Below are 71,789 nucleotides of genomic sequence, written 5' to 3' on the forward strand. Positions count from 1 at the left end.
CAATCAGAGAGCCTCATTTGTGATAGAACGCTTGTAGCTTTATACTAAAACCCGCTAAAAATACGGATTTTTTTCGATTTCTTAGAGGGTCATAATATTGCTCTACAGAGTTCGGATTTTGATTGGCTGCAAAGGACGATAATATTACTACTGTTGAAACTGGTTCTGAATTTCCTTCTGAAGTGACAGAAGTTTAAGTCTCCAGAGGATTAAGGATATAAAGCGAAGATTTCTAACCTTTTTTCCCGGTGATTGATAGTTATTTGACCCATACTTGAAAACTTAATTTCCGACGTTTGCCGTAAGTTCGCACTATTCCCTACAGAATTAAAAATCGGTCTCAAGCACTACCTTGAGTCAGTGCATTATAACATATACAAAACCCGATCTATGTAAAAATGGACAATGTGAGAATGTGAGAATGTGAGAATACTCCCCCGCCCCCCGGAAGCAGCACTTCGAAAAGTGAAGCTCTTAGAACAGTGGAAACCTAAAACAATCACCCTACTTTGGTTGAAGTTACTACACTAGTTCACAAGTCACGCCCACGCACGAGGTTTTAATCTCAGTTCAAAAATACGAGCAAATGTATTCAAGTTCTGCGCGCCCTTCTGTCATTCAAAAAGTCACCAGACACTAATCACGGTTTGATCCCCCTCCCCCACTCACAAATTTACTTCGTAATATTCTTTTGGTGTTCTAGGCGTACTTCGTGTATAACCGAACGTGTTAGTGTCTAGGTGATAATTTTGGCATCGGCTAGGCCGAAAATGCAGAACAATCTCTTACATAGTTCCTCTGAAGAGTATGCTAGAGGTTACCAAGCCAAAAAGCGTAACACTGTATTCAAACAAGCACTCGGTAAAACGGTACACTTTTACTCCCTTTTTAACAAAATTCAATCGAATTATTTCCTAGGTTCACTCGTCGCTATTTGACCACTTATTCTAATGTACCTTTTAATTTCGCGCAGCACTGAGAACTTCAAAAAAGAAAGATATATTATGGTAGAAAGTAAACGACATGTTGATACTAAAGGTGTTATAGTGACGGGGAGCTGCGAAACACTGTTTTGTGTTATAAATTTAGGGGTGACTTTTTCGGACGAGTGTAGAGTTTCGCAGAAAGCGTACACATGCGTCAGACAACAGGGCTTTTGTGGGGTACCTTCTCAGGAGGCGCCATCGATTGGGAACTGATGCTTATGTGAAAGAGAATACGTTTCAACGAAACTGAAAAGCAGATCACGAAAGATTAAAATGCAAAAAGAACAGAAACGTTTAGCTTTTCCTTCACACCGCTTTTATTCTACTTTCCAATCTATTACATTTTTATGGCTACATCATTGCAGCCCTGCCTTGATCTAGCTGCAATTGCAGTGTGACGAAGGACAATTTCCAGCAGCACAGTTGATTTGACACCATTCATTCATGCCCGATTGCTTGTCATAAGGTGGGAGTGCTACGCAACCATTGGTTGGTGGTTTAGGCCCTTGGGTTGGTGGCATGGTCGTAGCAGGTCCAGGTCCTTCGGTAGGCCCTTGAGTGGTAGGCGGTGGAGTTAGCTCAGTGGGGCGTGGCGGGGGTGTGTAGCCACCTAAATACTTCTTGACAGCGTTAATAAGAGGATATTTACCTTGGCCACATTGACTGCCACTAAAATCGTCCAAGTCGAGGGCCCAGAACATCGATCCCATGAGACCTTTTTTCATAATTACCTCTTTTACCTTGTAATGCAAACTGTGTTTATCATCGAAGCCAACCCAGATGGTACCCTTGTGGCCGTAAGGAGCCATCACGGCGTTATTCGAGACAATATTTAAGCCAAGTTTGCAGATCTCGTAGTAAGCCAAGAATCCAGCCTCTCTGGTATATTGACCTTTATGGGGTTTCTGCCAGTCATGTTTGGGAGCACCAAGGCCGCTGTTGCCAGGGTCTTTCAGGCTGAATGCTCGTCCATATGTAGCAAGACCCAAAGCGATCTTGTTGGCTGGAAATCCCTTGTCAATCCAGTATTGGACTGCGAATGGCACTGTCAGCTTGTCATCCCCTACCATGGCTGTGTGATGTCCCGTCACGTCGTCCCAGGTGCCGTGAAGGTCATAGGTCATCAGGTTGAGTATGTCCAGCAATGGACCAAGTTTGGCCACTTCATAGGCTTTATCGATAGTTTTATAGCCAGCTGCCACAGCAGCAGTCAGCAATAGGCGGGGCTTTCCAGTTTGGGCTGCTTCAGCCTTGAAGGCGTTCAACAGCTCTTGACAGAGAATGGTGAATTTCTGTTTATCTCCGGGTGGTGAGCCTCCACGAACTCCAGGATACTCCCAGTCCAAATCGAGACCGTCAAAGCCCCATGTTCGCAGCATCTCAATTGACGAGTCGATAAATACCTGGTATGGAAAGAGTGGAAATGACGATACTCCATTATAACTCAAGACATTATTGCTATTAGTTAAATGAAACCCGAAGTTGTCGAATACTTGTGAAAGGAGAGTCACGACTCTCGGTAGCCTTTAGCACCATGTTTCGGTCCAGTTAAATGATTTTACATACATGCAACATAGTTATCATATATATAAAAGATAACAAAAGTGATCAATACGAATGATAAAATATAATGTTTATTATACTTTGGCAAGGTGCTTGAAGTTCGGAACAGTATAGTAAAATATTTAAACACATTTAACACTAATCGTCAGGCTTAGATTAACAGGAGTTTCAATGCAAGAGGAAAAATCACTCAGAGAAGAAATAGAATATTTGCTCTACAAAGAACCCGTTAAGAACGACAGCACATATAAGGGACGAGAACACATCCTGTATAATCATGAGCACATGTCGCGAAGGCAAAAACACAAAGCAAAAAGGTAGAAAGGTAAAAAGTGATAAATTTAGAATGAACGTAACACTCCTTTATTTTTTTTAAAAAACGTATACTTGAACACGATGTTCGGGGAATTAGAGTTAAAGTATGAGGCATCAAGACAAGTTATTGATGATAGAAGCTGTGTAAGAAAAGGTGGAGGTGTAGCAATACCTTTCTAGAAGCCGCGGTTTTGACCATCTTGGAAAATGGGCTGTTGTGATTTTCGTGGTTCCATCCTCCTACAGCCAACAGTGTTTTGAGTTCACGGTTTTTCTGTTTTAAGGCGTTAAACCTTGGGTACAACTTGTCGTCATTCCACTCGTACATGGCCAGTTTGTTGCTCCTGTCGATCTTCGCAAATGAGTACATTAAATGGGTACATAGGTGAGGATCGATGTTTTCAGGAAAGAACTTGCCGGCACCCGGACGATATTGAGACCAGTTTGTGTGGTAACACACTCGTACATAGCCCTCGGCGTTGATGTAGGAGGCGAAAGCCACCAGCAGGAGAAGAACGTAAGCTCTCATGACTCTTTGAACAAATGCCGAAACAGTGTGGCTGAAGGCATTTCTACGGGACACTTTATAGGTATCTTCGCCCTGGGATTGAAGCCAGCTACACTAACGAAGATGTCCTGTTTTTGATGTTAAACCAATCGCAGGTTAGCACGATACATCGTTTGTTGAAACAAAAATCCCGAGTTTTAACAGCAGAGTAAATTCACGGGTGGGTTGTTTAGTGTGTCAGTTGTACAACGGACAGTAGTTTGACACTCTTGACAGCAATGTCTGAGTGTTTAGCCTGCTTTTTAAACATTGTACCTTTATTTGATCACCATTATGGCAGTTCTAAACTGTACTATCATAATATTGTAGAATTTTAGGTGCGAAGGTGAATGGTAGATAGCCTCTTTATATCTATCCAAACAGGGAAGATTGACAAAGTGAGTAACTCAATGCAAAGCATAGTTTCTGCATCATTTTTCTTTATAACATAAGACTGTCGGCGGTTACATTGACGCGATAGATATATCAATAAAGAAATAAACAAAAATCGTATCTAGAGATTTAAGAAATAACGTGCATTTTTCTTCTAACATCACACTGAAATACTGATAGGAAAAGAACACGTAAAATTTTAACAAGTACAGATTTCATTAGCCTAGTTTCCGTCTACGGTGTATATGCGGTTAATAATTATGCAGCCGACGGGAACTACGAGGTTCACTGCCTTTTTCCTTTAAAAAGTCGATACATTGAGTGGTGAAGAAATTAAAGAGGAGCGTCAAAGCGTAATGGGCATGTGTCAGTGTTTAAAAACTGCTACTGTATAGATTTTCTGCCTCTTCATTTTAGGACTTAGTTGTCAAATCTTAATCGCACCAGCAGTTTCTTGGTGTTGCCGATGGTGTGATCACCAAAAGACGTGATACTAAAGATCCAAAGATGACACACAATACCCACTCATCAGCACGGTAGCTTCCCAGTGATAGATTCCGCAAATTTCTGATACACCCAGCCTACCCCCGGAAAAAAGATAGAGTTGCAAGTTAAAATAACATAGGCATAAAGGTTCAGTACTGTTTTTAGTTTATCTTTTTGCCTTTGGACGTTTTGTGTTTTTTTTGTGTGTGTCTCATACACTGAGTAGTCAAACTCTGGTAACATGAAGAAGATTATATATACACTTCGCCGATAAAAGTAAAATATAAAACTTTAAGGTAAAAAGCTGTTAAAATTATGAGTCTGATGATGATCAACAGATCGAAAACGTTTAGACTTATAATTTTAACAGCTTTTTACCTTAAAGTTTTATATTTATGAAGAAGATTGATGAAAAGCTTTGGCTGGAAACTGTCCGAAATCAAATTAAGTATAAAAAAGGGAGAAAAACGTTCATGAATATTCAGTTACACAAATAGTGCAACTCAGTGAGAGCTTTCACACTATCGTACAAACTCTTGCAGTTGTCAGATTGATCTATGGCAACTATCATTGCATCGTGTCAGTTCAGTGTTACAGGTGTTGCAAACATCCATTTCACAGCTGTAAGGGTGCAAAAACAACTCCACATTTGTTGACCAAGCAAAACGACAGAACAGCACAGCTGTTTGGAGCGTCTGTCTTTGGTTTGTGTTGTGAATACGTGTCGATGTAGCTGGAGATCGGTGCCCAAAAAGACGGGGTAGGTGCATACATTTGACTATTCCCTGCCAGACCTGGGTTGGTCCGTCCAATCCCAAAAGCCTCAGTGAAGGTTCGACGGCATAACGTAGATGAACGTTAACACTTCCCCCTATTTCAAACCAAAGGAGCACAAGATACCACCCCTTTACGGCGGCACATGCCCATATAACTTACATAGGAGCACGATTCCAACCACTCCCCCAACCCTCCCCTCCAGCCCAGATAGATCGAAGGACATTGTCGAAGGACGTTTTGCCTTGCTTTATGTATAGTTAATCTCGAAGCCAAAACCTCTTTCTTCAAATGGAAATTCTTACATCATAATAATTGCTGTTCGAAAACGTAAATAAAAGAACTCGAAATCTGGAGTCCAACACTGGCTTTGTTCATCAAATAACCAGGTTAAACCGGATTACATCAGCCGATGGCCGGTTGCAACAAAACATATATTGATACTTTATTTTAGCTCCAAGAAATTCGAAATACGACGCCCACGATTATCGTAACGTATATTGTCGTCTCGTCAAGTCTTACGACGGTCGGAAACGTAATTAAAAACAATCCCCACCTTATAACATGCGTGTGCCCTTGTCGACCATTACATACACCCGATAGGGTTGATTGTAAATGTTCCTTTAGGAAAAAAACTTGTTTCGGAAGCAATCGTATTTTCTAAAATCCTCGTGGTATTTGAAACGCCGAAGGTATTATAATGGGTATGCAATCTTTACATTAAACACTTTTATGAATTTACCGGAGTGCCTTCAATCCCTTTAACCAGCAACAATCGCTGCCACTTAATAATTATTGCAACCACACACTCTCGAGCATAAGGGGCCACGACCATAGGTTCAAAAAGTCAAAATCCAAGACAAATTTTCACTGATAGAAACCCAGACATAATGGTCTAGTTTTGTTAAAAAATACACCCTCAAACTGAAGCTATACAAGGGATGTTACATTAATAGCTACGTATGCTAAAGGCGTCGAAGACAAATTGAACAAGTCTGAGAGACTTTTATGAAGTCTGTCGTCGTGTCTTGGAAAAACATCGCTAAAAACTAATTACAATTTGCTCTCCAGTCACTTAATTAATATTTTCATCTTGGTGATCTCGCAGCATTTGCAATATTTGTTTCTTTTAGCTTAAGTGGCATGCCTGTGAACTAGGTAGGTGTAGCTAAGCGTATTCACCACTGTAAACAAACATTTAACATTTTCTGTGGGAGCGACGGTACTTTCTGCTATGATCAAAAATGCAGCAAAATCGCCATGCTAGTATCTCTTTAACAACAACACAATGCCTTGGACCAACTCGCATGCAGAATTAGTAATAGTAAACATTTCTCTTTGTATTAAACTATTTTAGACAAGCTGGGAAACATCCACTTCAACTTATACACGTACATGTAAAAGGAACAAAAAATTAAGATTTCCATGCAAAATTTATTGCATTGTAAAATCAGTTACATATTAACAAAATAATTCAAATTAATTACAATAACTGTACATCAGGCTCTACAACCATATTGAAAGTGGTGATATCGATACGTATAAACGCAAAAACACGAAGCTCACGTGTTGAACCTACGCTCGGATACACAGTTTTTGCACGATCCATCTCAGCAGCGAACTCGTCTTTGACTTTACTTTGTGTTGATCGTAGTAGTTTCGTAAAAGGAACCCTTCCAACTAACCAGTCTGTGAGTCCGCAGTAGGCTTTTGTCCAAGAAATAAATACCACTAGGAATTTACTTCAATTTATGAAAGTGCTAGGTTTTTTGTGACATCATATCGACTCGCCTTTCAGTACAAATTATCAAAAGTCTTGTAACCCGGACATAGCCAATCACTGTAACTTGAACTGTGACTTAAACTCCAATCACAATTTGGCGTCTTCGACCCCAGATTTGTCATCATTTTCACCCTCGCATTGGTTATACTGCACTATGCCTTTTTGTATCATAACTTGAAACGCTGCAAATGGCGACTTTTGAATGAACAAGTCTGGCCGCCGGTGCTCCTGAAGTGATGGGTTGTTATGTAGAGTAAGAAGCAAGTGCCATCGATTACGCACTCGCCGGCAGCTATCCCTTCGTGAAGTGCTATCAAGCTCAATGCTAACTTGGTGATCTATGAAAACGAATGGGATTTTTATTAGAAATTAATTGAGTCCTGGAATCCATGGTCGCCGAATAGGGCATTTTGCTAAAAAACGAGGAAGCAGGAGAAACAGAGAAGGAATAGCAAGTGTACATGTTTGCAAAAACAAAAGAGTTCAGACCGTGATACAAATAAACAAGGACAGCGAGAGCTAGAATTAATTATAAAAAGCAATTCAAAAAACTTTGGGTCTACAGTTATGTTGGGTCTACGTCTACGTTTTACTGATTATAATGAATTTTGACCAGCAATGACAAAGGTTACAAAGTACTGAAGGAATAAAGTAGCAATGTCTTTCTTTACTCCACGACAATGATCATAGTACATTTACTTCGTTCCAGAGAAGGGGTTGAGAAACACCAGCCTCAAGAGAGTGTCCTTCCAGCAACATGGGTTTTGCCCTTCTCCACAGCCGAAGTAACAACAAACAGAAAGGATGCTGCGTCTGCTGGTGATGCTAGTGCGGGCTTGCTAGAGAATGATGACGATGATGAGCATTACATTTCAAACAGATATTTCAGATTACGGCGATTACATTTCACCCATTATAAAATCAGACTTTTTTTAGGCTGTCGTAATACCACTATGAATTATGATGAACACAACTACGATGACTATCAAAGAACCTATTAGTGAACATAAACTTACTTGAATACAGGTTACTCTGGACAAGATCCTTTGATGCTGCGACCTCAGAAGCTTGTCTGTCATTAATTGTCTTGATCAGTAACTGACAAAATGTTACCAGTACTGGATTGGCGTGAGTATGCTCCAAAAGCAGATATCCCACGTACGCGTTAAAACCTGACAAGAAATGCAAACCAGGACTGTGATACTTAAAGCGACCAAAGCGCAAAATATTCATGTATTCTCCCTTCTGCAAGCATCCATTGCTTTGAGTTTGGTTTTACATTAAGGCACATGTGTGTAGCTCCACTCAATTCAAAACAGTGTACAAGTTGTGTGAGGAACATACTTTAGAATTTGTTAAGGTTAAAATCACCAAATATTGAGTTTCAACATGTTGCACACTTACTCACCCTCGGTCTCAGTATGTAAGTTGATTTTGCCTATGATTTTGTCTGAACTTGGGTGTGTAGAATAGCCAGACACTCAAATTAATACACATTGTAAAAATACACTCGTTCAATTTGGAATAAGTACTTGTAAACTTTTCAAAGACTACAAACTGTTAGCCTTTGAAACCTTTGCTGGTGCTTATTTATTCCAAATTGTCTATAAGTATGAGAGGTGATTACTACTGAAGACTAGCATCAGTACAAAAATCAATAATCGATACTTATTTGAGACAATGAAAAAAGTATTTTACACAAACCTGGATCTTTTAGCTCGAAGTCACGTGATAAGACACTTTTCTGCGTCCGTCCAAGGAACATCACACCAAGAATGGCACCAATCAAAATACGTTTCAGGCAAGAAACTACACCAAGAAAAATGTTAAAGAAGAACAGGAAAAACGTACACACATGGAACAGACGCCTGAAAACAAATAAAACTGGATTGTTAAAAAAAACGGAGAAAAAAAAATAACAACAACCAAAACAAACGACCGAAAATCAAAGTACCAAATAACTTTTTAGGTGTTTTAGGGCCAGTTCACATGAAGGGGGTGGGGGAGATCCGAAAAGACGGATCTTCCTGGGGTGACAAGTTTCTCGAGCTTTGTTGTTCTAATTCCCCATTTTGCTTTCGTCTTTTGGTAGTCACTCCCACCGAACTCAAACCGTTAACACATTTCTGCATGCAAACTAAATGCTACATGAAAAACCGTTCCGCCTGCCCTTAAACAATGAAGGAAGGTTCAAGTGTGATGGTGCTACTGTCGACCCTTTGCTACCTTGTAAAGTACATGTACCTTATTTTATCTATAAAATTATTTATAAGTTCTACCTACACCAAAAGGAAACTAAACAGCACTTAAGGTGCTCCCGACATTTTGGCGTACCTGTTATCCAAGGCCAGTGTAGTATCCCTGTCAACTAAAAATACGTATTTTGCCAACGATAACTGGATCCAAAAGAACCCCAGGGAAATTGCAACAGCTGGCCTGAAATAAAAAAGTGATATCGAAGATAAAAACGCATCGAAAAACATCTGCACCCTTTTAAGGTGCAAATGCAGAACCGTCTAAAATACATTACGACAAGACCTGATTTCAATACTCTAATATTCCTTCCCCCACCCCCGATACAAAGATCTTCAATGTGGCGAGTATAAATAACTGAAAAAGAAACTCACAGAGCCGTTCCTCTTTTGTGTTACCATGTCAACTTGGACAAAATTAAGACAAATTTTGCAAAACTGAGTAAAGAAGATACGCCATGATATATTGAGACATTTTCTGCAAAGTACAGACCTATCTACCAATCCAAGGGAGAGTCTAGCTGACAGACTAATAGTCCTTCACGATCGTGAACAGTAGCACTTTCACAGTCTTACCAGAGATCTTTGAGCTTTGACCAAACAAAGGAATCAAAACCGCCGTCCACCATTGGCAAAATGATCTGGTGTCCAACCACAAAACTAACTCCAGTCAAAAACAAAAGGGTGATTGTCACACCTGAAAGAAAAGTGCAATGCAGTATACTTCAGTTACAAAGATAATAATCCAGTCGATAATGACAACAGAAGGTACGTTTAGAGTGATATCTTCTGAAATGATTTTCAGATACATATGCTAGTTAAGCAAGGCTTTCGAGCGGTATACAATAGAATATCTCAAGTCATAGAAAATACAGTGGCTAACACAATCATTGTGACATGTGCGCAGCACACGATGGGAAAGTTGGGTGTAATACCGTCACGTTTAAAACAGCTTTCCTGTACTTTGATTGGCTGTATTTTCTATCCGCATGGTGTAAATACTCATATTGCATATAAACTGCGAAAACTTACCCCAACAGAGATACGCGACCTGGAAACCTGAGTATTTGAGAGTTGCAGCCTAGAATTGAAACACCAACAAGGACAGGTTATTAGATAGGATAATATCAAATCACGAGCAGTGTTTTGCTAATAATAAATCTTGACAAAATGCAAGATTACATAGGTGGCTTACGAAAGGTTCAATATATAACTCTAATCACAGGGATTAAAGGTTAACTGTACTGTCTACAACATTTTACTACAGCTACGTACGTTAGAAATGTCCAAAATTAAGAGTGGTGTTGCTAAATGATGCAAATCACCTTTAATTTCTGATTGTAAAACTAGAATCGAAGTTGACGCTAGTCTTATCAGTTATGTTATCTTGAAATGTTATCTCTTCTTAAAGCGTTGTCCCTCGTCAATGTTTGTTTTAGTTTGTTGTGGTGGAAACCAACAATTGCATGTTTGATGCGCCTATGCTATCAATCCAAATGGAAAGGAGAAGGGACGTCATGTAATAGACAATAAACATTCAGCACGGGAGGTGCGGTGGGCTAATGTTTAGTTCGCTGGATTCCCAAGTCGAGCGGTCCTGCTTCAAGTCCTGGCCGGAGTAATTCAGTTGTGCTCTTGGGAAAGGCTCATCACACCTCTCTCCACCCGGGAGTATAACTGGGTAATGGGGAATTGTTGGAGCAGCCTGACAGAATGCTGGGGAGTCACCGGTGATGGACTACTCATACACCACTGGTAGCCACGCCAGGACAGCCACAACCTGACTTTTGTTGCAAATGCATGTGCATCACGCATGAGTAAGGGAAATTACACCATAGGCAAGGTTGGTGGATAAGACAAACAAATCACACAGTATCAACTAGAATTCTTTGGGTGTGCTGGTGGGAAAAGGTCAGTAATGGTGGACGCAACAAACTGCCCGCTAAATATCACATGAGCCATTCTCAGGCCCCAGCGGTGGGTTAGAAAAACATTTTCCACTTATTTTGTTATACTTTACTTAACTCTGCCATTAGAAAATAACACTTACGATCTTTTAAATATGTATGTACATTTAGATGTAACACACAGGCACTAAAGTTCTCACAAAAAATAATGCACCTTACCGTGATAGCAGAGGGTTTCTGGTTAAAAATCGCTGACGGTAAAAAATTCTTTTCACCGCGCTGAAGACGTAGCAAGTGTCCCCTGAAGAAAGTTGAAATATTCCATTAAAATAAACTAAGGTTTGTCACGTGCAGCCCTGACAAAAATTAACGGATACAATGATTTCACGTCATTTTCATCTATTCTTGCACCATGTTATTAAATACAGTCTACATGTACAGCAACATACAGTGTACTTTCTAATCGTTTACTACATCAATGTGATTATCTTATGATCAGTTCCAAAAAAAGTTCAGGCTTGAATGGGGGTCAAACCCATAACCTTGTTCTCATATCACTTTATTTCATAAAATCCTGTTAAGCTTCGTTCATAGCAAATGTTATTTGGTGGAAATGTCATTTTAATACGTTTCTTTGAAGTTAACTAGCTGCCATCGCAATTTAAAAAAAAAAATTCAATACCCTCGTTACTGATCGTAGTTCTATTTCCTAATATAAATATGCTCTACACGTACATGTATATCAAAATTAATAAAAACAGTTCTTTTACCTATACCAAGACAACATATTTGCCATCAAGACTACACTGTAAATTGCAGAGAGTGCGACAGCAACAAAGACCGACACTGCAGGCATTGAAAAATCAAGAGACTTGAATCAGTATCTACCGTGAAAATAAACGAAAATAGGTTCTTTCATGCCCGGTTATGAATTTATAACGGACAGAAAAAGAGATCGCGGTGACTTGAAAAGTGGCCCCAGCTAAATCACTATTAGTTGGATAGCATTGTTTATTTAGTCAACACTTATTCACTGAATAGCGATTTATCATGTGCTATCCACACTTTGAACAACTGACCAAGATTGCAAGTGAACCATTTTTGGCTTGGGTTGGAGGTATACAAATGGTGGAAAATGGCAGAAAAACTGTATAGTATAGGAACACAATGTTTCTACCTTAGGTAGGTACTATTTTCTTTGGAAGAAACATTTACGGGCTACCTTTTTTGTCCAAAACAGACATAAATGAATAGGGTTTAAAACTCGAGCCAGAGCTACATGTATTTTGTTTAATCCCCTCCAGGTGCTCGCTATCTTAGGGCTGCTAGAGTCTGTATCAACATTAAAGTCACTGTAGGGCTGTAATTCTATCTACAATGCTCACTACAGTGCCGACTAAATGACATGATAACAAGGTTGTACATACCTCCAATAATCATAAAGATTTCTCTCAGCTCACGCACGTCGACTAGAGAGTTCTCAACAAATTCTTCCCGTACCCTAAGAAGAAATACTCCCAAAGCGACAAATAGAATAAGAACCTGAAACAAAAGTAAACAGAAATGCACTGCTTTGGCATGCAATTCTACCAACATGTCCATGAGAAAATCAGGCAGAACAAGGTAGGAGGTGGTACAGCTCTAATAACCAATCTCAATTAAACTTGGCACAAGTGTTGGGTTTGGTGAGGACGAAATTATGGCATATAATATCTTCAAAGATGGCGGAATCTTGTGTCTGTTGTGTGTTTTGTGAGGAATCTGTTATATCAGCAGTAATAACTCTCGACGGATTTTGGACTGCCTTTTGAGTAGCTTTCTCCACAACCTGTTTATATGTTGTATGAGGAATGAAATATCGTCGATTTCGAATGCTAAATATTTAAAAATACGAAAAGTTTACACGTAAGATTAATAAAACTCACCCCCTGAGTGACCCTTGTGGTTTTTGGTGATCTCTACCGTTTGGAGCTTTTTTTGCTATCATATTTCGGAATATTTTTCCGAATATTTTGGAATTTGTTAACGTTCTAGGCGTCAAATGACCATTTTTGCAGGGGTTCCCCTAACTTAGGGGGAATAAAATATTTTGACCTACTCTTTTGCCATAATCATTTTCTTACCAAACCCAACATGTGTGCCAAGTTTGAGCAAAATCCTTGATTTCAGCTGTATCACCTCTTGCCTAGTTTTCCCACGAATAAGAAGTTGTGTTTGATGATTTTCGATCCCACGTACCTCGTATATTGCGATAGAGCTGATAAGGTAAGTGCAAACAACGCGAGTTGAATATTTGAATTCTGAGGGAAAAAAGGGAAGAACTGTTAAGAAAAAGTCAAGGTGACTCATCAAGGCATCTGACTGATTAAGATTTAATTTTAACGTTACTTCGTTAAGTGATCGAAAGTAAGCCGAATAAATGGCAATTGCGATGATGGAAAACCATTTCAATATGCAAAAAGAGACTGATCCATGATCCATACCTGGTTTCCACTTGTACAATTTGTCTTTCACCCTTCCTTTGAAAGTAGCACTGGCCATCTGGTTTCTGTGTCTGTCAGAACAATGACCGTTCAATACCTTACCTTTTCCTCTACACATGAATGTATATTTAACTAACTCCAGTTAATTGCCTGGCAAAACATAGCATAGTGAAGTGGCAGGGAAAATCGTTTGGGGAACTCCAAGACAGTGACCAAAAGAGGTAGATCACGAGAAAATTGATTCTTATTAGAAAGGAGCCTCAGAGAGAGGAGACTTTTCATTTGTTTCAGAGTGTGATCGTTTCGAGCCATATATGTCACAATCCATGAAGCCATTACGCACTCAAACGTCACGTGGACAGTTCCTAAAACATGCTACACTAGGCCTGAAGAAGGTCAACTAGTAAAACTGCTACCCACGAAAGCACCGTTCAATAAAATTCGATTGAAATTTCAATGTTAACGAATTTCTGGTGAACAGGCGTTTCCAAAAGATCAGGAAAAGTTTGTTTGCCAACACAAAAGTAAAACAGCCTACTCTTTTGGAATTGGTTCCAGAAGCTTAACGACGTATTTGTACTTATAAAAGGTCATCCACTCGTCCTCTTCATCCTAAAAATAAAAATAAACCAAATCAAGTCAAGCTCTCTTGGAAACGTTTTGACATACAGTTGTAACAAACAGTCAGATGTAAAGTACAAATTGTGTTCCTGTTGATTTCTAAAGACGTTTACCGGCCTTTTCAGTTTTAAGTAAATTAAAAAAGCTCACATATAACGAATAATTCTCACATGTAACAATCACATTTTACAGTCCCAGTGACAGTTGCATTTTTGAGATTATCCACGTGAGAAAAGGAAACATCCTGTTTATAGCGATTAAGTTACTGAGGAGGTTACGTGATTTGAATCAGCCACACACATCGCATCATCGGATCAGTAACGAACTTTTGATGAAATAACACGTGATTAGAATGGTTATTTACTAATTAATATTCTAGAGGAAGTGTCTCCAATTAGTTTCCAATGGAGCTAATTGGAGACACTTCCTCTAGAATTTTACTCTAAAATAACAAAAATAAAACTAATAATTTTCCACAACATAGTCTACGGTTGCCACGGTTTTCTTCTACAAAACTGAGAACGAAGCAACATGAATTAACCAACCTTCGGAGAAGCACTGGGACGACACCTCGTGTGTAATGCTTTAACCAACAACGCAAAGTACCTCACGCACAAGAAGACCAGGCAAATATACACGGGAAACTCGACTGCAAGACTGTCTCCAGGGAATATCTAGCATAATTTAATGACGTTAGAAATTCTCTAGAATACTGTTGCTATGGTAACCTATTGTGTAACGAAAATGATAACAACGTGTTCACCAATGATCGGGCTGTTCCTTGATACTGCATGATTGCAGCATCAACTGACAACATGACCCATCAAAATCTAAGTCTTGGAAAGTACTAGGAGATGGTTGAACATAAATCTAATAAGGTTCTAGACGACTATCGTATAAGCAAGAATAGCAACATCACTGTCTCAAAAATCAACGCGATGGCCCTAATTAAGTCGACTGATAAACGAACGAATCCTCGTAATCTTCTTACCGATGAGGTGTAGGATGGACACTGGATGTATTGAGCAGCTTCAAAGGAAATCCTGTAAAGGAAAACAGTACCAGCACGAGAGTTTAATCATCATGAAATAAAATTAACAACAACAAGAGGAACTTTATTTGTACTCACACTTAAAATGTAAGTATACAAAAATAAGTTTAAAATAAAATAACATAAACGGGCTAATAAGACTGGACAGCCATTCTTAGTGATTAAAGCAATTATTTATTTGGGTCACATTAGAAGAGAAAATGAGAAAAAGACACTTGCAACAGCACGTAAAGCACACACACACGCCAAAAAGACTACTTATACAAACAGAATTAATGAAAAATAGTTGGATAATACAGTGTATTGACAATGAACGCTGTCAGGGTTCGAAGGTTCAGAGTCCAGCACTTTAACGCTACTTAACCCGGTAGTTAAAACAAACACACATTAGGGCTTTCCAGGGATTTCAGGTTCCGAAATCTTACCCAATTATTGCTCAAAGTGCAACGACAAATCAAATCATACTAACCACATGAGAGAATAAAGGAAGCCAATAACAAGGCCAGTGATCTTGTAGTCAGTTGCCATGCAAGCAAACAGTGGATAATACCCGATTCCGATGACCACCATGGCCAAGATCTTCCAACAAACTACGGAAAAAGAAAAACACATCTACATCTTTCTGACAAAATCCAATTATCATTTAAAAACTGCATCAGTTTTTAAAGGTAAAAACGTCTTCATTTTTTCGCGTGCCGTGTTGATACTGAAAGCAGTTTTCCTTGGAATCTTCTTCTCAATTTAAGACTCTTTTAACGGCGGTTGTGAAAGAGTAATTAAGAGAAGTTAACGACAATTAGTTAAAGACGTTTACCACGGATATAATATTAGCTATAGCACTTTTCCTACGAGATGTGACTAGACATGTCCCGTGACAGAAGAGACTGGGAACCGTTTTTGAAGGATTATAATCCCAAATCCATGTAAATGACAACGATCCACAGTCGTACAATGTAAACAGTGAAAAGCCTAATACGCCAATGAGAACTAAAGGCGTGTACACGAAACCAGCCAGCCAAGAGCAGGAAAACACGTACAAACTTTGACAATAGACAGTTTTTTTGGATCGTACAACGTCCTCACAGTAGTCAGTTTTTTTCGTACCGTAAAGAATTCCTACAATAGTCAGTTTCTGCATAATATATTTCCTTACGTCACCTCCGAACCTATATCTGGAATTAATTGTCGCTATCTGCAAAATCTGCAACCTCAGTGTCAATATTCCAGCAGCACAGTTAGCTTTGATTGGATGTCAAAGCAACTGTGTGACAAAAACTTCTAATATCTTATTTAATTAATTTAATTAAATAGGCGCTCAGGAGATTGCTCAAGCACGTCCAGTGTTACTGACATTAAATATAAATTACTAACATGTGCCTGACCAAGTCGCGATTTGTTTTTCCATCTGATCAGTTAAACCGGTGGCTCGAGGAGATAATAGCCCATTTTCTCCATGAGACGGATCTGCAGGGAATCATGGCAGTTGTATGTATGTATGTAAAACAAATATCCAGGCTAAGATGATGAATGAAATAACCATGATTCCCTGCAGGCGCATCTTATAGAGGGAACTGGCCATTCCTCAGCTTTAATCCTCTCTGAAAACTTACTGGCAGTGTAGCTAGGAATTGCAGGATCTTTCAACCATTCGTTCATTTTTGGAGTGAAGATCGCGGAATAGTCACCCATAAGCAGGATAAACAAGCATCTCGTTGTTGTGGCACCAAACGCGCACGCAAAGGCAAACCTGTTTTCGTAACTGTCTACCAAGTTGACAGGGCTAAAAAAAAAGCTTACTTAGTTAATATTAAGTACATAAATTTCAGTCGGACCTCCCCCCTCCCCTCCCCTCTTTCTCTGTCGTTACAAAGTTGCTGTATATATCAGTGCTTGAGTGTAATAATGTTTACAGTGATCAATGCGTTAAGGTACACCTAGCTAGTTCACAAGCATGCCACAAACTGAAAGAAACAAAAATATGAACTAAACATAACACTGAAACAGGCTTAAAAATCCTAATTGGCGGGAGGCAGACCAACAGGCTATCTACGCGCATTACCGTGGAGTTGAACTTGGGTCTACCGAGAATCAACTCCAGCTTAGTGGTCAGAGTGGAACTGGAACCCGCGACCTCCGAATTTCAAGTCCGGTAGCAGTAATCATGACTTCAAGCAACATTGATAAGGGGAGGTATCATCAGGTTTCTGACTCTCAAATGACTATTTTAACAAAACTGAGTTCAGATGGTGCAGGGCTGGATGAGCAGCCAATAAAACGAAAGAAAGCGAAATGAATAATGCACTTACATACACAATCCCGGTCTTGTGATAGGTTTACCGCACAGCGTCGCGTTCCTCTTCCGTTGAGTTAAAAAAGAGAGAACCAAGATGATAATAAGCTAAAGAAGCAAAATATTGATTGTGAAAATCCAGCACGTGTCTGTCGCACTTAATTGTCAAACTAGGTCACGTGGTACCACCACGTACTCTCAATGGCAATTAAACGCCACTGTATCATGTGGAACTGTATTAACACACATACCGCGATGAATACCGAAGCAAACGTCAGAAAGCCAGCGTCGAGAGCGGGTTGGCAAATAAGGATTTCAGTGCTGAGGGAAAAAATCATTTAAATTGCCATTAGTTGAGCCAATACAGTAAGCTTGGCAACTTTCTATTCCTTTTTCTCCTTAATTTACATCAAACCGCTATAGGTGATTTTGATCACCTTGTCGACATTGCTAGATTACCTTTGGCGGAATCGACGGAAGGGTAGGGAGCCGGGGGGGGGGGGGATGGAAGACGATAGATAAAGGAGCATAAAAACCAGGAGCCCCTGTACAAACTTAGATTGAGGCCAATTGATAAGAATCATTACAAAAAACAATTTGACAGTTTCTTTTTTCTTCAGAGTGGGAATGAAATTATTGGTATTTTAAGCAAACTATATCATGAACTTCTAGTAATTCCTTCTTTTCGTGTTCTTATGTCCTCAATTTCGAGTCATAGGACGATTTAACGAGAAGTCACCCTGACTATATTATGCATACTATTTCTAAACAATTAAATCCAGACCTTTGGGAAATGAGTTCTTTTCTGGTACATAAATATGTCTGCCATGAACATTATACGTTTTTTTTACAACCAGCAAGTAAGGGGTGTCTGGAAAACCCGAATAGCGAATAGCGAATAGTCGCGAATAGCGAACAGCGAATAGTCCCGAATAGCGAATAGCGAATAGTACGCATAGTCTCGAATAGTGCGAATAGTGGCGCACAGTCTCGAATAGTGGCGAACAGTCGCAAATAGTGGCAAATTAGTGGCAAATCGTAGCAAATAGGGTACCCAATGTCTCGCAGTCAACCTCGCAGCAACGTAGGACGGGATTTTCCCGCTAAAAAGCACAGACGCTTATCAGGACAAAAGGTATTTCTAAACGTAATTTCTTCTGTTTTAACTGCTCCAAAAGTGTAAATACGTCTTTATTAGGTTATCCTTGTGTTTTCTGTTTTCTTAATGTCGGCGATGGACAGCCCGAGCCTGAGTCCGGAGAAGAAAAGGTAATAAATTCACTGAAATTCTGTTGCTTATTTGGATAATTAATTAACGCAGGATATTAGACCTAAAGCGGTGACTATTGACGACTATTCGTCACTATTCGCTACTTTTCGCGACTGTTCGCCACTATTCGCACTATTCGAGACTATTCGCACTATTCGCGACTATTCGCTATTAGCTATTCGGGTTTTCCAGACACCCGCAAGTAAGTTAAGGGCCGTCTAAAGCAAAGTAAGGTGCAAAGTACGTAAGAATCGTACGTATGGTACAAACACTATTGTACCAGGAAAACAGTGAGAGGGAACCTTTTAAGAAGGGATTGTAATCGAGGATAGAGCTACATTTTGCAAAGAGCAGGTAGCGCGAGAAACGGGAACAATTGCCTAGCATGAAATGAGAAACTACCGCTAGATTAAGGGGTGCGAAAAACTTCTTGCCCAGCCAAGCCCCCTGCGCCCACTATTAAAGCCATCCATGCGAAATATAATTGGGTGTCTTCGGAAAAACCCTTTACAGTTCTTTCCTACAATTGATATGAATGAAACCTTTGTAATTGCCGAATTATAAGTAGTTTGTTTAGAAGAGTCAAGCACTATATTAAGAAGCAATGCTAAAAGAGGCAGTCACAAGAAATGCAATTTAGCGCATTGAATAAATCAAAACAAACAAAATTGCCGTAAGACTATGGAAGCAGTACCAAACCCATCCTTTTTCATGCTACTTTTCCTAAATCTTGCCAAATTGCAGCTTCTACTTATGAAAATCAATTAAATAGCTGAACTAACACGTCTAGTTATTAGGGAAAAAAACACCTTCACCACGATAGGTATCACTGACTAGAAACCTTTGAACCTGCCGAGTTATAATTACTATTTGCTGAGAAGGGTCAACCATTTTTGCATTTTCAATTAAGTAGTCAATAAACAACATAATAAAACCAAATTAGCTTCATTCTGTTTATGCACTTTTGTTTACGTGTAAGGAGTTTAAAATACGAGCTCCGATAAATTAGACGGATTGAAGTTAATAAAAGCTATTGGAAATTGGGTAGTTTTATGATTACACTCAACTGTAGATAGCTTTTGAACAGGAAGCAAAATTCATATACTGTTGTTATGATACCGTAGACGTTTAATTAAAGAGAGACATCAAAAAGAGATTACCAAAAACTTAAAGGAGGAATAGGTGTCATGTTATTCAAATTAAAATGAGTCTTTTCTTCAATATTAACTTAGTCGCATTTTTGATATGCCGACCCGTATGACTAAAATACCCCAGGAACGGCAACGGGTTAATATAAGAATTTAAATTCATAATGGCCTGACTTTATCAGGGCTGAATTGTTTGTCAGTAGCTGGAGGCATCTGACATGCATTTTTAATGGTTATGAGAGAAAGTCGGCAGATTCTTAAACCGGCTCCGCTTAACTTTCATCGGACATTCAGATGTAATCTTTTTTTTCCCTCTGTAATGTCTAGAAAGTACAAGTGCACCAAAATTCCTCTTTGAATGTAGCCTTTAAAACAGCAAAAGGCAGTAAGAAAACTATAAAAGATCGACTGGAGTGCACCGATCTTCTGAGACATCGGCCATATTCCGCTATCATAACTTCTGCTCATATAAAGTATCATCCGGATCCGCATCACGACTAAACTAACCCGGCCCATGAATCCACTTTACACAAGGATTCATTGTTTCCTTTGATCTGAGGGATTTTGTATCCTAAATTCTGATCTGGGTCCACCCCGATGGAACCAGCCACCTTCAAATTTCCTTGCTAGTTTTTGCTACAAATGCCCCGCACTTAGTACAAATTTCGACTTACATTTCCTCAACCCCCTTCTCCAACTACCACCACCTGTCCCTAAAATAACCCTATGTAACCCTTTGGTGGAGATTAAGTGGTTAAGTTAAAAATATGTCAACAGCTAGCAAGCCAAAATACACCCATTCGGAGGTCAGTGAGGGTTGTGTTAAGCTACGGTATACTGCAATTCGACTGATCATCTGGGTTTGCATGCACATATTCGAGAATAAATTTAATTCGTCGCATCAACAAAGCGTGTAATAATTTTAAAGTACGTGTTAATTCGGAAAAGCAGCGTGTCGACGAGTGGTTCAATTTCGAAATGGAAACAAATTGTACTATAATTTCAATTCACGAGACATATTTCTTTACATATTTTTTGTGCAAAAAATAACTCGGAAAATTACGTCCTACGTGTACACGAACAATCTCTGTTCAGTTTTCTAAGAGAAAGATGCAATGTTCTGGAATAATTAGCTAATTACCATAAGAATATTCGTGTGACTCGTTTGGTTTTCAAAAACACACGAACACATGCATTATTCCTATGAAAACAACTTTAAAGTTCTTTAAATAGCTATTGGGGGCTAACTCGAAAACCTTTCGCTTCTTTTAGCCTCTAGGCTCTTTTTTATAATAATAACTTGCTTTCTCCTCTAATGTACCTAATATCTTCCATGTAAATTTTTGTTTTTTCTGAGCCAATAAAGATTATTGTTAACGTTACTAATGGACAGGAGAGATCTGAACAAGACACCTGCGAACAGCTGCAACAACCGTCAATACAACTGAACACAGCTGATTGGGTATTTACATTATATTTCAGTTTTCTTTGGACTGGTAAACTTGAGCAAGAAAGCTTTTTTTGTTACTTAAGCAGCAGCTTCTTTTAATGGAGCAAATAAAAACATTTTCATGATGATTTGCATTCTAAAAAATAATCTCACAAATGGTGGTCTTAACTGTATGCAAATTAAAGACATTTTCAAGGGTCTGTTTATTCCCAGACGCACATAACATAACTTGTGTAACAAATCGATTACAATACTGATCTTTCAGGCTCTTAGACTAAAACAACGAGCCATCATGGTTTCTGACAAAATAGCAACAAATAACTCACAAAATTCTCTTGAGCTCGTAGAAGCGTGACAGATACGCGTGCATGCGGGTTCTCAAATGTTCTCTTATGAAGAGCTTCTTAAAAATATTGCTCGAAGATACATGCATATAAATTTCACTAAAACGAAACGTCTTTCGATACGGGTTCACCAATTCCTTCCCTGTTTAGCAGAAAATTAACGGAAGGGAAGTTTTCAACACGATACAGCTGAAATAGCAACGAATTCCCCGTAGTATTTACTGGTCTCGGGATTCGTTCATTTCGCCTCTGGTTCGGTGTTTTACAGGCGTCCCTCCAAACTTGAGTTGAAACGTTATTCCTTCGTTTTTGTTTTTCACTCTAATATCAGTCAACTGACGGTCAAAATATCGTACAGCATACTCGAGCGATTGTCTTATTAATTTCAGCCTTACGCGGGCTAAATCGTACGCTCAGATCTAGCGAACAAGTTAGTTGGTTACTAGCGTGACACTTACTTGTTATTTGTGGAGTTACTCGTCGGCGCTGCTGTTGTTGGTTCCATATAGCTTGCTACTTCCAAATACAGGTCAATAGTTCCCTGTAGCACACTCTCATCGAGGCCAGTTGTGTTTGCAATGAAAGGCAACATAGTCCCATTGTGGCGGATTGTCGTAAGCATCTCGCTCAGAGTGTAGTTTCTGGAGAAAAATTGCGGATAGTGGAGATAAGCTTTGAGAAGGATTTGACCCAGGACATCAGCTGAAATACCAGACATTTTGAAGATGTGTTTTTTTACTGCAAGTTTCTCTGTCAAATGTACTTTCCGGCTCGTCGTTAATAAGCTTACTCAAGGGGCATGTTTACCAGAGCCCTCTATTTTGTGGCCAGCGTCAAGTATCCAGATGTCACGCAATTTATCATGTAACGCAGGATGTAACGAAACCGTCTAATCACTAATCGGGTCAAAATAAGACGTCGAGCTGATTTGTTCTTAATTAATTCAACTACAGTCATGCCAGAAGAAATCTTATCAGCCATTGAACGTTGTTGAAAAATCCATCCTTGAGTGGAGAAAAAGAACTGATTTGAAACGGGGTGAAATGGTCTATAAACGGGAAAATCATGTCTGTCTTTAATAGAAAGGCACTTGATGTCATTTTACTAACAAATGACATTACAAACTGATATAATTACTACTGGCACCAAAAGGAGAGAATATTATCTTAAACTCTCGTTGCTTAAAACGAGCAAGGACGCGAAACGAAGATAATGAAAACGTTCTGTCGCATTTTCAGTGGTCCCTGATTTTGTCCAAGTTTCGCGCACTTTGCCCCGATTAGCTGTTTACTGCCAGGAAAGATAAAAAGGCTTCGCCCGAAATCCTATTAAGAGGCCAAGAAAGTGAGCCGAAAAATCACGAGAAATGACTTTCCTCTGCTATTTTATTTCTTCCTTTTTTCCGGCATCCCGGTCACTTGGTTTCGTAACAATCTAACAGTCTACGGACGACTTTTGTGGAGCAAATAAATGCCACTACATGTAGGTATTTACTGTAATTTATGAAATAGACTCGAGTGCTAGCTTCTTTTTAACATATCGAGTCACCTTAACACATTACCAACGGTCTTATAACAAGGACATAACAATTTATTTCAAATAACGTTCATCTAAAATACAATGTACCACAAGGCCTTAAATGGTGTCTGTATTGTCTGTGAACTATCAAAGCACCGTTTCGCGTCCGCGCAGACACCTGTAGACCGTAACTTGAACTGTGGCTTGCTCTGTAATCACAATTTGGCGTCTTCAACCCCAGATTTGTCATCATTTTCACCCTCGCGTTGGTTATACTGAACTAAGCCTTTTTGTATCATAACTTGAAACGCTGCAAATGGTGACTTTTGAACGAACAAGTCTGGCCGCCGGTGCTCCTGAAGTGATGGGTTGTTATGTAGAGTAAGAAGCAAGTGCCATCGATTACGCACTCGTCGGTATTTGTTCCTTCTGAAACTGTTATCAAACTCAATGCTAACTTGGTGACCTGAAAACGAAAAGGTTTTTTCTTATCAAAATTTGATTGAATCCAATTAAGTTTATGGTCACCGAAAAGGGCATTTTGTGAAAGAAACGAACATCAGAAGCAGAGGAGGAATGCCTTGCAGTAACAAAAGAGTTCAGACCAGGATACAAATGAACAAGGGCAGCTAAAGTAAAAATTACAATGTAAAAAATTGTTTTACAAGTCGGACTAAGTGTAAATGTAAGTTGCACAAATCATGATAAACGTCGCCTGGAAATGACAACAACTTCGCAGCTACAAAGTACAGCTATACACTTCAGTGCTAATGGTAGGAAATTATACTTGTCCCGGAAAGCCGATGGCACTTTTTCAGAGCCCTGTTGCGGACTAATAATTAACGAAGGAATAAAAGCACAACGTCTTCCTGTATTCCGTTACAAAGATCATAGCATATTCACTTCGCCCCAGAGAAGGCCTTCAGAAGCACAAGCCACAGGGGAGTGTTCTCCCAGCGATTCAAATAAAATGAAAATAAAGAAGTAACAGATCTCAGAGGAACAAGGCACGTGACCATGACATTTTGGTATATTCCTTGCACCAGAATCTATTGACTCCCGCCTACAACACTCTGATAAAAAAATTACAACTGCCTCGTTCAGATGCCAACTTTTTGAGTAAGAACGCTGCTCGCAGCAACATAAGTTTTGCCCTTCTCCACAACCAAAGAAAATGTAATACCAAACAGAAAGGGTGCTGAGCGGGTGATCCTAGTGCGGGCTTGCTGGGGAATGATGACAACGATGACCATTTTATTTTGAACAATGAGATATTTCAGATTACCGCGATAACATTTCACCCATTACAAAATGAAACTTTCTCTGATCTGTTGTGATACTAATAAATGATGAACAACTATTGATGACTATCAAAGAACCTATTAGTGAACACACAGTACATGTAAACTTACTTGAACACGGCTCATTCTGGACAAGATCCACAGAAGCTTGTCTGTCATTAATTGTCTTGATCAGCAGCTGACAAAATGTTACCAGTACTGGATTGGAGTGAGTGTGCTCCAAAAGCAGATATCCCACGTACGCGTTAAAACCTGACAAGAAAATGCAAACTTGCACTGCGATACTGATTGTAAATATAATGACAGTAACAGCTTTCACAATTAAAGCGGCCGAGGTGCAAAATATTCACGCGATTCTCCTTTCTGTGAGCATCCACTGTTTTGAGGCCGGTTTTAAATGAAGACAGCTCCACTCGTTTTTAAAAAGTGTACAAACTGTTCCATATACGGTTTGTGAGGAATACAATTTAGAATTCATTAGTATGGGTTATCAAATGGTGACGAGTGAAATTAGGAAACAATTTCACGCGGGTTTTGTCCAAACTTTTATAATTTCCCGATCCTTTAGGTGAAAGAAATTATTAGAATTTTGAGATGTCCTATAATTATCCAGTTATCAGTTAGACTCAGTTTATCTGCTACGAGAGTTGTGCCAAACGACCTCACTAACTCACCCCCTCCCCCGCCCCAAGACAAACAAGACAAGATAAAATAATCGTTGCCAGAGGATAATATAAATTTGATAGGTACTACAGCATAATGGGCAGAGTCACTGTAAGAGAGGTGAAAACTTTATGATTATACACGTTGATTATTATTTAAAGACTACAATCAACACAGTGTCAATTGACAATGACGGGGAATCATTTTATATTTTTCGAGGAAATTAAAACGTTCGACACAAACCTGGATCCTTCAACTCGAAGTCACGTGATAAGACACTTTTCTGTGTCCGTCCAAGGAACATCACGCCAAGAATAGCACCAATCAAAATACGTTTCAGACAAGAAAACAGACCAAGGAAGATGTTGAAGAAAAACAGAAAAAACGTGAAGACATGGAACAGACGCCTGTGAACAAATAAAAACAAATGGTACAAAAAAAAAATTAAAAGAAAACCAAACATCAACAACAAGAAACGACTAAAAAGTAGTAAGTGACGATTCAAGCGTTTAAGGAACTGTCCACAGGAAACATAGATAGGATCATTCTGGGGTCACATTTTCCTTGCTTCGAGTTAATATACAAACGTATGATACACGGTATGCATATGACGCGTTTTCAGGGTCAAAATTAAAAACTAACTTTTCCACCTTTCCTTACCTGCTAAGTAAAATGTCTGTCATTTTCTGTCTTTGAAATTAGACAGTACGCATCTCTTTTGACCTCGGAAACAATACATTCCGCGTTTCCTGAGTACTAAAATCATAACATCCGGCATATTTTGACCTTTGAACAAAATTCTCCGCGTTTCCTGACTTCTCTCGAATTTTAAGTCCGGCATGTTCTGACTTTCAATGTAATTAGTTACCAAATGTCGTAATATTTAGTTTAAATATCTCAACGTAACATCCCATACTGACACCTGACAAGCAATTTAGTTCATAATGAAATCTCGCTGCTGAGCCGACATTCTGATTTGCAAAATTTGTAAATGCGCGTTTTCTGCCTTCTCGATTCTACCAGGCGTCTTTTCCGCGCAAGCCTGGATCCCCTGATGCAAACCTAGTGCCAGGACCGAAGGGGGCCGGGGGTTTTCCCGGGGATTTATTAATGGAGTCGACTGCACAAGAGCAATTCTTGAGTAGTCTTCGCCATACATTATTCGACCTTGCAAGGAGACTTCAACAGGACACAGTTAGTGAAGATGTGGCTGATTATGTTCTGTTCCGATTGGAACAAATTTCTCGCCATTTGGTTCGACTTGCTGACAACATGCAGGTGTTTGATACAGTTCGACCATCACTCGCCACTGTGACGCGAATGTTGTCGGAGGTAGAGCGGAATTGGTATCATTCCTCCCCAGCAGTAGCAAACCAGCCTAGAACGGTTGGGCGTCCTAGGTTCGAGATTCCACGGGAGCAGCTGCAATATCTTGCCGATTATGAAATCAACTTACCCGACATGTCCAGAGCCCTTGGTGTGAGTGAGAGTACCATAAAAAGACGTATGCGGGAGTACAATATCTCCATTACCGACAGGACCACAACCATTAGTGATGATGACCTTGATAACATGGTAAGATCCTTTCATAGGGATTTTCCAGATGCGGGATATCGGAGGGTTTAATCGCAGCTAGTGTTGCGCAATATAAATGTGCCCCAGCTGAGAGCCCGAGAATGCATGCAAAGAACGGATCCGGAGGGACTTGCAGTGAGATGGCTATTCCTTACACCAAGAGCTGTGTACTGTGGCACATGGCACATGGACGGGAATCATAAATTGATCAGGTGAACCTTATTCGTAACTGATTATAAATAAAATTTATTCAGATTTATTGCGCCTAGTTTCTAATACATGTACAGGTGGTTGTTGGTTAGTCTCCTTCCCAGCCGGTTTTTTTTGGGGGGCGGGGGTGGGGGGATGTCACACAACGCTCTCTCCAAAGAAGCGTTGCGTGACACCCAAAAAACGGCTACGAAGGAGACTAGTTGTTGGTAGTGAGGACAAAATCCATGAAAGGACAGCAAAGTATGGACTCATGTATTTTTAAGTTTCAGATGGAAGATTGTAGTGCATGGTGGAGTTGATGGGTACACAAGATTTCCTGTATATCTTAGGGCTGGAACAAAGAATACCGCAGCTACTGTTCTTGGCCTTTTCCAACAAGCAGTGGTAGAATATGGACTCCCCTCAAGGAATTTTTAATAAGCCCTTATTAAAATAAAGTGTACAGTAGCCTCCCACAAAATCACTTTTCAGTCATCAAAATGCTTCTCAAGACAAATAGATTTTCAAATTTTCCACGGTCTTCATCCCATTGCCCTCCCCCACCCCTCCCCCCGTGCAGGAGGAGGTAAGCCATTCCGGCTCTCCTCTACATCATGAACCTAGAGTGTGCCGCCTACTTTGTGATTTCCTCCTGCTACTTTATTTCAATTTGAAAACCCTGATCACATGTTATGTGTATTATTGTTGGATCCACGCCTACGCGGAAAAGACGCCTGGTAGAATCGAGAAGTCAGAAAACGCGCATCTGCAAATTTTGCAAATCAGAATGTCGGCTCAGCAGCGAGATTTCATTATGAACTAAATTGCTTGTCAGGTGCCGGCATGGGATGTTTAGTTGAGATGTTTAAACTAAGTAGTACGGTATTTGGTAACTAATTACATTGAAAGTCAGAACATGCCGGACTTAAAATTCGAGAGAAGTCAGGAAACGCGGAGAATTTTGTTCAAAGGTCAAAATATGCCGGATGTTATGATTTTAGTATTCAGGAAACGTGGAATGTATTGTTTCGGAGGTCAAAAGAGATGCGTACTGTCTAATTTCAAAGACAGGAAATGACAGACATTTTACTTAGCAGGTAAGGAAAGGTGGAAAAGTTAGTTTTTAATTTTGACCCTGAAAACGCGCCATACATGCAGGGATTAATAAAGTGGAAGAAAATTATCAATTTTGTCAGAGGAGTAAAATTAAATCCGTGAACTTCGTCTTTGTTGTTGTCATCCGCCATCTTGGTTTTGTCCATTAGGCAATGGCTCCGAACTCAAACCGTCACCACATTTCTGCCTGAAGGATGATCCCAGTGTTAAGATCGACCCCTTTCCTTGTAAATAGGTGCCTATCTTAAACTATCAATTGTCCCTACGTTATAACAAGACGAAAAGAAAACTAAACAGTCTTTAAAATTATACTAAAATGACACTTATGGTGCTCCGGAAAGTTTCGAATACCTGTTATCCAAGGCCAGTGTAGTATCCTTGTCAGCTAAAAACACGTATTTAGCCAACAATAACTGGATCCAAAAGAACGCCACGGACATTACAAGAGCGGGCCTGAAACAAAAACACGATAACGTTAAATGAGACAAGAACACAACGACAAACATTTGCACCATCTGTAGTTGCCAATGCACAACATTGCTATACGTTTTGATTTCAATAGCACTTAAACACCCCCTTCCCCCACCCCCGGTAAAATAATCTACAATATGGCGAGTATGAATAACCGAAAACATGCAAACTCACAGAGCCGGTCCTCTTCTTTGTATGAACAGGTCAACTTGGATAAACTTTGGCCAAATTGAGTAAAGGAGATATATCACGATACATTGGGACATTTTCTGCGAAGTATATAGAGACGGACGTATCTACCAATCCGAGGAAAACTCAAAATAATAAACTAATAGTAGTCCTCGACCATCGTGAACACCAAACAGTAATATAGCACTTTGACAGTCTTACCAGAGATCTCTGATCGTCAACAAAACAAAGGAATCAAAACCGCCCTCCACCATTGGCAAAATGATCTGGTGTCCAACCACGAAACCAATTACAGTTAAAAACACAATGGTGATTGTCACACCTAAAAGAAAAGAGCAATGCAGTACACTACAGTTACAAAAATAATAGCAGAGCTCCGGCGGCCCGAAGGGCCGCCAAGCGGAGCCCCATACTCATATAAGAAAGAAAAGGAAACCCATGAGTTAATTTCCTCATGGTTATCATGGCTAGCGGTATTGCTGATGGGCGCGTACGCACGACGGCGACGACGACGGAGTCGCGCAACATGGCGGCTATACTCCAAAAAATAGATCGTTTTCACTGTCACGCAATAAAAAAATAAATCGAAAACCATCCAGTGGAAAAAGCTATGAAATTATGATGTTATGGAAGACAACTAAATAAGCCACTTCTCCAAGTTTTAGGCCTGTGCGTTTTCCCAAACTTCAGATATTCGTCGTAATGTTTCGCCGATATTTACAGAGCCCAGTATGAAAACGCCATGTTGGTGTACCTCCGTGGTACGCCAATATGGCGGCCGGAAAATAGTGTAAACATCTGGAACTTACTTTGGCTATCTAGACGACTGATTATCAGTACTGATCAAACAAGCATTTACATAAGCACTTTTCCTAATGCTTTAACTTCTAAAAAGGCTCAAAATCATGGGATAAGTATATATTTTTCGACAAACTCGTCATAGCCTTGTGTCACGCACCTCCATAACCCTGAAATTCAAAATGCTCTGGATTCCAAACGAAGCACGCTATTGAGCTGTAAAATTGTAAACAGATATAAATAAACCGCCTCTTGTGCCTGATGAGGACAAAAACTTTGGTGGCTCTTTCGTTTTGGATTTTAGAAAGTGATGACGTCACGTGAAAACGATCTATAGGAAGACAGAGACATGCAGCCTTGGTTTGTACTTCTTTGATATTGGACATCCATGTTATGATCAATTGACACCTGTCAAAACAAGGTATCTGCTGACCATTATCACGTGACCATATCGCAGGCTCAAGTTGAAAGCTCATTGAGGTCACCTGTTCTTTTTGAAGTTGACCGCTGACCGCTGAAGTTCTGGTGTTCGATTAGATCGCGGGCGCATGTCAGGTTAACTTGTTGAAAACAGGGCAGGATTGTTTGGAAGCTGGTTAAGGCTAACCCAGGATTAGAAGTTAACCAAATGATAACTTTTTCTTCTATACAAATGTTGTTTTGCTGCTTTGTTTTGTGTATATGGTGATTATTAAAGCTCAAAACAGAAGGCCAAACAATATACAGAAAACCTCACCGCAAAGTTACATGATATCAAAATTCTACCTTTTCATGGGTTAGCTTAATTGGGTTCTGAACAACTCGGCCCAGGAGCTACGCTTTTAGGCTGGCCTAAATCTATATATTATGCCAGTCGATAAGGCAACCCAAGGCACACTTAGAATTATTATGTGAGATATTCCATGGTGTACCACGAGAAAGCGTTGCATAACTTTTATAGACAATGCCACAGAACATACAGTGGCCAAAATATTCAATGCGACCTACGCGCAGTGCACGATGGGAAGGTTGAATTTAATACTGTCAAGTATAAAACAGCTTTCCTGTATTCTGATTGGCTGTATTTTCTATGGCGCGGTATTAAAATTCATATTTCTTATAAGAAGCAAAAACTCACCCCAGCAGAGATAGGCGACCTGGTAACCTGAGTATCTTAGAGTTGCAATCTGGAATTAAAACAACCACAAGAACAAGTACTCAGATGGCATAATATGAAATTGTAACTCCCAGCGGCGGGTGTCGTTGCATGCAGGCGCCCGTCCGGTTTTTCGGCCGTCTGTTTGTTTGATTGGGTTGTGTTTGGGTATTCGTTTGCTTTGTGCACGTTTGACTGTTCATTTCTGGGCCGTTCATTCGGTTTTTGCTGTTTGAACTGGGTTATCTGTCTCTTATTCATGCTGATATTAAGTTCCAGGATGTATTAAAACCTAGCGCGTGCCGAAACTCCTTGGTTTTAATACATGTATAAGAAAGAGCATCCCCACAATGATGGAAGTTTTTCTTCGTTTTTTTCTTCGTTTTAACAGATTTCATTTCACTCAGCCAGTGGAAAGTAACACTTGTACATGTAACATACAAGCGCTAACGCTCTTACTGAAATGAAGCCTTACCGTAATAGCGGAGGGGTTCCTGTTGAAGGTCTCCGGCGGTAAAAATTTCTTTTCACCGCGCTGAAGGCGTAGCAAGTGTTTCCTGAAGAAATTGAAAGTGTTCCATTAAAATAAATCAAGACTTATGACCTGTGGAAAACCCTAAGGAAAATTTTAAAGATGAATTGATTTCACTACATGGGAATTTACGAGTATGTTGTTTTATCTTTTTTCACTGTTTTATGAAATACAATCTACAACAACGTACTTTCTAATCGTTTAATAAATTACTGTGATTGTGTTGTTACAAGAGGAATTAAACAGTTGCGAAAATAAAGCTTGGAAAAATCCCGTCTTGAGCAGGAGTCAAACCCATCACCTCGCACTCATGCATGTATCACTGTATTTCATAACATTCTGTTTTGTAATAAGCTTCCTTCATAGTCAATGTTGTATGGTGGAAATGTCACCTTAATTCATCTCTATGAAGTGGCCATCGCAAAGTAACAGTAATTTTTAATATTGTTGTCGCTTGCTGTAATTCCATTTCCTAATATCTATATCCCACTTGAAGAAATAAAAGTTATTTTACCTATACCATGACAACATATTTGCCATCAAGATTACACTGTAAATTGCAGAGAGTCCAACAGCAACAAAGACCGACACTGCATGCATTGAGAAAACAAGAGACTTGAATCAGTGTCTCTAACGTAAATATACAAATGTGAGATATATCCAGAAATGCATGCAGCGACGAAAATGGCACATTTGACGAAATTAAGTTGACAAGATCGACAGATGTGACAAAATTTGGTCAAAATAACAGGCTTTACAACAAGTGAATTATACATAGCTTTCTGTTCCACTCGGTTAACAGATTTGACAAAATTTGGGAAACTGTGGAAATTTTGTCAAATAACACGCTTTACAACAAGTGAATTATACATAGCTTTCTGTTCCACTCGGTTAACACGCTTTTAGAACGAGAAAAATGTGTCTTGCCCTCGCGAGGGAATTACATATTTTTCCGTCTCAGTAGGGTAAAAGGCTTTTAGAACGAGGAGAATACATACTGCTTTGCCTTTCGCCTATTGCTTTCCGTTTCCTTGGGCAAACACGCTTTTACCAGGGAAATATATACATTGCTTTCTGTTTTACTCAGGTAACAGGCTTTTACAACGAGGGAAATACATACTGCTTTCTCTTTCGCAGGGGGCCCGAGCAACATTCAATCATAACGAGGGAAACATATATTGACGAAATTTAGGTAATTTTGTCAACATGTTAGGACCGTCCCTGATGAGGTAATTTGCATAATCCGGGAGGCAAAAAGACGTCAAAATCGTCAAATCCGCTCATATGAGCTAATATGTAAGGACCGTAAGTGATGAGATAATTTACATAGATATGGCTGGCAAAAAGTCGCCAAAATCGTCAGTTTCGATAGGCTGATTTCGCTTTCACAGATTGGACTAAAATTTCCCCAAATCGTGAAACCCATGAAAACTCGTCAAATCCGCCAATATATTAAGACCGTATCTAGTTACGGCTGGCGAAAAATTGCCAAATCAACAATTCCATGAACATTTCGTCAAATATTTCTTTATAGCGTGCATTTCTGGACACAAGTGAATGTTTGGGAATTCACTAGTTGATTAGTTAATTGAAGTTCATTGCAGATGTTTAGAATAAGGTAACAGTGGTTCTACCTAAAGTATGTAAATGGGGCACAATTTTCTATGGAAGACATACTGATGGGGCACCGTTTTTTGTCCATGAGAATGGTAAATAAACGGGTAGGGTTTGGACCTCGAGCCGGAGCTATCCCGTACAAACTTTTGTCGAATCCCTACCGGGTGCTCGCCGATCTTAGGACTGCTCGGGTCTGCATGGACAGTGCAGTCGTTGCAGGAGTTGCTCTTTAAGCTTATTCTCTTTACTGTGGTCACTACAGTAGCCACTACATGACATAGCAACAGGGTTGCACATACCTGCCATAATCATAAAGATTTCTTTTTGCACACGTAAGTCGACTTGAGGGAATACTGGAGGGCTCTTAGCAAATTTAAGAAGATATACCCCCAAAGTGACAAATAGAATGAGAACCTGAAACAAAAGTAACCAGAAATGCATTTGCTGTGAGCGCCGAAAGCATGCATGTTCCAAGTACAATGTACTGAATGCATCCCTTAGAAAATATTTTTGTGTCAACCCTGAAACGGAAAAGTTGAGAAGATAATTTATTTCAGTTAATTTTTGTTTCAACTGGTTTTATCTGTCGAAAGTATGATGATTGCCGTCAGGCGCCACATACATCGATACCTCATTAACATTTAGCCCGAGCAATTCAGAAGTTTCCATGGAAATCAAGCTTAGCAAAAGTGAACAGTTTTTCGAACGCCACGACGCTGGGCCCAATTTTTCCCGCACAGCCCTCCTAACATGGTGCGTAGCAAGTTTCGTACCATGCCATAGAAAATACAGCCAATCAGAATACAGGAAAGCCGTGGTATATATTTTACGGTATTTCAGCCAACCTTCCCTACACGCTCCGCGCGTATGTCGCATTGATTGTGTTGGCTATTGCATTTTTTATGGCATGGTATAAAACAGTTATGCACCGCTTTCGAGAGGCATACTGTGGAATATCCCACTTGTCACTTGTATTACCTTGGTATGCACACTCGCCTTAAAGGCTCGTGTGTCAGAGATACCGAGAAAATACAAGTGACTCGTGGGATATTCCACAGTATACCACTCGATGGCGTTCGATCCTACTTACCTCATATATTGCGATAGAGCTGATAAGGTAAGTACAAACAACGCGAGTCGAATACTTGAATTCTGAGGAAAAAAAAAGAACTGATAAAGTTACGTGAAGCAAACTAATGAAAATCAAGGTGACACTTAACAAAGAGTTCACAGAGTTGCTATATCCTGAATTGAAAAGAAATTTCACCATTTAGGGAATATGTACACGAAGAAACTAGATAAAGCACTGAAAAATGGTATATTTAATATCAAGAGGTCACACCTGAACTTTTGAGTGTTCCGAGCTTCGTCAATGGAAATGTTTGCTAGATTGCTTTTATGTAACCACAATGAAATGTGATTAACTTAACATAGTCGATAGTGCTATTGTGGAACGAATTAGAAGGCGAGTTTCACCTTCAGTTGTTACACAACTGATCAACATATTATTTAACAGTGCTACTATGCCCTGTGCAGTTAAAGACAAACCGATATAAGAGAAATGCATTCAGTCAAGGTGTGGCATCCAATTAATGAATACTGAAAACCTACATGCATTCTTGATCAGCCAAGAGTTGTTTCAAAATTAAACATTGCATATTGACAATGATCCATACCTGGTTTCCACTTGTACAATTTGTCTTTAATCCTTCCTTTAAGAGTTGTATTGGCCACCTGGTTTCTATGCCTGTCAGAAATGACCATTTGATCTTTTTCTTATTTACTTTACTCAGTTCTCTTTGTCCTTAAGGATGAATATATTTAACTTACTCCAGTAAATTTCCTAGAAAAACATAGCACAGTGAAGTGGCAGGGAAAATCGTTTGGAAAGACTCTAGCACTCCGCAGAAGCTCACAGGAAGTTCAAGGAGAAATTTATTATTATTATAATAATAGATGTACATATATTATCTAATTAATCTAATGATCACCTCCTCCTTTTTTTTTGCTCTTTTCCCACCTCTCTATTCTATTTACTTTTCCTAATTTTCTATTGTAATCTCTTTGTTAATAAAACGTTTGTAATTAGACCTGGAAAGACTGGCGCGCCAAGACCTCGAGCCAGTCTAACTGTAAAAATATAAGTTCAAGAACGAAAATAAAGATTGAAAGATTATCTGAAAGGGGTCAGAAAGTTTTCATTTATTTCAGCGTGTGATCACTTCAAACCATATATGTCAAAATCCATAAGCCGGTGACATGATAGTTACTCAAAAGTCACGTTGAAAATTACTAAAACATGCTACACTAGGCCAGAAGAAGTTCAACTGGTAAAACTGCTACCCACGAAAGCACCGTTCAGTAAATAAATATGTGGTCATCAGGCGTTTTTAAAAGTTCAGCAAAAATTTGTTTGCCAACACAAAAGTAAAACAACCTACTCTTTTGGAACTGGTTCCAGAAGCTTAACAACGTGTTTGTACTTATAAAACGTCATCCACTCGTCCTTTTCATCCTACAAAGTAAAAGGACACAAAATCAGGTTAAGGCCTCGTCCACACTACACCGGGGGAATTTGACGCGTCAAACGTGTTCCGTTCACACTACGCCGGAGGAATTTGAAAACGCACCAATCACCGGTCATTTGCATTTGTGTTTGAGGAAAACTCGGACAGGGAAATATCATGATTATCGTGACGTCATCGTTCAGAAAAGGTTCGTTTTCAAAGTGTTTTTCATTCACACTAAAACGCAAAACCGGCGTTTTCAAATTCCTCCAGTGTGGTGTGGACAGCGCATAAGCCTTCCTGTAAACCTTTTGCTATAGAGTAGTAACGAACATACAGATCCATTTAAGTGCAAATTTCGTGATCCTGTTGATTTCTAAAGACGTTTACCGACCTTTTCACTTTTAAGTGAATAAAAAGCTCAGATATAACGAATAATCCTGGCTGGTAACAATCACACTTTATAGTCCCAGCCACATGTGCATTTTTTAGATTATCCGCGTGAGAAACAATTACAGTGAATACGTTACTCTACTGAGAAGGTTACGCGTTTTGAAACAGCCACAAACATCCCATCATCGCATCAGTAATGAAGTTTTGGTGAAGTGGAACACGTGAATAAACTAACCTTTGGAGAAGCACTGAGACGACACCTCGCGTGCAATGCTTTAACCAGCAACACAAAGTACCTCAAGCATAAGAAGACCAGGCAAATATACACGGGAAGCTCCGAGGCAATTTCGTCTCCAGAGAATATCTAGCGCAATATAAAAAAAACGTTAGCAATTATCTAGAGCATTTGGACTACGAAGAAGTAACTACACAAAGTGAAGATTAATTGTGTAACTGCCTTCTTGAGGGAGGGAGGGGGCGGGGGGGAGAGTACTCAGGCTTGTAAGTGACGGCAATCTACGAATGAGGCCAAATCGCTAGACTAAAAAAAGTCCCATTCTTGTCAGCATAATCCCCATCAAAGTCCTTACCAACATCCTTTGCCCCAAAAAACTCACTACAAAATTTCGAACCACCAATAGCCGTCAGATCACAAATTTCAAACCAAAGAGTTAAGAGCTTCCGAACTATCCTCTCGCCTCCCTTCCCCCTGAGTTACCGTCAATGCTGTGTTCCATATCCGGACACCCCAAATGGAGAAAAACATCTTTTTTGAAATCGCAGGAAGAGAAACTTCTCGTAAGAGAACGCCCCTAAAAGAACCCGAAATGGGTTGAACAGAAATCTAATAACACTCTAGGAAACTTTCGTATTTAGCCAGAATGTCACCATCACTTTCTAAAAAGTTAACGCGGTAGCCTTATTTATGTCGACGGATAAACGTATCCTTCCTCGAGTCCTTCTTACAAATGATATGTTGGATGGACACTGGATGAATTGAGCAGCTTCAATGCAAATCCTGTAAAGGAAAACAGTACTGTCATTAACAAAATTACAGAAATTAATTAAACAAAAACTAAAAAAAAATAAGGAAGTTAACAATCTGTCATGTTTTTCCCCAAGAACACAACACAATGAACGCAGCCAAGGTCGTTTACCCGCGGAAGGAGGCGGGGGGGGGGGGTGGGGGTGGGGGTGGGGAAGTACTCGCATATATGGGCTATATAGGTCTGTGCCGCGGGATAGTATACATGTATGATCCTTAAATAGGACACCTAATTTGTATCAGCTAAAACTGCAGTGCAAAAATGCCTAGCTAAACGAAAAACAAATGATTTGTCAAAACCGAACTATCTATTAAAAGTATTAGCAGAGCGATTTTATAAAGATTTGCATTGTGCCGTAGGTGATCAGCCGTTGGTTGATTTTTGTTTTTCCCTTAACTAGGGTGTCATTTTTCGGGTTTGGGCCTTAAATAGGGTATCAATTTTCGTTTGATTCATCCTTAAATAGAGTCAGGGTTTAAGACCCTTCCCGGCGCACACCTATCCAGAATTTACGGGAGTATTTCCCCCCCCCCCCCCCCCCCGATCTTTCAGTCCGAGTTCAGCACTTTAACTACTGCTTAGCTACAGTTAAAATAAATTGCATACATTATATCATAACTCTTCGTTCTTTGACGGTTCGTTGTCAACTGAACAAGGGCTTAACTTCAGTCCTGACTCTACACCCTCGGATGCGATGGTTGATGGTTGTTCATTGAAGCTTACCGCCCCTCCCCCCAAATCCCGCATCCGGCCAGGTTACTCCAAAAATTCAACCAATATATCAATCAATCGATCAATCGATCAATCGATCAATCAATCAATCAATCAATCAATTTATTAATGTCAAGACGTCGGACAAAGTTGCCCCATAACGGAACAATTAACCACTTGTAGATGAACGAACACTAGATAGCACATGGCCAGTAAATTCCAAATCTCATTCAACTAAAGTTCAATTAGCAACGTGGATACATCGAAACATACTAACCACATTGCAGAGTAAAGGAAACCAATAACAAGGCCAGTGATCTTGTAGTCAGTTGCCATGCAAGCAAACAGTGGATAATACCCGAATCCAATGATCACCATGGCCAAGATCTTCCAACAAACTAAGGAAAAAGAACATAGCATATAGACTAATTAATGCAAACCTCTTCATCTTTATACAATACAATTATTATTTAGAAACTGGACAAAAACTAGCGATAAAAAAACGACGTTTCGATCTCTCTCAGATCAATTTCAAGTTTAACAAAGTGATTAAATTTTTTGCATATATAAGTAAAAGTAGGCCATGAGAATTTGAAAAGCGATAAAAATATGTAAATTTATGTGCACTAAGCGTTACAAAACGTCAGTGATAAAAACTCTAAAATGCAAAAAGCTAGATTCAAAACACTCTGTGTCATAAAAATAACTTAGCGCAGATGGAGTCAGACTGCCTGTTCAAAGTTGGCTTTGCATCTTTTGTAAAAAGCATCTCAAAATATTCTGCAAAAAAACTTTTTCGTGTGACGTGTTGAAACTAACAGTTGTTCGGTTTTCCTTGTAATCTTCCACTCAGTTACAACACTTTTTTAACGACTCTTGAAACAAAATAAAACGCGCACTTACTTTTAGCATAGCTAGGAATTTCAGGATCTTTTGTCCATGCGTACATTTTCGGAGGGAAAATCGCGTAATAGTCATCAAGCAGCAGGACAATCAAACATCTCGATGATGTGGCACCAAACGCGCACGCAAAGGCAAACCTGTTTTCGTAACTGTCTACCAAGTTGACAGGGCTAAAACACAAAAGCTTACTGAGTTAATATTTAGCGCATAAGTTTCATCCTGATACCCCCCCCCCCCGACTTTCTTGGTTGTTTCAAAGTTGGTGTTTACATCAGTGTTTGAATGTTATCATGTAGCTTGCGAACGGCTTCGCAAGTGGAGTATAGAGCGATAAAAAATCGACGAGCCAAACGCCCTCGGCTTTGCTGTTGTGAGTTTTGTTGGTTTGCGTGTTCTTTTTTTCCTTTTGTGTCTCAAGGTTATTCAACTATACTCTGCGAAATTTTCCTCCCCTGATTGCTCACCACTCACCCTACTCCCTACTAGTTGGGTGGGGGCGGTGGAAAGGGGAGGGCCAGTAATCATGACTTCAGGCAACATCTATAAGGGGAGGTATCATCGTTAAGGTGTCTCAAATGACTATTTTATCAAAACTGAGTTGAGATGGTGCAGGGCTGGATGGGCAGCCAAAAAAAACGACAAAACCGAAATGAATAATGTACTTACATACACAATCCCGGTCTTGTGAAAATTTTACCGCACAACAACGCTTTTTTCTTCCGTTTAGTTAAAAAAGAGAGAACCAAGATGATAACAAGCTAGAGAAATAAAATGTTGATTGTGAAAATCCACCATGCATGTGCCTGTCGCACTGAATTATCAAACTAGGTCACGTGGTACATTTAACTGAACAATAATGGCGCGAAAAGTACAAAATCAAAGCAAGTACGGACTCCCGATAACTCGAACCCTCGCCAAATCGAACCAAAATCGATTTCCGCTTGATTTCCAGGGTTGGACACTTGATTTTGACAGCACTCACCATTTGGTCGGGTGACCCTCAAAATGCACTCGCCTAGGCCAGTTTTCACTCGCCCAAAAGTTTACCTCCGCCCGACATTGTTCTCTTTAAAAGACCTGCACAGTTCACAGTTCCCGGACTCCTCTCTGCTGCTTTCCTCTGTTATATTTTTCACATTACGTTACGTTCCGATTTACTCAGTAATTTAGAGATGTATTGTTTTATTTTCACTTGACTTCTCTATTCTGTAATTAAATTTGATTAAAATGTACACTGCATGAATAGAAAAACATTAAACACCGTTTTTTCCTTATTTTCCGGTCATTTGTTCTCAACTCGAACCTTTTCTATTTCCCTTGAAGGTTAGAGTTATCGGGAGTCGACTGTACAGTAACAAATTACAACAAACGTAAATATCACGATGAGCCAATGAAAAATCAAAGCAGACGTACGTGATCGTAAGCTAAGCATGGAGAAACACACGAGACCAGGTCACAAATTGGTTTTCTTTGCAGCTGATCGGTAGAAAATTTAGAAAGTAAGCCAATTAAAGAGCGTAGGAAAGCAAAACGGATTAATTTCTCGGATTCTTCATTGTTTAGCCGATCACAGTAAAATAAAAAATTAAAAAAAGTCACGCATAAACCATTAAAGACAATTAAAGGCGAACCTCTCCTTACTGAAAACTCTTTGTAATAAGGACACCTATGTACAAGTGACAGTTTTCGCTGTTCCGGAACAACCAGCATCCATATGATCTCTACCTCTAGAGACAATTCCATAATGGCACCTTGGCGCCTACTCTACAGTAAAAATGACCCGGATTTTTTAAAGCACTTATAACCAAGTACTTTCAACGGCAATCAAATAACACTGTATCAAGTGGAACTACATTAATAAATAATTCTAATAATAATATACACATACCGCGATGAATACCGAAGCAAACATCAGAAAGCCAGCACTGGTATCGGGAAGGCAGAGATGGATTGCACTTCTAAGGGAAAAAAACAAACGTTTCATTTGTCATCAGTTGAGCGAACTAACGCTTCCTGTACAGTAAGCTTGGCAACTTTCTTTCCTATTTTCTACTTGATTTTCTTTATATTGGAACACTAAACGGAGCTGATTTTGATCACTTTATCTGGATTATCTTTGGTGGAATAGAGGGGAGGGGAGGGGGGAGGGGGGAGGGAGGGGAGGGAGTGGGGAGCGCGGAGGATAATAGATAAAGGAGCATACATAGTTAAGATTGGGGCAGATTGATAAGGATCATTAAAAAAATAATAAATTTCCAGTTTCTTTGTACGTTTTGGCTACAAACGCCCCGCACTTACGTACAAACTTTGACTTTCCTTTCCGAAACCCCCCTCTCCCGCCACCACCACCACCATCCCTCCCTGTACAAATATAAACGCCCAGTTAAGAATATGTCAACAACCTAAGCCTTAGTAGATCAAGTAACTATAAACTGGCAAGTCATAATACACCCATTCAGAGTTCAGTAAAACAGCTTTAAACAGGTTGTGTTAAGGTACGGTACTGCATCGACTAATCGTCAGTTTTAATACATGTACATAAAACGCTCAATGCAATATTCTTTCGCGAGACATATTTCTTTACATACACATGCAAAAATTACTCGAAAATTATGTCCTAGGTAAAAACATGTACAGCGAACATCTCCGTTCAGTTTTCTGATTGAAAGAAATAATGTTGTGCAATAATTACCTAATTTCCATAAGAAAATTCGTTTGACTTTCAGTAATATACCGGATGAACAGAAGAGAGCTCAAAAAGATATCTGCGAACAGCGCTGCAACAACCGTCAATACAAAAACACAGCTGATCGTGTATTTACATTATATTTCAGGGTCTTTTAAAGGAAAACTTGCGCCAGAAAGTCTTGTTTTATTAAGCAGCAGCTCATTTTAATGGAGCAAGGAAAAACATTTTCACGTTGATTTGCATTCTGAAGAATAATCTCAGAAATAATCTAAACTGTATGCAAATTATATATGCATCTTCAAGGGTCTGTTTTTTCCCTGACGCGCATAACGTAACGCCGGCTTTACGTTTTAGAGTAGACGGGAAACATTTTGACGATACATGCAAGTAAATGTCATTAAAATGAAACGTTTCTAGATTCTGGTTTCTGGTTAACCAATTCCTTCCGGAATAGGTTAACGGGACGGGAGATTTTCAACAAGATAGGGCAAGACTAGCTTTGAATTAATTCGCTTAATGGCAGGAAATTAATGCGCGGTAGATTTTCAACACGATACGGCTAAACCGGGTCTGACACTAGCTTACAAAACGTTGAAATAAACGTTTTGTAAAAAAACACTACTAAAAGGACGTTTCGACCGAAGAACTTCGGTCTTCATCTGTTGGGAATAGAAAGTGGGAAAAAATGAATTATATAAAAGTTCAAATTCCAATATGCCAGCTGTGTGATTATGAGCGGATGAAAAATTAACAAAGCAAAGCGCACATGTCAGGAATGTCTAGGTGATCATTTCGTGAGTTCGAGTCTCTTTGGGAATAAAATGCTTCCAGAAAAAGCCTTTTATGATAGTTGCCGGATGATTTCATAGTTATCAAAGTCCACGTCGTACGTGATTATGTTGAGAAACATGTACGTTGGAAAATGTTTGACTTTTAATGTTTCCCAAAATTATCATGAATCTACGCCTGGCTGCAATTTCAGTATTTTTCGAATTTTCTAATTCACTGTGGTATTCACTGGTCCCGGGATTGGTTAATTTCTCCTCTGGCCTCCTTCCAAACTTTATTTATAACGGCGTTTTTCCTTCGCTTTTCATTATAATATCAATCCACCGACGGTCCATGGTTCGCACAACACAAACGAGCTATTATTATAATAATTTCTTACTTCAGTCTTATATAATACTCAGATCCTGGACTCAGATCTAGTGAACAAATTGGTTGCTCACGACCCGTCTGTCGCTGCCGGCTCATACGCGCACTTTTCTAGCGTGACACTTACTTGTTACTCGTTGGCGTTGCTGTTTTTGTTTCCATATACTTTGCTACTTTCAAATACCAGTCAACAGTTCGTTCTAGCACTCTCTCATCTAGGCCTGTTGCGTTTGCAATGAAAGGCAACATAGTCCCATTGTGGCGAATTGTCGTAAGCATCTCGCGGAGAGTGTAGTTTCTGGAGAAAAATTGCGGATAATTGAGGAACGTTTTGAGAAGGATTTGACCGAGGACATCAGCTGAAATACCAGACATTTTAAAGATATGTGTCTACAGCACGTTTCTCTCTGTGAAATGCACTTTCCTGCCCGACGTTAACGGCCTGCGTTGCAGGCGTAAACGGGGAAATGCTGGAAGAGGAAAAAAACGCGAGGACGAAGAGAGTGGCAAGCCTAACACAAGAACCAGACTTTTCGCATTACGCGCACCAATTTCCATGTAATCCGATTTCATCAACCATCAATTACCGTAAGAAGGTTCACCAATCAGAAACTAGCGCGCGCTTCTCGACATAGCTGACTTTCTCCGGGAATTTAGTCAATTTTTAAATTCAAATAAATAATTGAAGAATGATTTCCCCGAGTGATTTATTATCGAAGTGTGAAAAATGGGAACATCTGAACACAACATAACAACCGTGAGGTTATTTTAGCGTGGAAATGTCCCCTAAAAGTAAACAGAAATGCATCCGGTGTGAGTTCTTTGTAGCTGATGATCTAAGTACAAGGTACCGAATGCTTCCCCTTGAAAATATTAGTGTCTCCAACCCGAAACCGAAAAGTCGAGAAGAGCGTATATTTCACTTAATTTTACAATTTTCTTTAAAAACCGGCTTTATCTTTCGAAAGCATAATGCCTGTCGTCAGGCGCCACACACATCAACATTTAGCCCGAGCAATTCAGGCATTTTTAGACGTTTACAAGGTAATCAAGCTTGAAGAATTTTTTCGATTGGCACGACGCTAGGCTAAATATTCTCCCATACGGCCCTCCTAACCCCGGGGGGAACTCCCATTTAAAAAAGGACGGGGGTGTTCGTCGTACCTTTTAAGGGGGGGGGGGGACAGGGGGGCGGGAGCCCGGGAGAATAGGGGGCGAGAGGGGTACGGGAGGCGGGAGAGGAATGGGCGGGAAGCGGGAGAGAAATACGAAACGCTATTTTTTTTAATTCAACAATGCGTTAGAATACTTTCAAAAAAAAGAACCCAAAATATATTTGACTTGCATTTAACTTCTTCTCAGTCACTTCTGAGACTTCTGAGCAAACGAGCAAACGATAATTTGCGCTTGCGCTGAAAAACAGGCTTACTTCCGGTGAAATAGTAAACCCATTTACAGTGATTCCGTCATAAGTCACGAAATGTCAAGCGGAATGAGTGCACGTGTCGCGTAAGCTGTCAAATTGCAAAAAGGTGAGACGACCTACTTCCATGATTTAACTGTCTGATCCCAATAAACGCCGGACTGGTTACTGGAAATGCGTATACTTTATCAGAACACGAGACAACTTAAAATTAACTTTTGAAACCGTCGTCACTGAAAACGGATTTCAGAAACAAATCTGAAGAGCCAATGAAAATGGACTGAAATGGTGAAACTCAAAGAAGATAAACAAGTAGGTCAAAACTTCATGAATTGAAACATATGGCCGTGATAATCTTGTTAAATTATTTAAAAACAAAGGAAATGCTTAAGAATTGCGAAGCTAAATGACTAGGATGTGTTTTGACTGCCAATTTACAGGGAACGGGAGCAGCACGCAAAAGGGCGGGAGGCGGAAGATAAAGGTACGGGTAGCGGGAGAGCAGGGCACGGGAGGCGGGAGGTTCTGACCCCCCTGTCCCCCCCCCCCCCTTTTAAAGGTTAAAAATGGCGGTTTTGGTACCTCTTGAAGTGTTCAGTCTCAGTCTCAAAAGGTCCACAGCTGGAACTTTTACGGTACCTTTCAGGGTATTAAACCGAAAAAATATGACAGGAGATAATGTTTAGTTTTAGAATTGGTACCTTTTAGGGGTGAAAAATTTTCAAGCCACGCCCACAAAACAAGATCTTGTACCTCTTAGGGGTTCCCGTCCTTTTTATATGGAAGCCAGCTCCCCATCCCCCGGGTCTTACCTAGCTATTAAGCTCAAAATGTTATGTTACCATCACAGCCAAGAAATTGCATGTCATGGTTTTCGATCTCACTTACCTTGTATATTGCGAAAGAAATGGTAAAGAAAATACAAACAACGCGAGTTGAATACTTGAATTCTGAGAAAGAAAAAGTAGAAGTAATCAGTAAATGGAAAAAGGAATTGTTAAACGGAATAAAAAAAAAGTTACGATGACTCTGAAAGGTTGTCAAAGATTTTGATTGATATTTCATTTACAAAGAGTTCACAGAGTTGCTATGTCTTGAATTGAAACGCCGTTTCATCTATTTAGCAAATAGATATCCAACGAAACCAAGAAAAATTAAGTGTATGTTTAATAAAGAGCTTGCAGTTCTGCGGTTGATCCGCATAATATAATGAAGTTAAAACCGCATATAAATCGTGGAAGTGTGGTAGATTGCTTTTATATGACGGCAGTCTCAATAGACTCAATATGATTAGCCTATATGATAGCCGATATACTTATTGACGAATTAGAAGGCGCTTATCACCTTCAGTTATGTTACAACTGACCAACATATTATTTAACAGTGCTACCTGTCTTGTGCAATAAAGGACAAACCGATATAAATGAAATGCATTCAGTCAAGGTGTGATATCAAATAAATTAATACTGAAAACCTACATGCTTGCTTGATCAGCCAAGAGTTGTTTCAAAATTAAACATTCCATATTGATAATGATCCATACCTGGTTTCCACTTGTACAATTTGTCTTTAAGACTTCCTTTGAAAGTTGTACTGGCCATCTGGTTTCTATGCCTGTCAGTGAAATGACCATTTAAAACTATTTCTTTTTCACTCTGTTTGATTTTCTTTTTCTTTTACAGTTGAATATATATATCTAACTTTCGCCAGTAAACTGCCTGGAAAAACAATTAGCATAGTGATGTGTCAGGGAAAATGGTTTGGGGGGGAGTCCAGGACTCCAGAGAAGCTCAAGCTGGAACGAAGTTCACGAGGAACTTTTCCATTTATTTCAGCGCGTGATTGCTTCAAGCCATATGTGTCAAAATCCATGAAGTCAGATGATGCCAACGTGGACAATTACCAAAACATGCTACACTAGGCCGGAAGAAGGAAAACCAGTAAAACTGCTACAAACAAAAGCAACATTAAATAAAATTCGCCAAACGTTGAAACCTTCAATAATAATAATGAATAGTAAAAAATGTTTGCCATCAAAAAGATAAAACAACTTACTCTTTTGGTTCTACAAGCTTAACGACGTATTTGTACATATAAGCGTCATCCACTCGTCCTCTTCAACCTACTAAATAAGAGGAAACAAAATCAAGTCAATCCTTCCTGTAACCCTTTTGATATACAGTTGTAAAAAACAGTCACATATAAGGGACAAATTTCATGATTCTGTTACTTTCTAAAGACGTTTTTCTGGCTTTCTTGTTTAATGTTACGAGTTGCGCACCTAGAAAAGTATAGCCTAGATTTCTAACCGGGAGATTGCGTAGTGGTGGTGCAGATTATGCAAATGATATGCAAATGATGTCCTTCCTAGGTCTATTGGTAGTAGATTTAATCATCGAAACACGATCGCATGTGTACAGTTTGATTCTGAGGTCATTTGATTCAACAAAAAATCGATTCGCGCTACAATTGTATGGCGAATTTACCTGGAAAAAAGGTCAAATAGGACTCCTCTGTTCCCTGTGCACTAACCACACTAAACGTCGGCATCCGAGAAGTTTGCAGTTTAAGAGGTATTAGGGTATTGGGGTATAAGGCTATTAGAGTATACAGGTATTACGGTATTAGGGTATTTGGGTATTAGGTTATTAGGGTATTAGGATATCAGGGTATAAGGGTATTAGGGTATTAGGATATTAGGGTATAAGGGTATTAGCGCATTAAGGTATTAGGGTATTAGTTTATTAACGTATTAGGGTCTTAGGAGATTAGCGCGCTAGGGATCAGGGTCTTAGGGTCTTAAAGTATTAGGGTATAATAGTGTTAGGGTATTGGGTTGTCAGGGTATTAGTCTAAAAGGGTATTGGGATATTAGGGTATTAGGGTATTAGTGTATTAGGGCATAAGGGTATTAGGGTATTACGGTATTAGGGTATTGGAGTATTGGGGTGTTAGGGTATTAGGGTATAATAGTATAAGGATATTAGAGTATTAGGGCATAAGGGTATTTAGGTGTTAGGGTGTCAGGGTTTTAAGGTACTAGGGTGTTATAGTATTAGGGTATTAGGACAATTGCTGGTTTTCAGTGTCACGCAATTCAAAATAAATCAAAATCAGAATCAAAACCGGTCAATAGATAAAGTCCACAATCTGGGAAATGAAAGACGGTAAATATGCAAAGACTCTCGCCAAAAATTCTGGTGACAGAAATTTTTCTTATGCGAGATATGCGGAGAAATGTTTTACCCAAATTTATAGAGATTTGTATTGAGATGCCATGCTGGTGCCCATGCGTATGGGCACCAACATGGCGGCCGGAAACCAACAGAAACATCTGTCACTGAGTTTTGCTACAAAAGCGTGAATTTATCCCTCGAGGAACTCTAAAAAATTAAAATAATACTTTTTCTAACACATGAACTGTTCAGATAGCCAAGTTATCCGAAATAAGTCACTTTTTTAACCATCATGACAGCTCTCTAGGCCGTCATGTAAATGCAGCGTCACGCAAAAGATTAGAAATTCAAGCGTAGTGTATCACAAAACCAAGAACCCATTCGGGGCGAAAATTTGTATGAATATTAGTTTTCAGCTGCTCTTATACATCATTTAAGTAAAATCTCAGGAAGCTCAATAGTTTTGTAGTTCGAATTTTGGTGACGTCATGTGAAAACCAGCTATAGACTATTAGGGTATTAGGGTACTGGGGTATTGTTGTTTTGGGATAAAAGGGTTTAAGACTAATTTCCCAATACCCTAGTACCCCATTACCTCAATAATCCAATACCCTAATACCACAATATACCAATAAACCAACCGCTCAATAACCCAAATCCCAATACCCTAATACCCTAATAGCCTAACACCCTAACACCCTAATACCCCAATACCCTAATACCCTAATATCCTAATACCCTAATACCATAATACCCTAATACACCAATACCCTAATGCCCTAATAGCCTAACACCCTAATACCATAATACCCTAATACCCCAATACCCTAATGCCCTAATAGCCTAACACCCTAATACCCCAATACCCTAATGCCCTAATACCATAATACCCTAATACCCCAATACCCTATTGCACTAATAGCCTAACACCCTAATACCCTAATACCCCAATACCCTAATACCCTAATACCATAATACCCTAATACCCCAATACCCTAATACCCTAATAGCCTAACACCCTAATACCCTAATACCCTAATACCCTAATATCCTAATACCATAATACCCTAATACCCCAATACCCTAGTGCCCTTACCCTAATAATATTCTAACACCCTAACCTTGCATACGGCCGGCGCGGATGAAATTTGAATTAACCAATCAGTATTAAGCAGGCGGTAAAAACTCTACTATCCTAAATTCAATGTACTACTAACAGGAAAAGCATTGAAGTCGGGCACCTTTTCTTACCGGAGACGGCATCAAATCTTTACGAAAAAGAATTTATAATTCCAAAAACCATATCGGACTGTAAAAAGTGAAAATTAGGAAACATTTTGTATCTCCAAGCTAGCTTCTAATTTGGCGCCCACGGCCGGCAACTCGAGTGTCGCCAGATAGGATGATAGTTGTGTTATTCTGAACAAAATATGTAGTTCCTTATTAAATTAAACCCAGAATTCTCAAGTTAACTATTTTATGAGGCCAAAGCAACTTTAGCATTCTCTTTTTTGACTCGGAGACTGCGTAAGCAATCTATAGGGTTTTAGTGGTGGTGCAGATCATGCAAATGATATGAAAATGATGTCCTTCCATCATCTGTAAACTTTTTAGAGTAATTCCGCTGACCAGTACATAAAGCTCCCGAAATCACCGTATTAGTCAATATTGCAGGCACGTGTATCGTTTCACATTACTAGGTCTAGCTGCGATTGTCTAGAGAAGTACACCAAAACTTTGCTTCGCTTGACTTGTACAAGGAACATGGTTTCCAACTCCGCCATTATTTCGGGTCTTCCGGTCAAGTTTTATCTTTGTTACACATTTCCAAAATTATAGACGACTTTAAGGAATTCTACATGGAAATTTCGGAAGAAGATTCTGCCTCACCGGCTTCATGTTCACTGGCATCATTCAACTCGAAAAACAGTGAACACAGGGCAACCAATTTTGCCGCTTTTTTGAATAACCCCTTCGTTTAGATCACACTGAAAGGTCCATATTATCCCGCGAATTTATCATTTAGGAAAACAATCGTGCTGACTTTAATTTGGCGTCGAATCAGATGGTTAAAAAAACAATTTAATTATTTAACCAATACATCTGTGACTCGGTTGATTGGTGAAATTGCCTTATTTCGTCAAAGCTTAAAGCCAGACTGGGCTACTGAAAAGTCACCCTCCCTTCTATTAGACCTCTTGGCTCTTGCTGTGCGAGAATCTCAAACTGATTTCAAAACGGTTGGTCACTCTTTTTCCTGATCAAACCATTTGCGTGTCTGTCCAGCCTTTCCGTGTCATCTGCTTTTCAGCTAATATTTCATTTTGACGTGGTTATCATTGCCACACGCGTGTTAAAAATGATCTGACATCACCCGTTCTCTCAATTAACGCGTCGCTTGAAGCAAAAGAACGTCTACACACAGGCTGGTGACTAAGGAGGACATAACGTTAATGTTATTTACTAGCTTTCCCAGCGTAATTCTCTTAAACTTTTCAATTTTCCTCTATTATATTGTATCATGTTTTGATAAGTTTTTGAATTAAGAACATCTCAATGGAATCTCCATTAAGGTCTCTACCTAATTAAGACAAATGCTTTCCGTTACTGCCAGGGGCATGTTACGGAGTGTGTATATATACACCTGAAAGGCTCAGTTCATTTCATTCAAAACTTTCAATGTCAATATTACGACCATGAAGTCTATGCAGAGCCTTATTTTCCATTCTGCCATCGCCAGCCTGGTGTTAGAATGCTTTACAATACTAATATTTTGTTGTTCTTCTACGTCGAAACAAATCGACAAAGTCGGAAGACTAGGCCTGCAATCTCGATATCCAGTTTCTCAACCAAAACTGGAAAATAAAGATTCCGGGATTGCCAAGCCTCGTCGAGAAACGCCCCACTTGAACGCCTCCCAGAAGGAGTTTCCTGGTGGTATGTACACTTTATTTATATGTAACAATTTCAAAAAAGTAACTGCAGTTCTGAGAATTTTACAAGTTGCGTTAGGTAATTATTGTGATTTTAGCCGTCTTTCAATAGCTTGCCTAAAGAAAACAAATTGATTCTCAGATCATAGTCAGTAACCGTGTAGAAAGCAATGAACTATCTGGGTAACACAAAGGGGTAGTCAATATGTTTGGTTTCACAGCAGTGAATTGGGGATGTCTTGCTTTAACAGTTAGTTTTGGTGGTGAACAATATTGAAAAGTTCTTTAATCTTGACAATCTTTTGTTTCCTTATGATTGCTGACGGAAAATGAAAGCATAATCAAAAGGAAAAAAAATTATAACAATGCACATGTCATTATGGTAGTACAATATGTAAAATTCAAGTTTTATTTTACAGGAAGATCTATTTCTGCGGACGTGTTTACACTGTACGTAAATCTGTACTAGACATGTTAAAAAGTGAAAAAGAGAAACAGTTTCAATTCTGGCTACACCTACAAATGTTTTCTGCTCGAAGTGCGTAGCTTTTAGAATAATATACGGAAGGAACATAATTACAAACACAATGGCTCTTATATTAAACTTTTTATAGCACTAAGAAATTCCATTTGGCAAAATGAGTAGCGACTATTGAACGTAGTTGATTAAATTTCAACCTAAGTCAAAGTAAGAGTAAGGAACTTAAATTATTAACATTACATGCCAAGCTTCGTCACATGTACATGCCTCTGGGAAAGCTAGGCCTCTTCAAGATCGCAAATAGTTTACCTCAAGCTAACCTCGGATTCAATTACATGTAGATGCCAACTTCAACACTTAGTAACTTCTTCCGAAAATATAGTTTAACCGACCCATGGACGGCCTGATTGGGTATTGGCCTCCTATTAAAAAGCGATATTCGTGCTAGTAAAAAGCGATATTAATTCGTGCTTTTAAAAAGCAATACTCGTACTGTTTTTCTTATAGACATACCACGCAGTAAGGAAGTAAGGAGAACACAAAAGAAGTGTACTCTACATCTCAAGTAGCTCGTCGTTTCCTTACGTGCTTCACAACAGAACAATGTTTTAAATTTGAAAAGCTTTATATTTGCTTTCCAATAAAAGGATGCTTATTTGCTTATTTTTGTAAGCTTGACTTTAGTTTACAAAAAAAAACCAATTGTTTTGAAAACTTTTAAAATCTCGAAATCTTTCAAATATATGAATTTATTTTCCGACTATAAAGGTCCTCCCATTTTCGGGGGAGGGCGGAATACCCCGCATTTCATATTTCCGTGTTTTTTTTTTTTGACATTTTGTTCTCGAAAGAAAATCAAAGGGGAACTATAAAGAAGTCGTGGATACATTGCTTACAAAATGGAGAGGTCTGCGTCCACCAGCTGCTATATGCTTGAAAGGGTTTTGAAGATAATTAACAAGGTCATGCAAAAAAGTCAAAATGACTCTGCCCTTGAAGCACAATTTTTATGGTTTTGTCCATTACAATGTAAATGTTTATCCAACCCCGAAAATTGAAGACTTGAAATATTTTTTCTTGACACCTTTGCGGTCCTCACGAATTTCCTAGAACACCTCGTTCTTCTGGGACTTTTTGCGTTACCCTTCCGTAGAAAATTTTGTGTACATCTAGTTTTCCAACTGTGTTTCGTACCTTTGGCTACAAGAGTGTTTTGTTTGGATGGACTGATAAGTTGTGCTACTGACGTTTCCAGTAGCTCTGTTTATGTTTGATTCAAAGACTCTTCTAGCTTCACATTTAATCTTTAGTCATCTCTATACACAAAGTTAAACCTTTTAGTCTTTCTACTAGCAATGACACGGCTACATATGTGCTGCTGCAACGAGTATGAATGGAGGAAAGCCGAAGTGTATTTCAACGCATTACCTCGTGGCATTACTTCGGATAGTGGTACATTGGAAATTGGATATTGGTCGTTGACATATCGATTTGTTTACATCTAAGTGAGTGACCTCTTGGCATATTGTGAAACAATCGATATTGGTCGTTGACATATCGATTTGTTCACATCTGGGTGCTAAATTTGCATATTTTGGCACCTAACGATACTCGTTTCTGCGCTTCGCGTATCCAGGACCAAAAATGAATACGACAACTACGAAATTTTCGCTTAAGAAACATGCTTCAACGTGATCATGCAATATACACACCGATCTATGGGTATAATACGAACTCACAACGTGACCAGCTCTCTAGAGTATTTATTGGCCTGCCGCTGTTAATACGAGGAGGTACCGGGACTCTGTTCTTTTGATTTTTATTTCTCGGACTATCGTCTTGCACAATATTCGTCTAACTTTCACCTCTTTTACCTCTACTACTTAACTGACAAATGCACTAGCACTTAAATACCATATCGGTAGCTATGTGTTGGCCATTTTAGAATAAATACTAACCCGAAGACCTTCACGCGCCTTTCAGTAGCGAACTAAAAAGTTCTTAAAAAAACAATGGAAGTAAAAGTTTGGAGAACAAGAAACCTAAACAGGATCTTTGTGGGAGATTCAGACCAAGGCCAGCACACAAACCCAAACATGACCATCGATGGGGTATCATCAAGTCTATCCGCGCCAGTAGGCGCCGCGTAAGGCCAGTGAGGTATTGTTCGAAGCTGAAGTGCTCTCGACAAACTAAGATAAAAACCTTGAGGTCACTAAACTCTCTGTGTGGCCCTAGAATAACAAGACTAACGTGGGAACTACAAAATGATAAACAATTCATGATCACGAACCAAAAATACTCAATTCTAAACAAATTACCGAGCTTCATAACATATTGATGCGGTATCTATTTATTTCAGGTGGGGACAAAAGAAGGGCTCGACGAGATATTCAACCTGAATATCGTGCTGCAGAAAACTGGAATGATACCGGTATCTCACCTACATCTTCGCAGTGGCACTCATTTTCAACTATTTCGCCAACTCTGAATAACGATGATGTAAACATCACAATGCTTTGCGAAAGTTACTGGTTTTCCTGCAGAGGGCGATGCACGCAAGAGAGAGAACTGGGAGGAACAGAAGAAAGGCTTCAGTGTTTCTGTGACAACAGCTGTGAGATGTTTCAAGACTGTTGTGCGGACTTTGACCAATTCTGCTCCTCAACTGGGACGTTAACAGAAGAAGCAGAGAATCCGGACTATGAGCATTGGAAATGTATCGAAAGTCATTTATTGACTGAAGCCCGTGGTGTGTGGATGATTGCCTCGTGTCCTACAAACTGGACCCAAGAGGACATTGACGAACGCTGTTGGAGTAGCTTTGCAAGTCTTTCTTACGATAATCATAAAGACAACTTGCCTGTCATGGACCACACAGGAAATACGTATAAAAACCGATACTGTGCACAATGCCATGGTTTAAATCTAGATGACCTCACGTTTTACAATTTGCTGTTTAATTGTCACGTTCCAGCACCAAGCGATTATCAAAGCAATGACATACTGCAGTTCTTATTTGCGTTCTGTGACGAAGCTTATTGGAAGTCTCCAGAAGGCACAGTTCGAAGATATTGTTACGGACTCACAGATGGGTGCCCGGATTGCTTTCCTCCGACTAGAATGCAGGAAAAATGTCGTGCTGGATCTTTAAGGTTAGTTTATGTAAACGATACAGGAACGCAACAGAATTTTATCAATCCATATTGTGCTCTCATCAACAACGCAAAAAACATTGGGTGTGGACCAGGAAGTTCAAAACCGCAGTCTGAACCGCCGGAATTTCTAAGCCCGAAGCCCTTTTCTCTTGTTATGGATATTGACTTTTCTGATGAACAAACCGGGAAAGAGACGTCCAGTGTTCGTATACACAAAGTTTCTTGCCTTGAAGGCAATGTTTATGACTTTCATCTTCAAGTGTGTCGCCCCGGCATTTCACCAACCGAGTTCAATTCCGTCCATCAAGAACTCCTCAGCGTCAGTCTTTGGATGCGATCCAAAATCTCATCTTCCTCCACTCCACTAGTAACTGAAATCAACTCCAAAGAAGCCATTGTGGATAAGTTGAACATAAGCGAAACATTTCTCTCTGTAGTCTCTATTGGAAACCCTTTTGGTCCTGTCTCTACAGTGGTGTTGAACATAGAGATTAACCCCACCACGAAGAAGAACCTGTCTATGAAAACTGTCCGAACTGCTTTAAGCCATCTTTCCGTTCAGCTAAATAACGCGAGTTTCACTGTCTTTAAAATCGCCGTCAAACGTTTTGATTGTGCTTCAATTGCGAGTTACAAGCCATATGAATACACGGTCGAAAACAGGGTGGTGAAAATCAGAGACACAGGAGAGATCATTCTAGAGGAAAACTATTACACAAACGAAACAGAATGGATAAACGGGTCTCTAGTTCCCGTCGGTACCCTTACAGTTTGTAAAAAAGAGCGGGTAAACTGTTCTGGAGTTTTAGTTCGGTTAAACGAAAGCGAATACGTTATCTTAATAAACGGTTCATTGTATCGAAACATTTCACGTGAGCTCTTTGAACCAGAAAGGTTTCTTTCCATCAATGATACTACCTGGGTTTGTGCACACTTTTCTTCCTTTTACGAAGCTGCTCGTAATACAACGGAGACGAAGAAAAACATTGTACTGGTTTTGCTAACCTTTATTGGACTCTCAGTGTCCATTGTTAGCTTTGTTGCAGTCTTAGTGACCTATGCATTGTTCAAGGAACTGCGAACTTTACCCGGAACTAATCTGATGAATCTTTCTTTGGCTCATTTACTGGCTGATTTGTTCTACCTTGCAACTGGGTACGTTGATGCCGGCGTAGCATGTACAATTATCGCCATCTTGCTCCACTACTTTTTCCTAGTTTCTCTCACGTGGATGTCAGTCATGGCCTTCGAAACTTGGGTGGTATTTTCCAAAATCCTTATCCAAAAGAGAAACCAAAATAAGAGGGAGAAATGTTTTAATTTATTGGGAAGGACGACATTGGGTTGGCTTCCCGCCTTTGTTTTTGTTGTCATGTGTGTTGCTCTTGACCAGTCCAACGCGGTTGCTTTTCACTATGGTGGTATCAAGGGGTGTTGGATAAACAACTCAACTGCCAATATGTTTTTCTTTGTTGTACCAGTTGCTCTTTCTATATCATTTAACACAATATTCTTTGCGTTGACTGTAAGAGCTATCAGGAATACAACCAAGCAGACACAGAGAGCAACTCACCAAACCCTACACCGCAAAAACGCCGTCGTATTTTTAAAGATCTTCATTTTGACGGGCTTTACTTGGACTTTCGGGATTTTAAAGATTGCGGTGTCGGAATACTTTGAATACCCATTTATCATCTTCACCACTCTCCAGGGACTGTACGTACTGCTCGCATTTGTGTTTACAACAAGAGTCAAGCGAATGTATTGCGCGCTGTTGTGCATCGACAACAAGCTATCTGAGGGACAAGAAAGTACGCTGCGAACTAAAAGAGAGCTTGTTCCCCCTGTTGTTCTCCTTAAACATGTTGGAAAAAAAGAAGCATGAAGAAAGGAATGTCTATGGCAGTCTTTTCGGTCTACAGGAGACTGGGACCATAATCTGAAACCATGCCACATAGTGAACCACATGATGAGTACCATAATCATGAATTGTATTATTTATCCGTTATAAATCGCTACTAATTAAACTGTCTTGAAAATTGATAAGCCTCTGGGAGCTTAAATTGATAGTGGACGGGGGGGGGGGGGGGGTGTGCGATTATACTTCTCAAAGTCATTAATAATTCGTCAAGTTAAACCAAAGAAAATAACAACCGTGAAGGAGGTTTGGAAAACCGGTATTAATCAGCATAGATTTTGACGATGACGAGGACGATGCACATGCGACAGAGAACTTGGAGAAATAGAGGAAAGGTTCAATTGTTACTGTGACAGCAGCTGTGAGATGTTCCAAGACTGCTGTGCAGACTTTGACCAATTTTGTTCCTTGTCCGAGATATCAGCACAAGATACACAGACAAAGGATGACAGTGGTCTGTGGGAGTGTGCCTATAGTAACCCTTTTAGCGATATTGGTGTGTGGATGATCTCCAGTATAAGAAAACCGGAATATCCAAGTTCCTGTCGTCTTTTTGTCAACGTCCTTTCAGGCGACCTCCCACAGGGTTAAAACAAAGATACTGTCTTCTCCCTCGTTGCAATAAACGCTTCATGTTCGCACAGCTCTGTTTCAGCAAAAGTGCAACAAACAAATGGACCTCGAAGAGTTGTGTACGTTTTAGTTAACTTTTTCCGTAGATTCTTTAACTCGTATTGCGCTCTGTGCAGTAACGTATATGTAACAGACATTGAATGTGAACCACCACGCGGGGTTGATCTAGCACGACCACCACTCGGCAAGTCCTTTTCTATAGTTATGGATCTGGAGCTTGGAAAAGCACCCTCAAACGTTCACAAAATTAAACGATTTTGCCGTGAAGGCACTGTTTACGACTTTTATCTTCAAGTGTGCCACCCAAGTATCACACTATCAGACGTCCCGTCAGTTCTAGAAAACACCTTCAGCATTAGTATTTGGATGCGTTCTGAGACAAACAAATCTTATTTGCCTGAAATAACCCAGGAAAAATTCAAAGAATTGAGCAATAGCGAACAAGTTAAACCTTTGCAAAACAGCAATTTTTGACATCTTCGTCGGAAAACCATTGGGTCGTGTCTCCACTGTGTCCTTTAGGATCAATGCAAACTTCGCAATGCACAAGAGTTTCTCTAGCCATACCCTACAAAATGTAACGAGTACTCTTTCCATTGTCCTTAACCACGTGAATTTCTCCGTCTTCAAAGCTGCTGTCAAGTATTCCAGTTGTGCTGGGATTGAAATATTCAGTCCGCATAAGTATACATTCAAACGAAACGCAGTAACAATTACAGATACAGGAAAAATCTTTCCAGGGAAAGACTTCAACACGAACGAAATGGAATGGATAAACGGATCTCTCTCCCTTTTGGTATCCTCGCAGTTTGCAGACAGCCGCAATTAAATTGCGCTGGGAATTTCGTTGGGCTTAATCTTAATCAGTGGTACCATCTGGGTTTGAGCGAAATTCTCGTCTGGACATACGAAAAAACGAAGTGGTTCTTACCTATATGGTGGACTCTCTCTGTCCATTGTAAGTTTTACTGTAGTCTTAGTAACCTATTCATTATTTAAGGAACTTCGCACTGTACCCGGAATTAATCTCATGAACTTTTCTTTAGCTCATTTACTGGTTGATTTGTTTTACTTTGCAACAGGTTATGTTGAAGCCAACGTAGCACGTACAATTATTCCCATTTTGTTGCACTACTTTTTTTAGTTTCTTTTCGTTTCTTGACGTTTCGTCATCAACACCCTAACTGAGACCAGAATCTTTGATTTTAAGCGAGACGACGAGAATCCCCGACCCCTTCATAGAAGAGTCCCCCCACCCAACCCCTGGGTTTCGAACATCACGCTGTCGAAGACCGTACAGTCGCCTACACCGTGTCAAGTTAGATATTCTTTGAATTTCTGACGCAAGTACTAAATATCTTACCGCAGAAATGATCTACATGTAAATTGAATTCATTTTCGCAAAAAAACGTTTCTATAAATAGAAGCTAACTATATAAACAGCTCGTTTCCCAAGGTGTCCACTTATACAGGTTTAACCGTAATCGATTGCCGAAAACTGAGGAGATATTGAAAATCACAAAATTGAGGAGCTGTATAAAATTTCGAATTATTATTCACACCGTGATTAAAAGTTTTGGACGATCAACACTTAAGAGAGTTGAGGAGAATTCCAACGACGCGTTTCGCCATTATTTATACATTATTATATGGCTAGCTCCGTGAGCGGGCAAGATGAATCAAATCCTGCGCTGTGATTGGCTACCCGAGCGGGCAAGATGGAGCTATCTTGCCCGCTCGGGACTACCCGCCGTGTCCCGCAAGAAAAATTTCCGCAAAAGCCATATAATAAATCCTTTATTGACCAAGCTTGTTCGGTCAAGATGGCTGGATATTGGCCTCGTTCTTTTTTTGCGAGTTTATGGACCGAGACGGAGTCTCGGTCCATAAACACGCAAAAAAAGAACTTGGCCAATATCCAGCCATCTTGACCTCACACTTGGTCAATAACCCATACGTATTGTAAATAAAGTAGTTCAACGATGAATACGGACATGGTGAAATAATTTGAACAAAATAGTCGATAAATAGAAAAAAAAGACATTACACAGGACTGGGAGTTCAGCAGTCACTAATATTGCCCTGGAAAGGGAAGAAAAAAAAAAAAAAGAAGTTATTACAACACAGGGTATTCGTATTTGGTAACCCATCCAAGCATGAACCCCGCCGAACAGGGTTAACTTAGTTGAGCGGACGAGACGCGGTGCTGTCCTTGTGGTATTATGACTCTGCGTTCAGGTGGGATAATTTTTTTTCTCCCAAGAGGTAACAAAGAAAGGAGAAAAATCACTGATATCGCCTGGCGGAAAATAAAGAACGAAACAAATAGGAATGAAAATGAGAATCCGATTATACTTGCTTCGCTGATCGGACAAGCTGCACTTTCTTTATAATTGACTCGGACGAGGATCACCAATAACTTCATTAATGTTTTCAACGGTCTTACATCTCCTCGTGTATTCTCTTACCGCTGCGTTTTGCCAGTGGGCTTTAAATTTAACTTAACCTACGGATTAAAACCTCCAGTCAGTGGCATCAAAATTGTCACTGTCTACAGACGATCCATTTTCCAAGTTGAGTGGTTCATAGTCACTTTGATTTGAACAGTGGCCAGTAATCGAACCTATTCACACTCGCATGGGTGAGTGGGCAAGTGATTATGTCCAACACTGCAACATAGTCTACCAAGAATTTCTCTCACCACTTATGAAAATAATCTGTGCAACTGCTCATTAATTCAACATTACAGCTTAATACTGCTCTTTTTTTCACTTTTTTCTTTACTCAGTCTACAGTAACATACTCAGATTAATGAACCTTGTTAAATGCTTACCATTGACATTTGAGATTTCGCAAGGAAACCACCATCTAGATAATGTATCCTTTCTTTCAATATCTGTAAAGGTTTCTGTGTCTTTGAAGACCCACACCTGGTTAAGAATAGTAAATAGCATTAACACATAAACCTATGAATAGTTGCCACTGGGTTATTATAAAATATAGATGATAAAATTGTTATGATGGAGTTATATTCACACTCGCACAGAAGTCTTATATAGAGGATATTACACGGTGGCGAGAAGATATGAATTTTATGTTCGAGTGGCAAGAAATACATGTATATCTCATGAGTGAGCACAGCAAACAAGTGAGATATTGTCCTTGCCACGAGAACATAAAATTCATACCCTCGAGCTAACGTGTAATGTTCTTTTTATTATATAGACATACTGATGACGGTGTTTTTGACAATTTTCTGAAGATTTCCGACCACTTTCCCAAGATTTACGAAGATTCTTCAATCATCATTTATCATTTCAGTTATAATTTCAGTGAAATCATTGATATCTTCAATAGTGAGGATATGGAAAATATGCCACTCAAGTTCCGGATGTGGTTGCGTGTGAATTTTACGAGTGGTGTATTTTCCAGTAAAACACTCGTGTCTATATAATAATATGTAGTTAGGGCTGGGTTTTTTCTCTTTTTTTCATTTTTTTTTTTTGGGGGGGGGGGTTATGTCCCCTATTAGCTTGTCTCTGTACAGTTAAATAAATTCAGCATACATTCAATTGATAAATTCAAGCTCCTAGGACATGAACAAAAAAATAAATAAATCACATCTTGTTTTAACCCACTGATGCAATATACCGGTAATCCTAAAGTTTTGGTTAATAATGTCCAGTATCCTAGCAAGCAAAAAAAAAATTGAGGTATATATTCTTCTGAGGTCTGTAATTTAGGCAAAAACTCTGCAGTCACACTGCACAATCAGGGTAAACATGTAAATGAATGGTGTAATGGAGTGTTACAATTATATTAGATAAGACTAGAATCAGCTTGATTCTTGCATGAAAATGTTGAAGCTATTGTTTTAAAGCCCCTAATAAATGCAGAGTGCTTGGCCACCTGTGCATCAAATTTATTGAATAACAACGGCTTACATGTACTGTTGTTTTATGCTCTAAAAACAAATGCAAATAAATAGCCTTTGTCATGAAGTTAGTTTTTTTCATACATTTCAATGATGAAATTCAACATTGGGCAGAAACTACAGAATTGCATTCATGTGCATGTTGGGTAAGGATGTAAATTATTCAAATGACAAAGGTTAACTGTTCACACTCAAATGCAGTTTAGTTTGGTTGGAAGGCAACTTCAGACAGAAGCTACAAAATTCCCCAAGATTGTGTCACCCTCACATTCAAATGCCTGATTTGTTCCCCAGCAGCTAAAACACAATCAGGGTAGCAAAGTTCACAGGGTCTATGTTATGGGCTAAAAAATCTGTAATGTACTTGTTACATTTGACTTTTCTAAATTTTCTCATAAAAAGGTGTCCAGGGACAAACATTCTAAATACAAAAGAGCATTCTGTAATATGGATTGTCAAAAAAGTATGTGTAGAGAAGGGTAATCCTTTACCCCCTAAGGCAAACAGCAGTTTTTCCCAAATCGGCAAATAAAGACACTCTGGCTGCATACAATATGCCATTTGAAAGTCACTAATCAGCTTATTTAAGAATTGACATCAGCAGCTATGAAGGAGGTAGACATTTTGAGAGAAATTGCTTTAAAATGTGAAAATGAACGACGTCAAAAATGTATCAATCTTCTACTATATTAGGTATACCACTAAACTATAGCTTATTTAGCAGCTCTTAATTCATAGCTTGGTATGAAACAAGTCTTGCATTCCATTTGCATCCTGAAAAAGGAACTACATGTAAAAACTTCTGGGGGTGGTCAACCATGTCTTGAATGGGTGGGGGTCAAACTTTTATGACAATGAGCAGATCTTCACAAGACAATTTTCATGGCAAAAATTCATAGAAATCTATCAAATATTCACAAAGTTATGACCTTGTGTGCCAATTTACACTCTTAGGGGGTAAAGGATTAAGAGGTCAAACACTTATGTGCAAAATGAAATCCAAAATATGTTTTGTGATTAATGCAATATATTTCTGACTTGGAGCCCAATAATGCTTAACCATAATCACATTATGCAAAATGGTATTTTGGAACCATTGGCCCCAAAATATAGGGTTTTGTGGGAAGGTTATACATTCTGTCACTGGAAATATCTCTCTGAGGTATTTGAAACCCATATTCGTGGCATTTAATGTTTTGGTTATATGTGCTTAAGAAAAGAAACTCTGACAGCAATTTAAAGTTGAACCTTAAAAGGTCGCTAAAATCCTGTAGGGGCTGTACCCCCGTGTGAGTTTTAGGATCCACTTGACTAAATGTAAAATAACTCTACATGTTTTTTGTTGTTGTTGTTGTTGTTTTTGGGTAATAACCAAATATGGTATTTATGGGGATTTTTAGGTTTTATATGTTGTAAAACAAAGACAACTACCAAAATGTAGTGTCCGTACCCCTTGTGCCTTTAAATGCAATTTATGACACAAAGAGGGGTTTTTTTATCTTAAAAATGTGTTAAAATATCTTACACTGACATTGCCATTATGATTCTGAAATTTCAGTAGCTCAATCTCTTAATAACTAGAGAAACCCATCCTCCACTCAGCCTCAACTTTTTGCCTGATTTCCATGCTCTAAGCTTCTTATCATATTTTGCAAGGTAAAACTTCTTTCTATGCAAGTTTATGTACAAAAAATGCAGTCAGCAGGATAAAGACAAAATCGGTGGAAAAAGAATATCATGGTTTGCTTATTACTTTTCTTGCTTCTTAGTCTCTGTACTCCCAGAAATGGACTGGGCATATCTCAGAAACCAGATGCCCCAAGGTACATGTACTTTAGAGAAGTAATGAAGAGGCGCTGTACTTGCAAGCCATGCATGAAAACCAAAGATGTTTGAAGGTTGATCTTTTGACCTAAGTGGACCCTACTTTGCCACCCTGATTGTGTTTTATATTGATACTAAGAAAAATGTTGACATCAAGTGGTGAACAGCACAAATAATTTTTATTGTGCAGGTTGAAACATGTTATATGGAGCATGCCTGAAACATATGACTTATTGAACCACTGAATAATTGTAACAGCAATTCCAGGCTCCACTTTTCAGTTTAAGCAAAAGTTTGGAGATTTGATCCAAGTTATTTTAAACCATATTTATAGATTATAGAACCATGAATGTCATAATTATGCTCCCTCATCATAGGCCTGCAATGCGTGCAGAGAGCTTTATTGAAGGGGTGAGTGCAAAACCATGCTAAGTGACGATTTGGGTGAAAAAAAAAATTTTCGCGAAAGGGCTTGAATTTTTGCATGTGGTCTTCAATGTAATAGAAAAACGCGGCCCTGTATTTTTGTCGCTGGATTTTGCTTCGTTTTCGAGTTATAACGTATGCAAAAATACTTGGCTTTTCCCAGCCATGTCTTTAGGAGTTTATTTGTTGAACAGCAAACAGGCAGACTGTTTATAGTGTATGAAGTCAAAATCAAATCTCACAGCATATATAGAGCGGAAATCTGGGAACAGATTGTTTACATCGGCTATTGTGACGTGAGCACAACACGTGAATCGATCAAGCGGCAAACGAAATACCATCGAACTAAAAAGAGATGTGCCGCATTAGAGCTCTGTCAACTAATATCTTAAGCATTGTGTTAAAGTACCTTGTGTGCCTGCCTGGTGGTTGAGAGGCATCATAAAGCCTCGATAAACCCGTAAGTCATCAGCACGTTTTAAAGAATCAAAATGTGTTCTGAAGCTTCGAAGGTAGCTGATATACCGTAATCATGTTATCGGCGTTCGAAGTCAGATCGAGCCAGGCAGCAAAGTCCAAGAGCAGTTCTTGCCCAAGAAAAATACCGTCTCGTGAGTTGTGGCCCATTTGCCAAGCGTTGCTAGTGTCAAAGTTTGGAAAGCGAGAACTGGTTTTTGACTTATAAAATTTGTCTTGTATCGACCGCCATGTTTTCCCGCGCACGAGGTGTAAAGACCCTTCCCGGCATGCATTGCGATCACGTTCTGCTCGCGTTTCTCGAACTGGTAACTAGACTGTTTCGGCTTTTTTCATTTAAAGATAATAATGGCCAACAAGTAGCGATCGATTGTAACATAGATCTGTGATCCAGGTTGCTTTGATTTTATTTCATATCGGCATGATTTGTAGTGTTTTGAACTTCTGGGATCAGCGGACATGCAGATGTATGGAGACCCGTACGTTGCGCAGAAGGGTTAATTTGTTAAACTGTTAGGCGGTGCGTGACATAAAGCTACGATCGCGTTTGTCGAAAAATATGTATTATCTCGTGATTTTTAGCCATTTAAGACGTTGCTGTATTTGGAAAAGTGCTTATTTGATGTTTATTTGTTCAGTGCAGATAGTCATTGTGCCAGATAACCAAAGTAAGTTCCAGATGTTAACACTATTTTCCGGCCGCCATATTTTACCTATTTAAACCTGAAATCAACATTTTTGAGCTTATACGTTGCGTGAAATTAACATTTTGCTGTTTTCTAAGTGAAATCAACATCCTTGCCGTCAAGCGTTAACGTGAAATCAGCATTTTGACCTATTTAGAGCTGAAATCGACATTTTTGAGCTTATACGCTGCGTTAAATCAACATTTTGCTGTTTTCTAAGTGAAATCAACATCCTTGCCGTCAAGCGCTACCGTGAAATCAGCATTTTGACCTATTTAGAGCTGAAATCAACATTTTTGAGCTTATACGCTGCGTGAAATTAACATTTTGCTGTTTTCTAAGTGAAATCAACATCCTTGCCGTCAAGCGCTACCGTGAAATCAGCATTTTGACCTATTTAGAGCTGAAATCAACATTTTTGAGCTTATACGCTGCGTGAAATTAACATTTTGCTGTTTTCTAAGTGAAATCAACATCCTTGCCGTCACGCGTTAACGTGAAATCAGCATTTTGACCTATTTAGACCTGAAATCGACATTTTTGAGCTTTTACGTTGCGTGAAATTGACATTTTGCTGCTCTCTAAGAGAAATCAACATCCTTGCCGTCGCGCGTTAACATGAGTCAACGTTTTAACCACTTTTGACCTGAAATCAATAAATTTGAGCTTATCTAAGTTGCGTGAAATTGACATTTTGCTGGTTTCTAAGTAAAATCAAAGTCCTTGCGGTCGCGGCGGGCCGATCCTTTGTTATAATAAACCGAGGCGAGACTTCGACTTATAACAAAGGCTTGGCTTGGCTATGATAACAAAGGGTCGGCTCTGTTTATCATAACAAAGGTCCGGCTTCGTTTATTTGAAGACCTCGGCGGGAAAAGGGCGCTAGGTATTTTAATCAAAAGTAAACTTTGTCGAAAACGCTCCAAATTTCCCATACAGTTTTGTGTAGGTATGTTTAACAATGTCCCGTAGTTTTTCCGCTAAGCTTCGCTTCGTTTTCGAGATATTGCGTATGCAGAAAAACCACTCGGTTTTCCTAGCGGCGTCTTTATAAACGAAGCAAAAACCAGCGACAAAAATACAGGACCACGTTTTTCTATTACATTGAAGACCGCATGCAAAAATTCAAGCCCTTTCGCGAAATTTTTTTTTTTCACCCAAATCGTCACTTAGTATGGTTTTGCACTCACCCCTTCAATTGGAAGTTAACAGCTTATCTGAACTATGCAATGACAAGCAGGATTAGGAGAAACGTGTTTGTTACAAGCAAGTTACTTTACTCTAAACATGTTTCAGTGATAAAATAGAGGTCGTAGTATTGGTTTAAACCTCTCAGCCCTGAGGAAATAGATCTTAATTTTGACAGTTTCTGACACCATCTTGTTTGGAGGGCAAACACAGCAAAATAACAGTAAATGTAGTGGAAAAGTGGAGAATCTAATGTCTTACAGCTCACAGAAAAGTCCACTTCTCAAATGTTCCAGAAAGATTATATACCAGGCACAATAACATACTGATTAAATCTGAGGGAAATAACCCCTCTAGAACTGCAGCCACAATTAAGGTTGCATTCATTTGTCTGTAAAACTGAGTTGCAATTCATGGGAAAATTCAGAGACATTTGGATGAACACTTAAAAGCAGGATTCCTTGCCTTATAGCAAATTTGTGTTCCTAAACCTTCCACTGGGTATTTTTTCCTTGTAACTCACAAAATCTCTGGAAATTCAATCACTCTCAAATTATTGGGCATCAAACTCATACATTTACTGTAATTTGTACCTTGTTTGCCCCCTAAGAAGATGGTGTCAGAACAGTGGAAACGAGGTTTGTCTGTTCTAATTTAGCTTTATACCTTGTATTGAAAACTTTGGCTCTTGCCTTGACACCAACATAATCTCCCTAATTGAATAGATGGTCTGTTTAGCTTAGGTGCTTTGTTGCCCCAATTCAGACCTTGTGAAGATACTCTTGAAAATAATTCTTGCTTTCAAATTTTTAAATAGTAGTGTGTATATGAATGAATAATTTTTAGACAGATTAAAGAACAATTCTGTGTAGCTTATTTCTTTGCAAAATTCAACCAACCACTTACATAAGAATCATGAACCCCTCTCAGGGGTGAGACAACTTGGGTGGGCGAGTTGTCTCGCCTAGGCAGGTAGGGTAACCCTGGCAAGCGGGAACTCTGTTCTTCATGTAGACACTTTGGCTTGCCTAACCGGGACAACTCTCAGCATGGCAAGTGTCACATAATGCCTAGATTTGGGATTTAAAGCAGAAATTCATATCGAAGAAGTGAAAATTAACTCAGCAAAACCCACTGTGATTGAATGATCATGACCAAGGGAAACTGAAGAGAGGGATATTCGTACATTTGATTATTTGAACGAAGGGTTATCAATAATCATGCAGGGTCAACTTTGACTCGGCCTACAGCCGCGGGACTACATTTTCACATGTAAACGCTCGATAAAGTTGCCTTGGAGGGAGGGTTGTCTCGGGTACCCAAGACCATATAAATGGGGCCTAAAGAGGCTCTCCACACATTGGTCCATCATGCACCTCACTGAACGGTCTCGCTTACCGGAGCAGTCGCTTACGAGAACTTTTAATTACAAAATTTAAGTCACAGTTCAAACGGGGTTTCACAAAGGTGGTCGCAGCAGGAGCTGATCGCTTACGAGAGTGGCCAAAGGGAGAGCTTCGACTATAGTTGGTTTTGTAAGGAACTGAGTTATCTTTGAAAAGATTAAGATGAAATAAATATTTTCTCACCTTTCCCAGATGATGAACGCAAGCCAGCCATCAACTAAGCGGTCAAACACGTAAATTCTGTACAGAAACCTGTGCCTTACCACTGTCAGATACAGAATTCTCGGACGAATTCGCCTGAAACCCTATCTGCCATTTTAAGACAAGAAGACTCCTTCTTATAGTCGCATTTCACAAGGAAATGAACTGAACATAAAAAGAATGTCATCTCCTACGATATTCTCAGGAAAAGTTGGCCAGTTTCCTAACATCTCCAAGACACTGCTGCTGTCAGAAACTCGGCCGACACTTTGGCAGCCATCTTTAAAACACCACTCCAACTTAGCGGCCATCCCTTTTAATCCCAGTCTCTCGCAGAAAAAAGGCGCGAAACTTCTCACAGTTCCATACAATTTATACTCCGATCCAACAACAAAAGTTGTTCTTTTTGAGAAAACTTATTTCAAAAAGTAATTAACAATCATTGTTTGACGTGAATAATGGCTATACACCAAGATTGTTAAGGAAAATTGTTTTAGTATTTACACACGTTGTGCACTCCTCGGTCTCCTCTCAATTCCCGCGTACGCGGTAAAGCGGTTCAAGGCATGCGCGAAACTATTTACAGAATCTTCAAACATGGCAAATCTGGTCAATCTGCTATGAAATCCACGTCCCAATCTCGCAAAATGGTCCTTTAACGTCGTTCAATCAGCAATTTAAATCAAAAGTCTGCTTGCAAAACATTTTCACCGTTCAATCAAATTTTTTAAGTTCTTTTCAAATGAAATTGAAAGAGCAGTTGGCGAAAGATCCACATGAATTTATACCATGTGCTCAGGACTGTGGTGAAATTTGGATGTTCTTTTCTTCGTGTTCTTGCATAAAGACGTTCTGAATATTTGTGGCTCAGGTGCCTGGTTAAATAGCACTTGATGCTTCTGCAGATAAACCCCAAGGTGTTCATTTCTGCTAATGCCGGGCGAAGAATGACTTGGCCGTTTGGGTTTGTGATTGCCAAGGACATGTCTTGAAACTGCTCGAACGTCCAACGTCAGTAAGTCTTTTCTTACTTTTAAAAACTTTTAGGCCAAATTCGTAGTTTTCTTTGTATTTTCCCCGGCGTACAGCATGTTTTTCTTTTCTGGCGATTTCCAATTCAGAAACGCTGGCGAAACGCGAGTTTACGCCGGCCACTTTGTTTTTGTTTGAATCACATATTAATCACTCGCTAGATAGTGAATAATAAAAATAAAAACGGCACCAAAAATTTCGCCGACGGATATTTACAATATTTGTATAGCATGGTATAATGGCTCAGTTGTATACCATGAGAACTAAGCTAATGAAAACTCTTGAATTGCATTGTTCACTGATCCTGTTTTTAATGATTAGCCAGAGTTTGCGAACCAATCAGATTGCTTGAAACGCCAAGATCACTGAGTGCGTATATGCTAATAACTATTTTATTTAACGTCAGAGTATTTCTTTTTTAATATTTCATTATGTTTGCTCACACTTTACAATGCTTATACTACTGTTTTATACCAGCACAAAACAATAAACTGAAGCTACTTACACTACTTATACAACGCAGCTACTAACACTATTTACAATACTAAGGCAATGTAAGAGTATAATAGCAGTATCATTGAGTAACTGAGAACAAGAAACTTTAAACGGCTACAATAGTTTTAACAACTTAATAAGATACAAGCTAGTAACTAAATACGTACGTAAGAATCGTAATTCTTTACGATTTTATAACAACATATCATTTGTATCTGTGGCTATGTTACGATGTAACAATGTAATGTAACAATGCTAAATAGCGTTAATTAACTGTAAGACGGTAAGCAGGCCATTTCTATCATTACATTTTATTTGACTAGTGCTGTTGTTAAATGTCTCCGTTCGTTTTCTTCCATGATTTAACTGAACAACAGAGAAAAAAATCTTCATAGTCGCGTATCTCTGCTTTCCCTAGCTGAATTAGTCTTTATATTACATAAGAGAGTGTGATACATTTGTTTGACTCTCGACGTAAACACAAATGCCAGCGCTACGTACAGTCCTTGAAGAGTGGCGAATATGATAAACGGGTATTCAAAAAAATCAGAAACCAGAACCTGTAAAAATCCGAATATCCAAGTAAAGCCCATCAAGATGAAGATCTTTAAAAACACCACGGCAGTTTTACGTTTCACCGCTTCATGTGTTGCTCTTTGCGCCTGCTTGTTCGTTTTCCAGATAGCTCTTACAGTTAAAGAAAAACATACCGCGTTGAAAGAAATAGAAAAAGCAACTGGTAAAACAAAGAAAAACAAATTTGCAGATGAGTTGTTTATCCAACACCCCTTAATACCGCCATAGTGAAAAGCAACCGCGTTGGTCTGGTCAAGAGCAACACACGTGACAACAAATACAAAAGCGGGAAGCCAGCCAATCATTGCCCTTTGCAATAACTTACAACGCTTTTTCTTCCTGCTTGGTTTCCTGTGTTGAATGCGGGTTTTGGAAAATATGTTCCAAGTTTCAAAGGAGATGACTGACATCCACGTGAAAGAAACTAGGAAAAAGTAGTGCAACAAAATGGCGATAATTATACATGCAAATTTGGCCTCAACATAGCCTGTTGCAAGAAAAACCAAATCTACCAGTAATTGTGACAAAGAGAGATTCATGAGATTAATACCGGGTACAGTACGAAGTTCCTTAAATAATGAATAAGTCAACAAGACTAAAACAAAGCTTATAATGGACAGAGAAAGTCCACCATAGGTAAGGACCACCAAGACAGTGTTACTATCTGTTTTCCTTGGGGGACCAACGCTCATTGATGATTTGTTATGAGAAGAAAACTGTGTGCACACCCAAATGGTATCATTGATCCAGAGAAAACTCTCCTGTTCCAAGAGTTCTCGGGAAACGTTTCGATAGAGTGAGCCATTTGTTAAGAAAACGTACTCGTCTTCAGTTAATCGAATTAAAACCCCAGAACAATTTAACCGCGGCTGTTTGCAGACTGTAAGAACACCGACGGGAACTAGTGATCCGTTTTTCCATTCCGTTTCGTTCGTGTAATAGTCGACCTCCTGATATATTTCTCCTGTATTGTTGATTTTTACTGCGTTTCTTTGAAAGTGGTATTCATCTGCGTTGAAAATTTCAATTTTAGCACAGTGAAAAAGTTTCACAGTGACCTTAAAGAAAGTAAAGTTTGCACAGTTTAGAGTAATGGAAAGAGAATTCATGGTCGTTTGGAGAGATTGAGTAGAGAAGTTCTTCTGTATCGTGGGGTTCATATTGATGTTGAATACCACAGTCGACACAGGACCAAACGGATTTCCAATAGAGATATTGGAAATTAATGTTTTGTTTATGTTTAACTCATTCGCTATGGCTTCTTGAAAGTTCACCTCAGTTATCAGAGGAAGCCAAGATGACGGGATCCCGGAACGCATCCAAACACTGACAATAAACATTTTTTGACGGGCAGCAGTTGCATCAGATGGTTTGATGCCAGGACGGCACGCTTCAAGATAAAAATCATAAACGTAGCCTTGCTCAAGACAAGTAACTTTAAGTCCACGTACGTCCGACGTTTCACTCCCGCGGTGGTCTTCTTTCGAAAAGTCAAGATTTAAAACAAGAGAAAAGGGTTTTGCGAGGTCCCCATTGGTACTGGAAGGATAAGGTCCTGGTCCACAGGTAAAGTTTTTCACGAAACTGCAAAGGGCACAGTATGGATTGAAAAATGTTTTCAGTACAAAACCAGCAGTTTGGTACACAAGCCTCAGAGATCCGTTAAGACATTTTTGCTGCACTTTTGAAGGAAGAGAAATGTCGCTGCAGTAATGATTAGGCTCCACACTGTGACAATATCTGCGGGTCGCACCTTCCGGAGGTTTCCAGAAAGGACGATCGCAGAAAGTGGAAAGAAAGCTCAATATTTCTTTTCTTTTGTACTCTTTTGGCACTGGAACATCGCAGTCGAGTTGAAAATTATAAAACTTCAGCTCGGTTAGATTGAAACCATGACATTGAGCACAGTAACGATTTTTATACGTTTTTCCTGTTCGGTCGATAACAGGCACGTTGTCCTTAAAATTATCGAACGAAGGAAGTAAATCTTTACTGCAGTTTTCCTTAATATCAACTTGAGTCACATTTCTAGGACACGAGGAAATCATCCACACACCAGCGACTTTGGTGAAAGAGTTATAACTAGAGACACATTCCCACAGACCACTGCCATCCGGGTTCGCCGTACCTTGTGGTGATATCCCGGATGAGGAACAAAATTGGTCAAAGTCCGCGCAGCAGTCTCTGAAAAACTCACAGCTTCTGTCACAGAAACACTGAAGCCGTTGTTCTGTTCCTCCCAGTTTTCTTTCTTGCATGCACCGCCCTCTGCAGGAAAGCCAGTAACTTTGACAGTGCAAGGTGATGTTTACATCTTTGTTAGTCCACAAAGTTAGCATCGTTGGTGCAGAAGATTGTACGGGAACACTTGATGTTATGTTATCGGTACCGTTCACGTTGTTATCAGTACTGTTCACATTGTTATCGGTACTGTTTACATTGTCATCAGTACTGTTCATGTTGTTATCGGTACCGCTCACGTTGTTATCGGTACCATTAACGCTGTTCAGGTAATCTCGATTCTGATCATTCAGTGAAGCTGGGTTGGTATCTCGGCGCATCCTTTTGATGTTGCTCCCTGCAATTAGCATTTAAGTCGTTAGCAGGATTAATTGTTTTATACTATTGACCTGGGAGACCAGGGTCTATGTTATAAGCAGGACATGACACAAATACATGCATACGAAATATACCCAGGAAATGTATTATCTTTTTGTGGTTTTTACTTTTACCCATTTAAACGATATTTTGCTAGATTTAACATTGCATGATATATTTGCAAAAGCTATCTGAATTTGCCGACAAAATGCGTTTCTGACGGTTCATTTGCCTCGCTTATAAGCCTTAGAAGCCTTATTCACCATTTGAAAAAGCATACCCATTTGATTCCTTGATGCAAGCCGCGCATTCAGTAACATATACGTATAATGTACCCATAAAACAGCTCATATTCGCTAAAGTCTGATTCACACTAGCGACATAACGACATCGTCACGAACGACATAAAGAGGACGTTATGTCGACGTAAAAAGGACGTTATGTTTGTAGTGTGAACCTGTAGACATAATGACATATCAGCAACATAACAGGATGAACATGACGACATAAAGATAAAACTGATCTTTTCCTTATGTCGTTATGTCGCTAGTGTGAACCAGGCTTAACAGTTGATAAAAATGCAAGCACTTTCATGAAGCAAAGGAAAATCTTGGGAAAAAAAGTTCATTGCCGCATGTGTTTTTCAATGCTAAGCTATTGTTAGACTTTAATCTTGATATAACGATAGAAATTAGCATATATTAATAGAGACTTCCCTCTCTTTGTCATTTCTTATCAATACGGTGTTAATTTTTTTTTCTTTCTTTTTTTTTTTTTTTCAAGCAAATAGACTTATGTTTCAAGCAGAATTTTTTCATAGTTTAATAGCCGTCATTGTCGTGGCCTTCAATTGTACGTGGAAAAATGACCAGTAAGTGAAAAGAAGGTGAAATTCATGATTACTGCTAAGAATCAACGGGAAGAAATATCACAGAAGTCTACCTACCAGCTGAAAAACGAACATCCTTGTGCAAAAGTGAAACACTGACTCGCGGTATGTTATCCTTGTTAAACCCGGTCACATCAGTTTCTTCAGCGTTTTCCAAGTTT

General features: G+C 39.3%; 5 protein-coding genes and 2 pseudogenes across 6 annotated transcripts; 3 read left to right on the forward strand and 4 right to left on the reverse strand.

Annotated features, from left to right (window-relative positions):
* Positions 1 to 1,279: 1,279 nt before the first annotated feature.
* Positions 1,280 to 3,436, reverse strand: LOC110053738 (chitinase-3-like protein 1). The gene is made up of 2 exons (XM_020760005.2): positions 3,037 to 3,436; positions 1,280 to 2,389 (listed from the first exon to the last, which is right to left on the reverse strand). Exons 1-2 carry the CDS (start codon positions 3,391 to 3,393, stop codon positions 1,364 to 1,366), a joined length of 1,383 nt encoding a protein of 460 aa, XP_020615664.2. The 5' UTR covers positions 3,394 to 3,436; the 3' UTR covers positions 1,280 to 1,363.
* A 3,042-nt stretch (positions 3,437 to 6,478) lies between these two features.
* On the reverse strand, positions 6,479 to 22,667 carry LOC110053734 (stimulated by retinoic acid gene 6 protein-like). Of its 2 annotated transcripts, XM_089295083.1 has the most exons (19): positions 22,122 to 22,664; positions 17,703 to 17,772; positions 17,468 to 17,559; positions 16,772 to 16,941; positions 15,631 to 15,751; positions 15,102 to 15,153; positions 14,656 to 14,784; positions 14,028 to 14,101; positions 13,490 to 13,560; positions 13,245 to 13,306; positions 12,434 to 12,548; positions 11,777 to 11,852; positions 11,226 to 11,307; positions 10,132 to 10,180; positions 9,676 to 9,796; positions 9,182 to 9,283; positions 8,552 to 8,715; positions 7,864 to 8,019; positions 6,479 to 7,185 (listed from the first exon to the last, which is right to left on the reverse strand). In XM_089295083.1, exons 1-19 carry the CDS (start codon positions 22,379 to 22,381, stop codon positions 6,935 to 6,937), a joined length of 2,217 nt encoding a protein of 738 aa, XP_089151209.1. In that variant the 5' UTR covers positions 22,382 to 22,664; the 3' UTR covers positions 6,479 to 6,934. The 2 variants fall into 2 exon arrangements, with proteins under 2 accessions (XP_089151209.1, XP_089151208.1); XM_089295082.1 differs by having other exon boundaries at positions 13,245 to 13,560; positions 22,122 to 22,667.
* Positions 22,668 to 23,030: 363 nt separating this feature from the next.
* Positions 23,031 to 42,717, reverse strand: LOC110053731 (stimulated by retinoic acid gene 6 protein-like). Its single transcript, XM_089295084.1, has 19 exons — positions 42,302 to 42,717; positions 40,219 to 40,288; positions 38,997 to 39,088; positions 38,331 to 38,500; positions 37,705 to 37,825; positions 36,637 to 36,688; positions 35,906 to 36,034; positions 35,212 to 35,285; positions 34,447 to 34,517; positions 33,861 to 33,922; positions 33,070 to 33,184; positions 31,668 to 31,743; positions 31,097 to 31,178; positions 30,604 to 30,652; positions 28,890 to 29,010; positions 28,380 to 28,481; positions 25,389 to 25,552; positions 24,594 to 24,734; positions 23,031 to 23,647 (listed from the first exon to the last, which is right to left on the reverse strand). The coding sequence occupies exons 1-19, from the start codon at positions 42,547 to 42,549 to the stop codon at positions 23,397 to 23,399; spliced, it is 2,190 nt and encodes a 729-aa protein (XP_089151210.1). The 5' UTR covers positions 42,550 to 42,717; the 3' UTR covers positions 23,031 to 23,396.
* On the forward strand, positions 25,883 to 26,936 carry LOC149108500 (uncharacterized; annotated as a pseudogene).
* Positions 42,718 to 52,527: 9,810 nt separating the features above from the next.
* LOC110053736 (uncharacterized) lies at positions 52,528 to 55,387 on the forward strand. Its single transcript, XM_020760003.2, has one exon. The coding sequence runs from the start codon at positions 52,528 to 52,530 to the stop codon at positions 55,228 to 55,230; it is 2,703 nt and encodes a 900-aa protein (XP_020615662.2). The 3' UTR covers positions 55,231 to 55,387.
* An 817-nt stretch (positions 55,388 to 56,204) lies between these two features.
* Positions 56,205 to 57,520, forward strand: LOC149108501 (uncharacterized; annotated as a pseudogene).
* A 9,940-nt stretch (positions 57,521 to 67,460) lies between these two features.
* On the reverse strand, positions 67,461 to 70,796 carry LOC110053733 (uncharacterized). The gene has a single exon (XM_020760000.2). It carries the CDS (start codon positions 70,730 to 70,732, stop codon positions 67,955 to 67,957), a length of 2,778 nt encoding a protein of 925 aa, XP_020615659.2. The 5' UTR covers positions 70,733 to 70,796; the 3' UTR covers positions 67,461 to 67,954.
* Positions 70,797 to 71,789: the final 993 nt, after the last annotated feature.

The sequence above is a fragment of the Orbicella faveolata genome, unplaced genomic scaffold (assembly GCF_042242905.1).
Source record: "Orbicella faveolata isolate gen_17 unplaced genomic scaffold, um_ofav_v1 contig_26, whole genome shotgun sequence".
NCBI classification, from domain to species: Eukaryota; Metazoa; Cnidaria; class Anthozoa; order Scleractinia; family Merulinidae; genus Orbicella; species Orbicella faveolata.

Excerpts from the sequence above, each read along its gene's own strand:
- LOC110053736 (XM_020760003.2), top strand. The coding sequence starts at position 52,528 with ATGCGGTATCTATTTATTTCAGGTGGGGACAAAAGAAGGGCTCGACGA.
- LOC110053733 (XM_020760000.2), bottom strand. The coding sequence starts at position 70,732 with ATGCTAATTGCAGGGAGCAACATCAAAAGGATGCGCCGAGATACCAAC.
- LOC110053731 (XM_089295084.1), bottom strand. The coding sequence starts at position 42,549 with ATGTCTGGTATTTCAGCTGATGTCCTCGGTCAAATCCTTCTCAAAACG. Across the intron at positions 33,185-33,860 it reads GCTCTATCGCAATATATGAG|GTTCTCATTCTATTTGTCAC; the intron begins GTAAGTAGGATC and ends CTTTTGTTTCAG. Across the intron at positions 30,653-31,096 it reads GGAACCCCTCCGCTATTACG|ATTGCAACTCTAAGATACTC; the intron begins GTAAGGCTTCAT and ends TTTTAATTCCAG.
- LOC110053734 (XM_089295082.1), bottom strand. The coding sequence starts at position 22,381 with ATGTCTGGTATTTCAGCTGATGTCCTGGGTCAAATCCTTCTCAAAGCT. Across the intron at positions 17,560-17,702 it reads TTGCTTCGGTATTCATCGCG|CTTATTATCATCTTGGTTCT; the intron begins GTATGTGTGTTA and ends TTGCTTCTTTAG. Across the intron at positions 15,752-16,771 it reads AATTCCTAGCTACACTGCCA|TTTGTTGGAAGATCTTGGCC; the intron begins GTAAGTTTTCAG and ends CTTTTTCCGTAG.
- LOC110053738 (XM_020760005.2), bottom strand. The coding sequence starts at position 3,393 with ATGAGAGCTTACGTTCTTCTCCTGCTGGTGGCTTTCGCCTCCTACATC. Across the intron at positions 2,390-3,036 it reads AAACCGCGGCTTCTAGAAAG|GTATTTATCGACTCGTCAAT; the intron begins GTATTGCTACAC and ends TTTCCATACCAG.